Source organism: Diuraphis noxia, unplaced genomic scaffold (assembly GCF_037042655.1).
Source record: "Diuraphis noxia isolate RWA-SAM2 unplaced genomic scaffold, SU_Dnox_SAM2 contig0001, whole genome shotgun sequence".
NCBI classification, from domain to species: Eukaryota; Metazoa; Arthropoda; class Insecta; order Hemiptera; family Aphididae; genus Diuraphis; species Diuraphis noxia.
The window spans coordinates 9762907-9819969 of record NW_028301711.1 but is presented as its reverse complement, the minus strand read 5'-3'; the positions used below and the strand labels follow the sequence as shown (position 1 = coordinate 9819969).

General features: G+C 26.3%; 6 protein-coding genes, 1 long non-coding RNA gene and 1 pseudogene across 16 annotated transcripts; 5 read left to right on the top strand and 3 right to left on the bottom strand.

Moving 5' to 3' along the window:
- The first annotated feature begins 349 nt into the window (after window positions 1-349).
- Window positions 350-6672, top strand: LOC149059521 (uncharacterized). The gene is made up of 11 exons (XM_089216820.1): window positions 350-972; window positions 2250-2553; window positions 2630-2680; window positions 4021-4154; window positions 4218-4338; window positions 4501-4708; window positions 4774-4953; window positions 5296-5508; window positions 5569-5682; window positions 5749-5835; window positions 5906-6672. The coding sequence occupies exons 2-11, from the start codon at window positions 2542-2544 to the stop codon at window positions 5968-5970; spliced, it is 1185 nt and encodes a 394-aa protein (XP_089072946.1). The 5' UTR covers window positions 350-972; window positions 2250-2541; the 3' UTR covers window positions 5971-6672.
- A 6411-nt stretch (window positions 6673-13083) lies between these two features.
- On the bottom strand, window positions 13084-19389 carry LOC149059520 (uncharacterized). 2 transcript variants are annotated; one of them, XM_089217673.1, is made up of 11 exons: window positions 18784-19386; window positions 17203-17506; window positions 17076-17126; window positions 15602-15735; window positions 15418-15538; window positions 15048-15255; window positions 14803-14982; window positions 14248-14460; window positions 14074-14187; window positions 13921-14007; window positions 13084-13850 (listed from the first exon to the last, which is right to left on the bottom strand). In XM_089217673.1, exons 2-11 carry the CDS (start codon window positions 17212-17214, stop codon window positions 13786-13788), a joined length of 1185 nt encoding a protein of 394 aa, XP_089073799.1. In that variant the 5' UTR covers window positions 17215-17506; window positions 18784-19386; the 3' UTR covers window positions 13084-13785. The 2 variants fall into 2 exon arrangements, with proteins under 2 accessions (XP_089073799.1, XP_089073800.1); XM_089217674.1 differs by having other exon boundaries at window positions 14248-14445; window positions 17203-19389.
- A 799-nt stretch (window positions 19390-20188) lies between these two features.
- On the top strand, window positions 20189-20812 carry LOC149059519 (uncharacterized). The gene has a single exon (XM_089220659.1). The coding sequence runs from the start codon at window positions 20189-20191 to the stop codon at window positions 20810-20812; it is 624 nt and encodes a 207-aa protein (XP_089076785.1).
- Window positions 20813-24213: 3401 nt separating this feature from the next.
- Window positions 24214-35392, bottom strand: LOC107170666 (PHD finger protein 14-like). Of its 2 annotated transcripts, none has more exons than XM_015520833.2 (18): window positions 35194-35392; window positions 33091-33252; window positions 32856-32974; window positions 32670-32787; window positions 32480-32608; window positions 32168-32405; window positions 30643-30747; window positions 30254-30432; window positions 30015-30186; window positions 29821-29953; window positions 29574-29730; window positions 27272-27437; window positions 27079-27217; window positions 26958-27009; window positions 26611-26777; window positions 26342-26550; window positions 25739-25847; window positions 24214-24507 (listed from the first exon to the last, which is right to left on the bottom strand). In XM_015520833.2, coding segments are annotated over exons 1-18 (2376 nt in total). In that variant the 5' UTR covers window positions 35195-35392; the 3' UTR covers window positions 24214-24486. The 2 variants fall into 2 exon arrangements, with proteins under 2 accessions (XP_015376319.2, XP_089073798.1); XM_089217672.1 differs by having other exon boundaries at window positions 26958-27003.
- Window positions 35393-35740: 348 nt separating this feature from the next.
- LOC107170669 (uncharacterized) lies at window positions 35741-39906 on the top strand. Its single transcript, XM_015520835.2, has 3 exons — window positions 35741-36558; window positions 38501-39224; window positions 39348-39906. The coding sequence occupies exons 2-3, from the start codon at window positions 38513-38515 to the stop codon at window positions 39674-39676; spliced, it is 1041 nt and encodes a 346-aa protein (XP_015376321.2). The 5' UTR covers window positions 35741-36558; window positions 38501-38512; the 3' UTR covers window positions 39677-39906.
- Window positions 39907-40772: 866 nt separating this feature from the next.
- Window positions 40773-43533, bottom strand: LOC107170668 (uncharacterized). 2 transcript variants are annotated; one of them, XR_016189434.1, is made up of 5 exons: window positions 43163-43533; window positions 42102-42887; window positions 41764-41892; window positions 41576-41697; window positions 40773-41511 (listed from the first exon to the last, which is right to left on the bottom strand). It is a non-coding gene; the product is annotated as an uncharacterized LOC107170668 (long non-coding RNA). The 2 variants fall into 2 exon arrangements; XR_016189433.1 differs by having other exon boundaries at window positions 42102-43533.
- A 151-nt stretch (window positions 43534-43684) lies between these two features.
- Window positions 43685-50216, top strand: LOC149059518 (elongin-B-like). 7 transcript variants are annotated; one of them, XM_089217230.1, is made up of 6 exons: window positions 43685-43784; window positions 43991-44140; window positions 47911-48003; window positions 48091-48184; window positions 49586-49727; window positions 49790-50216. In XM_089217230.1, exons 3-6 carry the CDS (start codon window positions 48001-48003, stop codon window positions 49899-49901), a joined length of 351 nt encoding a protein of 116 aa, XP_089073356.1. In that variant the 5' UTR covers window positions 43685-43784; window positions 43991-44140; window positions 47911-48000; the 3' UTR covers window positions 49902-50216. The 7 variants fall into 7 exon arrangements, with proteins under 7 accessions (XP_089073356.1, XP_089073359.1, XP_089073358.1 ...); XM_089217233.1 differs by having other exon boundaries at window positions 43766-43784; window positions 44015-44140; XM_089217232.1 differs by lacking the exon at window positions 43685-43784 and adding an exon at window positions 43805-43936 and having other exon boundaries at window positions 44015-44140.
- Window positions 50217-55315: 5099 nt separating this feature from the next.
- On the top strand, window positions 55316-56196 carry LOC107170663 (uncharacterized; annotated as a pseudogene).
- Window positions 56197-57063: the final 867 nt, after the last annotated feature.

The window sequence follows — 57063 nt, the reverse complement described above, 5'->3', positions numbered from 1 at the left end:
TATGTTATGTCTTTATATTATTACAACAAAATTATTTAAAATGTTATTATTTGTTTTAATATCTAAAGAAAAATTGTGTTCATATATTTTTTTAGTAATTTTTAGTTACAAAAACGAACCAATTAATAACTAACTACTTATAAGAACCTTATTTTTAAATTTAAATATTTAGGTATATGAATCAATCATTTCGTGCATTTTTACAAACTAAATAATTTTAAAATTTTTGAAATTCCAATGAATTTTGTCAAAATTTAAAATTTAATTTTTATAAAAAACATTCTCCTTTAATTTTCTCTGACAGCAACTTATAAGGTATTATATATTTTCAAGTTTTTTAAACAAGGAAATGTAATATTGACAATAAATAAATAAAATAAAAAAATGCTCACGTTTATAAATAGCTCACTGTCAAACAAGATATTTTGAAAATTATGTCATGTAAGGAAAATGGTTACCTATATTAATAATAGGTGAAAATTTCCAGTTATTACAATAATTATTAGTATTCTGAATTCAACCAAAAAAGTAGAAATAGGTTTTGCTGAAATTCCCATCGTTTTCAACTCAACCCTTTTAAAAATGACTGTAATGTTTCAATTATCACTTTTCTAATTCACCAACTAGATTTATTTTTCTATAAGAAAAGATGTTGAAGTAGAAAATCGGAATTTTTCAACTACCCAAATGATTGATGAGACAGAAAAAAAATTGTAAAATATTTTAGAATGCTACTTCAATAAAATTCTAAAATTATTTTCTTTAAAACTATTGATATTTACCCATCTTTGATTTTAAACTTGTTTTATTTTATGATAGTTTGTTTTCAAAGTAAACACAGGTGTTTCGGTTTTTCGACTTAGAATCTGAGCTGAATCAGGAATTGCAACTATAGACTCTTCTAACTCATATTCAACGATGATATTTTCAATGGCGGCTTGATTTAAATTGTCCTCATAAAGGTCGGATTAGGTATGTTAACTAAATTTTCAACAATTTTTTTTTATAGTTACCTACTACTAAATAACTATTTTTAAATTGATTACTTTTATAATCAACCTAAGGTCTAATTGGTATAAGTTCGGCTCCTAATATGGAATGATAATAACCTGCAGCCAAACGTTCTAGATTATCAAACTAATAAAAATTTGTATTTTACATTATAATAAGCCCATGTACTTTTATTTGTAAAATATCACTATTCGTATTTTAATAGGTACTTGCTCGTCTGGAAATGAATAAGGGAAAGCTGTACCTTCTACATATTCGAGCGAGAACTTTGTTCTCTCTATCGGTCAACTCTGGAATAGTTATTACCATATTACCAGTTAGTCTTTTGGCGTTTCGGAGAGCAGAAGATTGTTTAGACACATTAGATTTCACTTTATAACTATAAGATAACAAAAACATTTAAAAATAAATTGCATATTTTATAAAAAATATATACACAATCTTATAATTTACATTTGCTAAAATGCACTTTATCAACCCCTCACGTTTTATTATTTTAAACAATTTGATTTTTATGCTTAAAACTATGGTGCAAACATTTTTTAATGGAAACTATTATTTTAGAATTTACGTTTATACGCATACGCTCAACATTACTTTATTCCAATACGCAACGCGTACTTATGTTTTTTTTTATATCATATAATATGATGTATTTGAAGCAGGCCAGATTAGTAACCAGTTTAGTAATCTTAGATAGGTTTATTCATTCAATATTTTAACCATTATTTTGAGTAACAGTAAAAAATCTGAAAGAGTTGCGCTTGTACCATTAAAACTAAATATCTTTCTGATTTTAAAAATTTCTTAAAATACCATCTACATTTTAAAAACATAAATATAATTAAAATTAAAAGTATATGCAATTTAATTGATGAATATACTTTAAATATTTACCATTTTTACCTCTTCACTATTAAAAATAAATTTTTAAGCCCCTTATTAGATAATAAACTAAATGTTATAAATAAACCTAGGCCATGATTGTATAACACATGACCAATTCTCATTATATTAATTTAATATGCTTTTTAACTTTTTATTTTATATTTAGTATTGATAAGCATTATTTGTTAATAATAAGTGGTTAGGTTTTTATCTATTTTAAATAAAAAATTTTGTATTTCTAAGTTGGCATAACCGATCTTCCGAAATTTGATTTTGATGATATTTTGCTGTTATCAAAATCGGGAAATCTGTCCCAGCCCCAAGTAATGTGTTGTGTGTTTTTAAATTAGGTTGTTAACACTGTAGTAGCGCCGATTTCATACAACAACAACCGGTCACCATTGTTCCAACGCCTGCGTTTCGGCTCCGAGTTCTTGACTCATCTTACCGTAACACCTGTTGCTGAGTGTGATTTCAATTTTTGTTTGTGAATTTTAGTCTTTGATCTGATTTTATCCTAATAAACAAATCTTAGAAACATTTGATTGAGATTTGTTGATTTCAATTAATTATATTACCGTTTTTTATTAAAATTTTTTTTTCTGATTTTGATTGTACCTATTATCAATTCACTCATCAATCATGGAAATTAATGTGAGTAAAGTTAAATTTATTTAAACTCAAACTTATTTAATCTATTGCCCTAATTGTCTTTGTTACTTTTATACAGCCATACGTGAACCTACATGATACATTGAAAACCTATCGGCGCTCACACAAGGTATTTTCACACATATACTATATCCAGTAAGATAACACACCGATTCTACGCAACCTCTCGTGTCACTTTTCTATTGTAACCAGCTAGGTTAGTTTAGCCATATAGCAGAGTATCACGTAAGGCCCGTTTCACATGGACGCGTATCATACGCTACGTACCTATCGTACACGCGTATTTTTAGTTTACATAAAGTTCATATGCGTCATAATAACGAGGGAAAAGTTTCACCGTCGGAGTGACACATATGCATTTAACTAATGTAATTGAAAACGTTTGCGTACGTTACGTCACGTATGATACGCGTCTATGTTAAATGGCCCTAAGAACGCGCAAAATAACCGATTTAGTTCGGCTCGCGGCGCGTTCCTTCGCTTAACTGAGTATAGATATATTACCCCTTATATTATTGTATGCACATCCAACATTATTACTTTATCAATGTTCACATAAAAAACCATTATCATATATTAATAGAAAACCGTGATCTATTCCCGTTATTTTATCAATAATGAATAAAAAATTACTAAGGTACATATTTAATAAATTAAATTGTTGTTAAATTGTTGCCACGCACATAGAAAAAATCAGGAGGAGAAAGCTCATAAGAAATTTATAAAAATTGTATTTCATACCTCATTGATAAATAAAATATGGTGTGCATTTAATATTATCACCTTTAAAAAAAAAAATCAAAAGGAGGAATTGAACCCTTAAACTTTCCCATGTACATAATATATAAGTATATAACTATGTTGTCTATTTAATATTATATGAAATAGTTTAATACTTAATACCATCACTAAATACTTAAAATAAATTTGATGCAAGCTTAATATATCACAAAAATGTTATTAGCATAAAATAATATCTGATTTGAAAATAAAATTTTTAGTGCCGCTGCTTTAATTTATTCTTCGAAAAAATGTATCCGAATCATTAAATTATAGGTACTAAAAAATTTGTTTGTTATTTATGTAATAATATCGAATTTATGTGGTCGTTTTAAAATACATATTTTTCGTAATTAAATTTCTGATAAATTGAGTTGTTTAGAAAAAATGTATTCATTTACTAATATTATTAAATTAAAATTCAGGATATTTAACTAATGTTTTTAAATTTTTAATTTGTTTTATATCTTTGTTTGAAGTTATACCGTGTTTTGCTTTCACTTGGTACTTTGTCTGTAATAGGCTCTATGTTATATACATAAACCTTATAAGTGTTACAAATGGCGATTCTGCATCTGTGATAAAATTGAGTCATTATCTAGTTGTTTACTTTATATTAACTGTATATATTTTTGACCTAACTTAAGTGGTTTTTTTGTTTTACTGTAGAATCCAGAACATAACAGAAAATTATTCATTCGTGGATTAGATGACTTCGCAACTAATGATTCACTTCAAGCATATTTTGAGCAATGGGGTGAAATTGTAGATGTTATTGTCATAAAAGACCCTATTACAAAGAGGTAACCATTTCTTTGTTGAATATTTTATCTAGTAATTAATTATTATATTGCATAAACATTTAGATCTAAAGGATTTGGATTTATTACTTATTCTCAATCGTCCATGGTTGATCGAGCTATGTCAAATAGGCCTCATATAGTAAATGGTCGTGAAATTGAAACTAAGCGAGCTGTATCACGTGAAGTATAAAATTTACATCAAATATTATTACGTACAATTTAAAAATTAATTTCTAAATTTAATTAACTATTATTTTAAATGTTTCATAATTTAAACTAATCTATCATAAAAATAGTAAAAATGTTTATTCTTAATCTTAAAAATATTTTATTTTTATGATCTTAGAACATTTGTGAACCAACTATTTCAACAACTGCTAAAAACATTTACGTTTATGGTATAAAAGAAATATCAGAAAATGATCTTCTTGAATATTTTGGAAAATTTGGCAATATTATTAATATAAAAATAATAACTGATAAGGAATCTGGTAAAAGAAAAGGATTTGGATTTATCGAGTATGATGATATAAAATCAGTCGAAAAAGCTGTTCGTGAGTATTATTAATAAATTAATATTTAAAAATTAAAACTTAAATATATGATTGTTGAAATATAGTTTTTAAAAGTCACCAAATTGCCGGAAAAAGAATGATTGTAAATAAAGCTATTAGGCGTGCTGATGGCGTTGTTGGTATCCGAGGTGGACATGGTGATCGTGGTGGTGCTGTTGGTGTAAGTAATGGAAGTAGCTTGGAAGGAAAACCGCAAAACGGACAATGTGGAGGACATAATAACAGTAATTATGAATCTATAAAATATATTTATTTACAACAATACATTTTGGATTCTTTTCACATTTAATAGTATTCATGAATTTAAAATAAATGAAGTTTTTAACTTATACAATCATATTCATTAAACAATAAACTCTATAATACCCTTACCTAAATACTTTGTAGATAAAAGTAACTTAATTAAAATGTTTAAAATATGGCTCTCCTACAAATAGAAAATGTTCTATTGATAAAATATTAAATAGATAAATTTTATAAACAAACAATAAAATGTAATTTACTATTTTTAGTGTATTTGTATGTATGAAATTTATTTTATGTTTTATACTTTAATTGTATATTAGAATCAAATGGTGTAGGTGGAGGTTATGGAAATTCTGGAACGGGAGTTAGAGGTAGCCATATCGGAAACGTTGGCGAGTATGGCGGTAGTACAGTTGTGTACAATTTAAATTATGTTGGAGCCTGGCAAGGTACTCCTCAAAGATGGGTTAACAATAATTCATCATGGAGAAACCTAATACGTGATAGTTCAGGAACTTTACAACGACTACATTGTAAGTTTAAAAAAATATAATTTTCTTAATATTATTGTCTAATTTCAATGCATGTTATAGGTTATTGCTTGGATCCAAATCAAAGTTATATCCCTATGATAACATATTATACTTCACAATATTCAGTATGGTGCAATCAAAGAGGATGTAATGCGGGAGGTCCACAACAACCTTGTAAGTTGGTTAAAAACACTCTTACCCATAATATTAATTTTTGTCTATTTTCAATGTTTATTATAGGTTATAGATTGGATCCAAATCAAAGTTATAACTCAATAAAGTCATATAACACCTCTAATTATCGTGCTACAGCTAATGGAAATCCAGGTAATTGTTCCTTATATATTGATTTTTCATTTTATTCAACATTTCAATTTTATAATGTTTCTTTATTCAGAAGCTGATAATGAAAATACTGGTGAACACACGTTATCACATTCATCTAAAGGCAAACACTGTTAAATCTGTAATACCAAAAATTACGTCCAAATTTATTTTGAAATGTTAATGTTAAATTCTTATCTAAAATAGTTTTTAATTTTAAAAAAAAGCTTTGAAGAGCTAAGCGTAATATCTGTTTTCTCTCTGAGACTCCCGCGTGCCATACAAAAACTCATTCGCCTAAAATTGTTTTAATGGTTTTTGAGTAACCTTAGAATAAAATTAACAATCACAAAAATTGTAAAGAATAATATTTTTAATGATGTGACATATTGGTTTTATACTTCATTATTAATTGATTTCGTATAAAAACATTGGCTTTTAAATGATATTTAAATTGTTTTAAGACAATATTTAGATATATTAGTAGCCCATTCTTTATTGACATTATTCTCTATCGAATTTGTGATTATTCAAAAACATAAAAAAAATTATCCATTGTAACTGCTTTTTGTCTGTGTTGCGTGAGGGTCATAGAGAGGAAACAAACAGCCACATTCCCTTAAAGATACAGGCATTTGAAATACTTTTCATACTCATCTGCTACACCTTCAGTTTATTAAAATTATCTTAAAAATATGTTGAGTAAATATGTTTTTTTTGTATTGATAATTCATATACTTTTTATACTTCTCAACTGTATGTATTTTCTGAAATAATATTATTAATTTGAGCATTAGCATGTACAATATTTTTGACATTAAATTTAAATACTTCAATGAATATGTTTTTGTTTATTTAACTTTAATACCCTATTTGGTGCTTTAAATCAATCTATGAAAATATATTTAAGTTATTGACAAATCTTCATCATTTACAGTAATTTTATTTTATGTGTAATAAGATATTTTATTATAAAATGAAAAAAACATAGGAAACAATAATTTTATCATTTCTGTATTATGAAGTATACATATTAAATATCTATTAACAAGTTAGTACATAATTATGTATACATAAATTGTAAATGTGTATGTTTATATAAATTAATCTATTATAACTAGGGCTCGGATGTTGTTGCACTAAAAATGTTATGAAATTGATTGCATTATTGCTGTGAAAAAAACCCAAAATTGCACTTAAAAAATATTTTATTGTACCAAAAAAATAAAAAAATATATATTAACAAATTATTTTATGAAATGGATTAAGTCATTTTATTAAGTAATATTATAAAGTTTTATTAGATAGGTTTTAAACGAGTAGATAATAAAAAAGATTCAAATTCAAATTCTCGTCAGTTGTCACTAAAAATCTGGTTAAATTGTGTGGTCTTCTTATTTTTTCAGAAATCTATACTAATAATTTTATCAAAATTTAAAACTTTTTATTTAAACTATTTTTGATTTGTTTTTTTAAAAAAAACCTTACCTTACCTTAAAAATTATAGCGAAATGTCAGTTATGACAAAAACGGTAATTATTAAAAATTGAATAAACGTGATAAATATTCACTAATGCACTTGGTATTTTCTTTTAAATTAATCAATGAATACATACAACTAAACGTAAGTTAAGTGTTCTTTCAACAAAAGTTTTAATTTTCATATTTTAATCTATTATCGATAACTGTTAAGATTAGATCTGCGCTAATACAATATTAAATCTACTCTCATATATCATTATTAGTTGATGATCATATTTTATTATTTATAATTTATTGTAAAATAAACAGAGTCAACATTATAATTTTAAAAATAAATTTGTAGTTAAATTTAGTCTAGTTTGTGATATTATTGGTTTATTCAACTGTTACGATATTTTAATTATTACCTATGTAATATTTTAATATTTAAAAATGTTCATAACTCGTTATTAAGAAGGAGTACACATGCGGGAACAGAAAATTAGTTTTGCTCACCGTAATTTATCATGTTCTATATTTATAAGATAGAAACAACTAATTTTGAGTAGAGTTCTCTTAAACACATTTATTATTTTTTTTCAGGCATCTTTTATACAACTATAAAAATCAAACTACAATTGCAATTTTTATTTTGAGGCAAGTGGGTGTACAATAATTGATCGCAAGCTTAAAATAGAACTCGTAGAATTCTGAGTTAAAGATTCTAACAGTTCTGACATTGAAATAACAAATCAAAATTATAGTTCAGGTATATGTCCAGGGACATATTTGCAAAATGTTGTAAAATTGAAAACGTTAAATACAGAAGAATGTTGATTTAATAAATATATGAAAAAAAATTAAACATTATACTTTTTAACAATAATTTTGTGAAAATATATCCACTTAATGAAATTTATATACATATATTTTTCATTTTTTGAATTTAAAGAAAGTTTTCATGGAATAGGCAATTTCATTAAGTTTATATATGATATAATAACTCATGATTAGAAGACACATTTAAAAGAACAAAAATAATTAAATATTAATTCAAAAAGTTTAGTAATTTTAGAGGACTATTATTATAAAATTTAACAAAAATTTAACATTTTATTAAGTAATATTATAAAGTTTTATTAGATAGGTTTTAAACGAGTAGATAATAAAAAAGATTAAAATTCAAATTCTCGTCAGTTGTTACTAAAAATCTGGTTAAATTGTGTGGTCTTCTTATTTTTTCAGAAATCTATACTAATAATTTTATCAAAATTTAAAACTTTTTATTTAAACTATTTTTGATTTGTTTTTTTAAAAAAAACCTTACCTTACCTTAAAAATTATAGCACTGTATAATCTAACAAAAAAGATTAAATACATAAAAAAATATATAAAATTGTATTGAAAATGACGACAATCAACAAAATTGCAATAAAATTGAAAAAAGTAAAAAATTGCAAAAAATTGCACTTAAATTTTTTATATATTAATTGGTACTCGTTTGAAATAAATTTATCACTTACTTAGCAATGAATCCGAACAATAGAAAAAAAATTGCAAATGCAACAACATCCGAGCCCTAAATATAACATAATAATACTTTTTAGCACCTATCTAACTTAAACTGACTAAATTCACTTTGTCTCTTGTATCGTCTAACTGTCGCTCTCACTTCCATGTGTATACTTACTGTACATAATGGATGGTATTAAATTTGAATTTAGAATTAACGAAATCATTGTACCTATACGTAAAATGATTCTGAGTAAAGACGGTTCGTCAGTCAAATATATTTTATACCATATTAACTATATTGTTATTATTTCCAAAAAAAAATATAGGTAGGTACTTATTAAATAAATTTCAAATTAATCAAATCATATTCGTTATGAACTCAATTCTAGTTATTCATATAAGGTATATTAAATGTATTACTACGAGGGATCAACAACTTTAACTACTAATATTAGAATGGGAAGTGTGCTTTAGACATTTAATTACCTACGAATAATATTTTTAAACTACAACAATATACATAAACATATAAAATTGTTATTCTTGATTATTTAATATGTAAATTCATCCAAAATCAAACTTAAAACAACTACAAAAAGAAACTGTGTTTGAATAATAATTATATATTTTTTTTACAGTAGCAACAGCAAAATTAACTACTCATGTGGTACTTTATTTTAAATTTTTAATCCTTGGCTATACAATTTAAAGTTTTAAACAATTTTTAACAACTAAAGGATTTGTCAATTTTAGTTAAATTAATTTTTTCAAGTTATGAAAACAAAACGTGCCAAGTATTTTTGATATTTAAAACTGCTATTATATACACTTATGGGGAACCTTTGATTAAATTTTTCAAGTTTTTGGCCCAATTAATAAAATTTTATCAACATTTATATTTTATACCTAGAATAAACTAAAACTGTGGAACATTTCAAATGTCTATAAATAACATAAAAATAGTTGAAATATTTTGAAAATTTTATCAAGTATATAACATTCCAGTATAAACATTTAGTAAAAATTCATGTGCCTACAGTAATTTGTTTTAGAATTACACCAATTTCTAAAATTGATTTTGCGTAAAAATTCCAGTTTTTCCTTAATTTTTTTTTGTTTCCCGGTGCTTTTGAAAACTATTGAGAGTATTTTACCTCCCAAATTTTTTAGAAATGTCTGTAAAATTTTATTCGTTTGTAAAAATACTTCAAAATGTTATACAATGTGATTTTTTTAACCACTGAAAACTTCGTAAAACACTTTCCTAAATGAGTATAATAAAATAAATTTTAGGGAAAACTTAAGCTTATAGCACAGTGTGCTTGATAAATCTATTCAAAAAGTGTAATATCTCTTACCCAGAGGCATAACAATCCTAATATGTAAGGTATCCATACTGACTAGGTATTTACACACAAACATCTCCTAAAATCATCCAACTTTGGGAAGTCATATCTCGTCAACCGATTAACGAAAACTGAAAATTTAAACGTGACAATTCATAAATAAAATATCCTCATTAGCAGGGTTGGAATTTAATAGGTAGCATAATATGCATATTTCTTATGAGCTACTTAAAAAAAATCAGTGTAAGCTTAAAAAGTGTTTCATGAAACAGAGAATTTAAATTAAAAATTGTATTTTGCATATTTTGCGATTTTTTAATTTTTAGTTCTTTTTTGCATATTTACCTGTTTTGGATCAACATCGGTCATATATTATGAAATTTTATAATAGTAAATGTATTTTCAGATTTTTTTCAATCGAATTATCAAATAAATTTTAAATATATAGAGTATTGGTTAAGTAAATAGACCAACTACGTGGATGCTACGTCGACAATATTTAGGTATAATATTATGATAATTTAATATTACAATAAATATTAAATATTCACAAAAAACACACGATTGTAAAATCAATACATTCATCACTCCACTCAGAATCTAAAATTGTATTATAAGGTTCAACTCATCTCCATCTCCAATCATCCAATCACTATTCACTTCTGTGTGTGAACCTTAATATTATAAGAACATTATACAAATTTAAGTACATCTCCACTTATATTAAACCACTTTTACCACTGGATAAAATTAAAATACTCAAACCGTTCTACGGTAAGAACGGTTTTGACTCAATATTGAATACCAAACAACCATATAATATTATAATAGAAAAATATAGATTATAATAATAATTTAATATATTAATTATAGTATAATAAATACAATGTTTTCGTCTAAAATTTAACCAACCTTCTATAATAGTAGGTTACCTACTCTATAGTAGACTTCTATAGTAGTCATACCTATCGACAAATAGTAAAACAAGTTAGGTACTTACCTACTTTAATTGGCTTTTACAGCAGTATCATAACTTATTAGTCCCTAGCCCCTACTGCTTAAAGTCTCAAGCCCCAGAACTATTACACTTATTATATCGGGTAATATCCTGTAGTACCCTAGCTAGATTTGTTAGCTGTCCTACTGTTAGCAATATTTAAAAAATGTTTAATTTATGTTTATTTTATGTTGTTTGTAAATTCCCATTTTGTTAAATTTTATAATAATAGTCCTCTAAAATTACTAAACTTTTTGAATTAATATTTAATTATTTTTGTTCTTTTAAATGTGTCTTCTAATCATGAGTTATTATATCATATATAAACTTAATGAAATTGCCTATTCCATGAAAACTTTCTTTAAATTCAAAAAATGAAAAATATATGTATATAAATTTCATTAAGTGGATATATTTTCACAAAATTATTGTTAAAAAGTATAATGTTTAATTTTTTTTCATATATTTATTAAATCAACATTCTTCTGTATTTAACGTTTTCAATTTTACAACATTTTGCAAATATGTCCCTGGACATATACCTGAACTATAATTTTGATTTGTTATTTCAATGTCAGAACTGTTAGAATCTTTAACTCAGAATTCTACGAGTTCTATTTTAAGCTTGCGATCAATTATTGTACACCCACTTGCCTCAAAATAAAAATTGCAATTGTAGTTTGATTTTTATAGTTGTATAAAAGATGCCTGAAAAAAAATAATAAATGTGTTTAAGAGAACTCTACTCAAAATTAGTTGTTTCTATCTTATAAATATAGAACATGATAAATTACGGTGAGCAAAACTAATTTTCTGTTCCCGCATGTGTACTCCTTCTTAATAACGAGTTATGAACATTTTTAAATATTAAAATATTACATAGGTAATAATTAAAATATCGTAACAGTTGAATAAACCAATAATATCACAAACTAGACTAAATTTAACTACAAATTTATTTTTAAAATTATAATGTTGACTCTGTTTATTTTACAATAAATTATAAATAATAAAATATGATCATCAACTAATAATGATATATGAGAGTAGATTTAATATTGTATTAGCGCAGATCTAATCTTAACAGTTATCGATAATAGATTAAAATATGAAAATTAAAACTTTTGTTGAAAGAACACTTAACTTACGTTTAGTTGTATGTATTCATTGATTAATTTAAAAGAAAATACCAAGTGCATTAGTGAATATTTATCACGTTTATTCAATTTTTAATAATTACCGTTTTTGTCATAACTGACATTTCGCTATAATTTTTAAGGTAAGGTAAGGTTTTTTTTAAAAAAACAAATCAAAAATAGTTTAAATAAAAAGTTTTAAATTTTGATAAAATTATTAGTATAGATTTCTGAAAAAATAAGAAGACCACACAATTTAACCAGATTTTTAGTGACAACTGACGAGAATTTGAATTTGAATCTTTTTTATTATCTACTCGTTTAAAACCTATCTAATAAAACTTTATAATATTACTTAATAAAATGACTTAATCCATTTCATAAAATAATTTGTTAATATATATTTTTTTATTTTTTTGGTACAATAAAATATTTTTTAAGTGCAATTTTGGGTTTTTTTCACAGCAATAATGCAATCAATTTCATAACATTTTTAGTGCAACAACATCCGAGCCCTAGTTATAATAGATTAATTTATATAAACATACACATTTACAATTTATGTATACATAATTATGTACTAACTTGTTAATAGATATTTAATATGTATACTTCATAATACAGAAATGATAAAATTATTGTTTCCTATGTTTTTTTCATTTTATAATAAAATATCTTATTACACATAAAATAAAATTACTGTAAATGATGAAGATTTGTCAATAACTTAAATATATTTTCATAGATTGATTTAAAGCACCAAATAGGGTATTAAAGTTAAATAAACAAAAACATATTCATTGAAGTATTTAAATTTAATGTCAAAAATATTGTACATGCTAATGCTCAAATTAATAATATTATTTCAGAAAATACATACAGTTGAGAAGTATAAAAAGTATATGAATTATCAATACAAAAAAAACATATTTACTCAACATATTTTTAAGATAATTTTAATAAACTGAAGGTGTAGCAGATGAGTATGAAAAGTATTTCAAATGCCTGTATCTTTAAGGGAATGTGGCTGTTTGTTTCCTCTCTATGACCCTCACGCAACACAGACAAAAAGCAGTTACAATGGATAATTTTTTTTATGTTTTTGAATAATCACAAATTCGATAGAGAATAATGTCAATAAAGAATGGGCTACTAATATATCTAAATATTGTCTTAAAACAATTTAAATATCATTTAAAAGCCAATGTTTTTATACGAAATCAATTAATAATGAAGTATAAAACCAATATGTCACATCATTAAAAATATTATTCTTTACAATTTTTGTGATTGTTAATTTTATTCTAAGGTTACTCAAAAACCATTAAAACAATTTTAGGCGAATGAGTTTTTGTATGGCACGCGGGAGTCTCAGAGAGAAAACAGATATTACGCTTAGCTCTTCAAAGCTTTTTTTTAAAATTAAAAACTATTTTAGATAAGAATTTAACATTAACATTTCAAAATAAATTTGGACGTAATTTTTGGTATTACAGATTTAACAGTGTTTGCCTTTAGATGAATGTGATAACGTGTGTTCACCAGTATTTTCATTATCAGCTTCTGAATAAAGAAACATTATAAAATTGAAATGTTGAATAAAATGAAAAATCAATATATAAGGAACAATTACCTGGATTTCCATTAGCTGTAGCACGATAATTAGAGGTGTTATATGACTTTATTGAGTTATAACTTTGATTTGGATCCAATCTATAACCTATAATAAACATTGAAAATAGACAAAAATTAATATTATGGGTAAGAGTGTTTTTAACCAACTTACAAGGTTGTTGTGGACCTCCCGCATTACATCCTCTTTGATTGCACCATACTGAATATTGTGAAGTATAATATGTTATCATAGGGATATAACTTTGATTTGGATCCAAGCAATAACCTATAACATGCATTGAAATTAGACAATAATATTAAGAAAATTATATTTTTTTAAACTTACAATGTAGTCGTTGTAAAGTTCCTGAACTATCACGTATTAGGTTTCTCCATGATGAATTATTGTTAACCCATCTTTGAGGAGTACCTTGCCAGGCTCCAACATAATTTAAATTGTACACAACTGTACTACCGCCATACTCGCCAACGTTTCCGATATGGCTACCTCTAACTCCCGTTCCAGAATTTCCATAACCTCCACCTACACCATTTGATTCTAATATACAATTAAAGTATAAAACATAAAATAAATTTCATACATACAAATACACTAAAAATAGTAAATTACATTTTATTGTTTGTTTATAAAATTTATCTATTTAATATTTTATCAATAGAACATTTTCTATTTGTAGGAGAGCCATATTTTAAACATTTTAATTAAGTTACTTTTATCTACAAAGTATTTAGGTAAGGGTATTATAGAGTTTATTGTTTAATGAATATGATTGTATAAGTTAAAAACTTCATTTATTTTAAATTCATGAATACTATTAAATGTGAAAAGAATCCAAAATGTATTGTTGTAAATAAATATATTTTATAGATTCATAATTACTGTTATTATGTCCTCCACATTGTCCGTTTTGCGGTTTTCCTTCCAAGCTACTTCCATTACTTACACCAACAGCACCACCACGATCACCATGTCCACCTCGGATACCAACAACGCCATCAGCACGCCTAATAGCTTTATTTACAATCATTCTTTTTCCGGCAATTTGGTGACTTTTAAAAACTATATTTCAACAATCATATATTTAAGTTTTAATTTTTAAATATTAATTTATTAATAATACTCACGAACAGCTTTTTCGACTGATTTTATATCATCATACTCGATAAATCCAAATCCTTTTCTTTTACCAGATTCCTTATCAGTTATTATTTTTATATTAATAATATTGCCAAATTTTCCAAAATATTCAAGAAGATCATTTTCTGATATTTCTTTTATACCATAAACGTAAATGTTTTTAGCAGTTGTTGAAATAGTTGGTTCACAAATGTTCTAAGATCATAAAAATAAAATATTTTTAAGATTAAGAATAAACATTTTTACTATTTTTATGATAGATTAGTTTAAATTATGAAACATTTAAAATAATAGTTAATTAAATTTAGAAATTAATTTTTAAATTGTACGTAATAATATTTGATGTAAATTTTATACTTCACGTGATACAGCTCGCTTAGTTTCAATTTCACGACCATTTACTATATGAGGCCTATTTGACATAGCTCGATCAACCATGGACGATTGAGAATAAGTAATAAATCCAAATCCTTTAGATCTAAATGTTTATGCAATATAATAATTAATTACTAGATAAAATATTCAACAAAGAAATGGTTACCTCTTTGTAATAGGGTCTTTTATGACAATAACATCTACAATTTCACCCCATTGCTCAAAATATGCTTGAAGTGAATCATTAGTTGCGAAGTCATCTAATCCACGAATGAATAATTTTCTGTTATGTTCTGGATTCTACAGTAAAACAAAAAAACCACTTAAGTTAGGTCAAAAATATATACAGTTAATATAAAGTAAACAACTAGATAATGACTCAATTTTATCACAGATGCAGAATCGCCATTTGTAACACTTATAAGGTTTATGTATATAACATAGAGCCTATTACAGACAAAGTACCAAGTGAAAGCAAAACACGGTATAACTTCAAACAAAGATATAAAACAAATTAAAAATTTAAAAACATTAGTTAAATATCCTGAATTTTAATTTAATAATATTAGTAAATGAATACATTTTTTCTAAACAACTCAATTTATCAGAAATTTAATTACGAAAAATATGTATTTTAAAACGACCACATAAATTCGATATTATTACATAAATAACAAACAAATTTTTTAGTACCTATAATTTAATGATTCGGATACATTTTTTCGAAGAATAAATTAAAGCAGCGGCACTAAAAATTTTATTTTCAAATCAGATATTATTTTATGCTAATAACATTTTTGTGATATATTAAGCTTGCATCAAATTTATTTTAAGTATTTAGTGATGGTATTAAGTATTAAACTATTTCATATAATATTAAATAGACAACATAGTTATATACTTATATATTATGTACATGGGAAAGTTTAAGGGTTCAATTCCTCCTTTTGATTTTTTTTTTTAAAGGTGATAATATTAAATGCACACCATATTTTATTTATCAATGAGGTATGAAATACAATTTTTATAAATTTCTTATGAGCTTTCTCCTCCTGATTTTTTCTATGTGCGTGGCAACAATTTAACAACAATTTAATTTATTAAATATGTACCTTAGTAATTTTTTATTCATTATTGATAAAATAACGGGAATAGATCACGGTTTTCTATTAATATATGATAATGGTTTTTTATGTGAACATTGATAAAGTAATAATGTTGGATGTGCATACAATAATATAAGGGGTAATATATCTATACTCAGTTAAGCGAAGGAACGCGCCGCGAGCCGAACTAAATCGGTTATTTTGCGCGTTCTTAGGGCCATTTAACATAGACGCGTATCATACGTGACGTAACGTACGCAAACGTTTTCAATTACATTAGTTAAATGCATATGTGTCACTCCGACGGTGAAACTTTTCCCTCGTTATTATGACGCATATGAACTTTATGTAAACTAAAAATACGCGTGTACGATAGGTACGTAGCGTATGATACGCGTCCATGTGAAACGGGCCTTACGTGATACTCTGCTATATGGCTAAACTAACCTAGCTGGTTACAATAGAAAAGTGACACGAGAGGTTGCGTAGAATCGGTGTGTTATCTTACTGGATATAGTATATGTGTGAAAATACCTTGTGTGAGCGCCGATAGGTTTTCAATGTATCATGTAGGTTCACGTATGGCTGTATAAAAGTAACAAAGACAATTAGGGCAATAGATTAAATAAGTTTGAGTTTAAATAAATTTAACTTTACTCACATTAATTTCCATGATTGATGAGTGAATTGATAATAGGTACAATCAAAATCAGAAAAAAAAATTTTAATAAAAAACGGTAATATAATTAATTGAAATCAACAAATCTCAATCAAATGTTTCTAAGATTTGTTTATTAGGATAAAATCAGATCAAAGACTAAAATTCACAAACAAAAATTGAAATCACACTCAGCAACAGGTGTTACGGTAAGATGAGTCAAGAACTCGGAGCCGAAACGCAGGCGTTGGAACAATGGTGACCGGTTGTTGTTGTATGAAATCGGCGCTACTACAGTGTTAACAACCTAATTTAAAAACACACAACACATTACTTGGGGCTGGGACAGATTTCCCGATTTTGATAACAGCAAAATATCATCAAAATCAAATTTCGGAAGATCGGTTATGCCAACTTAGAAATACAAAATTTTTTATTTAAAATAGATAAAAACCTAACCACTTATTATTAACAAATAATGCTTATCAATACTAAATATAAAATAAAAAGTTAAAAAGCATATTAAATTAATATAATGAGAATTGGTCATGTGTTATACAATCATGGCCTAGGTTTATTTATAACATTTAGTTTATTATCTAATAAGGGGCTTAAAAATTTATTTTTAATAGTGAAGAGGTAAAAATGGTAAATATTTAAAGTATATTCATCAATTAAATTGCATATACTTTTAATTTTAATTATATTTATGTTTTTAAAATGTAGATGGTATTTTAAGAAATTTTTAAAATCAGAAAGATATTTAGTTTTAATGGTACAAGCGCAACTCTTTCAGATTTTTTACTGTTACTCAAAATAATGGTTAAAATATTGAATGAATAAACCTATCTAAGATTACTAAACTGGTTACTAATCTGGCCTGCTTCAAATACATCATATTATATGATATAAAAAAAAACATAAGTACGCGTTGCGTATTGGAATAAAGTAATGTTGAGCGTATGCGTATAAACGTAAATTCTAAAATAATAGTTTCCATTAAAAAATGTTTGCACCATAGTTTTAAGCATAAAAATCAAATTGTTTAAAATAATAAAACGTGAGGGGTTGATAAAGTGCATTTTAGCAAATGTAAATTATAAGATTGTGTATATATTTTTTATAAAATATGCAATTTATTTTTAAATGTTTTTGTTATCTTATAGTTATAAAGTGAAATCTAATGTGTCTAAACAATCTTCTGCTCTCCGAAACGCCAAAAGACTAACTGGTAATATGGTAATAACTATTCCAGAGTTGACCGATAGAGAGAACAAAGTTCTCGCTCGAATATGTAGAAGGTACAGCTTTCCCTTATTCATTTCCAGACGAGCAAGTACCTATTAAAATACGAATAGTGATATTTTACAAATAAAAGTACATGGGCTTATTATAATGTAAAATACAAATTTTTATTAGTTTGATAATCTAGAACGTTTGGCTGCAGGTTATTATCATTCCATATTAGGAGCCGAACTTATACCAATTAGACCTTAGGTTGATTATAAAAGTAATCAATTTAAAAATAGTTATTTAGTAGTAGGTAACTATAAAAAAAAATTGTTGAAAATTTAGTTAACATACCTAATCCGACCTTTATGAGGACAATTTAAATCAAGCCGCCATTGAAAATATCATCGTTGAATATGAGTTAGAAGAGTCTATAGTTGCAATTCCTGATTCAGCTCAGATTCTAAGTCGAAAAACCGAAACACCTGTGTTTACTTTGAAAACAAACTATCATAAAATAAAACAAGTTTAAAATCAAAGATGGGTAAATATCAATAGTTTTAAAGAAAATAATTTTAGAATTTTATTGAAGTAGCATTCTAAAATATTTTACAATTTTTTTTCTGTCTCATCAATCATTTGGGTAGTTGAAAAATTCCGATTTTCTACTTCAACATCTTTTCTTATAGAAAAATAAATCTAGTTGGTGAATTAGAAAAGTGATAATTGAAACATTACAGTCATTTTTAAAAGGGTTGAGTTGAAAACGATGGGAATTTCAGCAAAACCTATTTCTACTTTTTTGGTTGAATTCAGAATACTAATAATTATTGTAATAACTGGAAATTTTCACCTATTATTAATATAGGTAACCATTTTCCTTACATGACATAATTTTCAAAATATCTTGTTTGACAGTGAGCTATTTATAAACGTGAGCATTTTTTTATTTTATTTATTTATTGTCAATATTACATTTCCTTGTTTAAAAAACTTGAAAATATATAATACCTTATAAGTTGCTGTCAGAGAAAATTAAAGGAGAATGTTTTTTATAAAAATTAAATTTTAAATTTTGACAAAATTCATTGGAATTTCAAAAATTTTAAAATTATTTAGTTTGTAAAAATGCACGAAATGATTGATTCATATACCTAAATATTTAAATTTAAAAATAAGGTTCTTATAAGTAGTTAGTTATTAATTGGTTCGTTTTTGTAACTAAAAATTACTAAAAAAATATATGAACACAATTTTTCTTTAGATATTAAAACAAATAATAACATTTTAAATAATTTTGTTGTAATTTAAAAATATTAGCCCTGGGTACTTGAAACTTTTTAAATATTTTTCGAGTAAAATTATTTCAACGTACTGTGTCACTAATGTCCAATAGCAAAATAAAATACTATACTAGACGTAATAATATCATAATATTTTTCAGACTTCCTTAGATCAAAATCATTTTTTGTATACAATGGTTTTATATTATTAAATTCAAATTTAACACATTCAATACAGGCTAATACCCCTATCTAGATCACTCATGGGCACTTGTATCCACTTTAATTTAATATTCTAATAAATACTTTATGCGAATCTGTTGACAGCAAAATGCTATTATTTGCGGATGATATAAAATTATTTAATTGCGTTAGGCACTGAGAGTGATGCTATTTCGTTACAAGAATCGTTGAATAAGTTAGTCCATTGGTGTAATACAGTTGGGTTAGAGCTGGCAATTTATAAATGTAAAGTCATGTCTTTTTCGAGACGTCACTCAATTATTCAATATGATTACTCTATTGATAACGTGATATTACAGCGAGTTAACCAAGTTGAAGATTTAGGTTTTATTTTTACTCCAACGTTATCGTTTACACCTCATATTGACTGGATAGTAGGCAAAGCATTGCGATCATTAGGGTTTATAAGACGACATGCAGGGTCGGTCATGTCTGTAAGATGTTTGTTAATATTATATACTACTCAAGTTAGATCAATTGTAGAATATGGATCTGTGGTATGGTCTCCAAGGACCAAATGTGATATTATTCGAATTGAACGTGTTCAGCATCGTTTCTTAAACATGGTTTCTCGATCTATGGGCATTAATCATGAACTCCATGACTATAATCCCGTCTTAATAGCACTCAATTTATCCACCCTAAGCGAAAGAAGAAATATGAGTGATATTAAACTTTTAAATGGTTTAGTCTCTGGTGTAATTGACTCGCCAGACTTGTTATCGAGTATAGGTTTTCGCATTCCAGGTACAACCCGTTCTCGTGACCCCTACTACCTTTCTTCAGTGTCAAAACATTTTTTGGATGATGATCCTTTAAGGAGAACTATGTCTTTAGTTAATAGTCAAACTAGTTAAACATTTTTTTCTAATTTAGGTTTTTGTTCCGTTAAATTTAATTTTCAGGAGCCTACTATGTACTACTGTATAATTTTAATTTATTGATATTCAATATGTTATGTTTGGATATGTATATAGGTATGTTATAATGTATATTCATTAATAAGTAATATATTGTAAAAGCTGTATGGCGTTTAAAATAAAATAAAAAAAAAATTATCTTGATGAATTGATATTTGTTTATCACTATTCATACTTATCGTGCTTATATTGAAATACACGCAAGCATTATAGGATTGAATTGGTGGTAATTAAACACAATCAATGGAATTTAAACAGTAGGTAATGAAAATACGTTATCAAAAAAAAAACATAATATACATAAAATAACTGTGAGACATGATAACATCCCGCACTAATAAAATAATGTAATAATTAAACATTATTATTATGATTTTGTAGCATGATCCACATACAATGTTATTCTATATTGAACAAATCATGCCACACTAAACATAATTCAAAGTAGGTACTTGATTTTTTTTTTTTAATAATTTTAAAGCTTTTTGAACTAATTGAGTTTTGTTTGATAATGGAGGCAACAAATGTCTTCTCATTTTTCAGAAATCTATATATAAAAATATGAAATGGAAGTTTTCTTCAAATTAATCATCGTTTTAAAAAATGCTTTCCACGTTTTTACACTACATCGTAACTATTTGTTTCTCATAAATTATTAAATAAAAGAATCAATAAAATAAATACCTATGTTATTAATTTAATGTTACCGCAGTTACTTTTTTATTATATATAATGACAAAAAATATATATCAGTACAAGAGCGATCCAGTGAATATCCAATTTTGTAAAAATTCAGAATTCAAACACTCATAAAAACTTAATTTGACTCTCCGGTGGACATTTTTTATTTGATTTGCGCGAAATGTCTTAATCTGGCCCTAAAAGGAAGAAATACTAGATTTGAAAACCCTTTGAATATGAGCATTAAAGCATCTAGGTATATGTAATCTAATTAGAAAAAATAATAATGGAAATTTCCACAGGTAATGCGAAAATAGCTGCTCTAGATGCTGTAAGAGATTTGAAAAATATTAAAACATTAAGATAAATTTATACAATAAAAATCAATATGCATAATATAATACAATAATTATATGCAAGTGGGCAAAATCAGTTTGCTATATTTTTTAACAGCCACAAGTCATAAACGTAAAAAAGTGGTGTGATAAAAATATTGTATTAAAAATTGAATTATTATTATAAATGATAATAATGTATGTAGTGAAATCTCGGAAAATCTAATTAGCAAGAGACTGAAAAAAATGCGATATATCGAAACTTCGATGAGTTACCGAGGTAATTACAAACATCAATAAAATTTGAAATAAAAATGTATATTTATTATACACAATGTATTTATATATTGTATACATATTACTACTATTCGTCATTTCTTATGTGAGTAAGTATGTATATTATTTTCTATGAAAGTAGAAAATCTGTTATTTTTGTTTAGTATCTATTATAAGTATTTTTATGAAATCCGGTATCTAAAATAATAAGTGCAGAAAATTTGTTGCCAGAAACTCCTGAATGTAGTTGGACATAGCTTTGAAGTTCATGAATAAAATTTTAATTTTGGGCACCACGTATGAAAGGTTTAACAATAGCAATTTCTTCCTCGTCAATTACTACATCAACAGAATCTGTCTGTGGATTATTGAGAGTATTAGATATTTTAAAAAGTCTGCATCGGTTAGACTTTCTGATGTACTCACAGTAGAATCAATATCCAAAATTTTGAGTTAGAGAATCGTAATAGGCGGAGGGTACCGCATAATATCCCGACTTATAGAAAAATTCAACATATTGTGGAAATTTGATATACCGAAATAACTCAACACGTTAGTCCAATATTGAACGATCGGGACTAAAAAAAAAGAAATTTCGAGATACCGGATTTCGAGATACCAAAGTTTCACTGTATTATACTTTTATATTTATTATTTTATTAAATGTTATTATTTTTGACTTCATGTGTTGTCTCCGTCTCAACGTAGACAATAATACGTTTTACTCTGTAATTTCCAAAATTAGAGTGAATTTGCCTCTTAAAAAATTCAAAGACAAGACTATTATCTAGACATCTCGGATGATTTTATTATTTTTAAGTAATAATTAAAACTATTCTTAAACCGTTTAATTTTTGTACGTTGTAAAACGACCATAACTTACTTAAAAATAAAAATATCAATAAAATTCTCCAAGGTTCCCTAGATTAGGTACTCTTGTCTTTAAATTTTATAAGAGGTAATTTCACTTTAATTTTAGAAATTACAGAGTAAACTACCCCCCCCCCCACCCTCTGAATTCGATCACTTGGCATATTTGTTATTGAGCCATCGAGTCAGAAATTTAACAAAATCTAATAATATATTAAAAATTATTTATGAGAAAAAAATTTTACTCTAAGATAGTAAGATGTATTATTATGAACATAAAATTTGCCAAAGAAGACTCAACACCCTCATTTGTTGCCCGATCTTGTTACTGAAAGACAAACGCATTTGCGGCTTCTCTTATACAAAAACTTGCTAATTATTTTAATACTTTTTAATTTTACTTATTTGATTGTGCACAGCAGCGTAAGTGCCCTAGGTAAGAAAATTAATTTTGTGATTAGCAGTAGCTAACTTAAAATTGTAATGTCAGGACATGTCACAATTTCATATCACAAAATATTTTTTGAATTTTAAATACTATTTAAATGGCAGTAGGTAAGTATTTGATTTTCTATTCAAATTCGAACAAACACCATATTTAAAACACTTTTCAAATCTTAAAATACAAAAATTTCAGTGTCCACGACACTACTATATACAAAGTACAAACATAATTATTTTGAGCATAGCTGGAAATTTTTTTACCATATTTCCCTTTATACCCATGAGAAAATGTTTTTTAACAATACATCACTGTCTATACTAAAAGTTCATTGACTAGAGAGATTAAATAACTATACAATATTTTTTACAGAAGTTGTTGCAAACTCTATTTCTAAGTTAAATAGTAAATAATTATTAAATATTTAAAAATTGGCATAAACCTATATTTTTTACCAAAACACAATCTATCTTTAGTACATCAAAATCCAATCAAAACTATCATTATATTACAGTTTTATTGTCATAACATCTAGGAGAATTTTAAATGTGCACTCCTTATTCACCATCCTAAAATAATAGATAAAAACTTGTAACATGAATAGTTTACATGCAACCGCAGCTTAAAAAGGAAATGAATTGTTTTGCATCAAAAGGATAATTTAGAACATTTAGTATAAATGCCTATATCCTTAATATTATTTTTGGAATCTATGAAACATAATTACACCATAGTCCACACATTTTTAATGTTTTATTTTTAATATCTAAAATATATTGACATAATATAATGTAATACTTACATTAATAACACAAAGTTATTATATAAACTTAATTGATCTTAAATAAAAAAAAAAATATAAAATTTATTGCTTATGACATTAATTCATTAGGAAGAAAAAAAATACAATAGTAGTAAAAATTATAAAACCTTTTTGAGTATAAATAATAATTTAAGATAATTTTATCATTGATAACAATGTAGTAGAATTTTGCTTACAAATATTTTTAAGATGAAAATTCACTGTCCTATAACAATAAAAATAATTAAATAAATTAGTTAAATCAAAGTTTATTTTCTAATTTCTTTTATTGATATCTACTAAGTATTAAATATCCAATTGTATTAAAGATTAAACCATCGTGGGAGTCAGCAGGGATGTGTCGAGGGATTATACCTACCACTATTTTAATAATTATTTATTTTTTTATTAGGTACTGGTAAAAACAAAAGAAAAATGTTCTGAATTATCAGAGATTTTTTACTTTGATTCCACCATTGGTATATATAGCGCACTTGTGAATCATAGATTTGACAAGATGAAAAGCTATAAAATAATTTTTGAATTTTGAATTTAATGTATTTAGACCCAAGCCCAAATGAATATTAAAAAACAGGTAAGTGGATGTCACTCTGCTGTACAATAGTTTACAAGAGTTACTGTAATGGTTGGTAATAAATTTGAATTCAATGATATACTACCTATAGTAAATCATTTTTAATTCATTGCAAATTATACATTAGGTAACTAATAAAATATTACATTAAAAGTAATTTGTTACATATGATTGTAAGGGTATTATTGCAGTAAAATTAATTTTCAACGGTATTTTTGGCTAAGTTTTGGAGCATTTTAATTTGGTTCCTTAAAATGTTTAATGGACAATGGTATCGGGTGATTCTTTTATCATTAAACACTCATTATTTCAAAAATTATTAATGTTTTTTTAAAAATTATATTTTTAAATATTTTTTATCCTTATCATTTTTTAAGTTTTTTACTTTTTTGAATGACAACATAGAGTTTTAATTTCATATTCCAAAGCAGAATATAGTATTTTGATTCATAAAAATCGAATTTAGTACGAGTAGTTTATGAGTTATAAGTATTTAAAGTTTAGACAAGCGGAGTAGTAGACAAACATTTTGCAGGGTAACCCCGTACCACTCCACTATGCCAATCTAAACTTTAAATACTTATAACTCATAAACTACTCGTCCTAAATTCGTATCAAAATACTCAGAAAAATATTCTGCTTTGGAATATGAAATTAAAATTCTGTTGTTATTTAAAAAAATAAAAAACATAAAAAATGATAAGGATAAAAAATATTAAAAAATTATATTTTTTAATAAAAACGTTGGTTTTTTCAACTTGAAACTATGTAAAAAAATATTTTGAAAAAAGTAAATACTTTTTTAAATAATGAGTGTTCAATGATAAAAGAATCACCCTGTATACTTAAAGAAATAATGTACCGTTGGATCACAATCTTCACAGTGCCATGAGTAACCACAAACTTTTGGTGTTTTTTTCAATGGGGGATCAAGACAGCTAAAATGAAAATAGTTACTGCAATCCTCACACCTGTAAAAATGAAATGAATAAGCATATTAAAAATCTGATTATTATTGTATCAATACGATACATTTTTCTAATCAATTAGGTTACATTTATAAATTAAAACACGCTAATAATTTTCAAGATTGTTAGGATAAATTGATACTACTTTTTTTCTTTTTGATGAAAAAACTAATACAAATGAATGACTAAAATGTATGCCAACACAAATTAATGGTTTCTATGTTACTCAATTTAACTAAAATTACCATATGATACTCCAATATTGGTTTTAACAAATATTTTAACTTGGTAGAATATGATGGCAATTCAAGATATTGAGTAAAAAACTATAAGATGAATAATTTGTAATGTCTTTTTAAAAATATGAACACTTAATAAATCTATACACTTTGTATCACATTTTTATCATCATAATAACTGAATTTGAAATTATAAATAATACAATCATTTCTTTTATTCATATTTTAGCTGTTCATTTTATTCATTACTATACTTACTGAACCATTACATCGGTAGTTCCAGTTTTTTTACAAGTATAGCACAAAGGAGTTAATTTAATATCTGTCAATGTCTTTTTGATTCTGATTGGTGCAACACACTTTTCTAGTTTAGTTGTAGATGATTGAAGTGTTTCTTTTGATTGTGGTTCAATGAGTAATTGTGATGATGTTGTCATCACCCCACTAGCACTTGGTATAGATTTAATCTAAACAAAACTCATTTTTTTAATTTTATAAAATTCTATAAGTAATTTAATTTAACCTACAAAGAGTTTTATTTTATGTTGGGGTGATTCATTAGCTAAATGATTATTAGTCGGTTCCAATTCTGAAATATCTCTGTGATGCTTATGTTTGCGTTTACGAGACTTAACTCGCTTTGTTTTTATTTCTGTAGAATATTTGTCCATATGCTGTACATTTTTTTTTTTCTCTGAAAAATGTTTGAGATAAATAATAACATTTATAGTATCATATAAATTTAGCATGTTATTAAATAATTAAAACGTTGCAATATGCTAATATTAAAGTATTTCACATACATTTTGTAACACATTAATTTGATATATCAACATAATAAAATCTCAACTCTTAAATATTTTTAAGTACTTACTTGATGCCTCAGACATTTTATACTGTTTTGATGAACGATTGAAATCCTGTAACTTATGTTTTCATATATTTTTTAATTAAATTTAAAGTATATGATTTTACTAGAATAACTCAATATTTACATCATTAACAAAGGATGAAGATCCACGACTGTCTGATATAGATGGCTCTATTCCACTGTATCTTGATTTTCTAGGAGCATTAGGATCTAATACTAGTTGTTTAGAGCTGGAATTCGTATTTTCACATTCGCTACATTGCCTATAACATATTTTTAAGTAATTTTTTTTTGAAATATTAAATAGATTAATTTACCATCCGAATAATTTTGTCTTCTTAGGCATTCTAGTCAGTGGTGGAAATAAACAACGCAAATGATAGTATAAGCAGCATGTGTCACATTTCACAAGCAAATGTTGATCATTTGTTTGACTACAAATACCACATTTATTAAAAATACCTAATGGGGCCGCCACAGTATCTGAAAAACCGAATATAAAATTTTAATTACATACCATAAAATAATACATATTATATCACAATTCACCTTAAAACAAAATAATAATCTAATACCTGTAATTTTTAAATTATTATTATCTCATTGAGAATCCAATACCTACTTAAAAAAGCAAGAATAGGAATTGGACTATTAGTTACTAGATACAAATCATAAAGATTCAAGGATAATTTAATTTAGGGGGTTGATCCCTTTTACAAAGAATATAATATTACAAAAAAAAAAAAAAAAAAAACATTCAGCCTAAAAACAAATTAATTAAGTGTAGCTATATATATTGTAAGTATATGGTTTTTTCAAAGCTACAAACTACCCACCATTCAAGTGGTACACTTAAATGGTGACCTACCAGCCGCACCGCGTGTAAGCTGTGGGGTCCAGTCAATGGAGCTGATAGGCTTTGTGCACACAGTCACAAGCTAAAAGTGAAAGATTTATAATATGGGGGACATTTTAAATAATAAGAGTGTAGGTTTACGGTATCACGATTAAATTTATTTGACATGTTGCAATTATTTGCTTTAATAATATAATTTCACATGAGTGAATAATACTATTTAGGCATTTATATGAATAGATAATAAATTTGTAGCAAATGGCTGGTGCACAGTAAATATCTTTTACACATAATTAAGCTAATATAATAATGAGGGCACATGGCAGAGGCACAGTATAACAAAAATATAGATTTTTAGTGGAACATTTGGGGGATAGAGACAGCCAATAATCGCAAGTTTAATTATATATTTTACCCGTGGCCAGGTTGGCGCCAAAGCAAAGGCGATTGGGGACCGCCGCCCTCTAAGCACATTCTTTTTTTATAGGATATACAGCATAATCAATCTACGCATATAATATAGTAAGTTAGATTAAATATGCGGCTACTGGCTGTCCCTATGACCCAAATTTTCTTATATTTTTCTCTATTATATTTTAATTTTAAAGCGAGAAATGAGTATTTTAAAATTTAAAATATAATAAAAAGCCTATGAGATGCCCTCGATAATAATCTTGCCTTTAAATGTTATAATAGGTCAATTCACTCTGCATTTTAAATTGAAGGAGATAAACAAGATTTGCTGAGCGTAAAAATTGCTATGCTACGCGCACTTGTACGACGAAGAGAACACATGCGGGTGTGGCGTCTTCTTAACAAACACGTTTTCAAAATTTGTGTAAATAGCATCCACTAAAAAGCCTTGATTAAGATCTTTTACAAGAATATTATGATATGATAATAAATCTGATTGAATAAAATGATTTAGTAAAAATCCATGTTAAGAAAAGTTTATACAGTGGACGCCGTTTATAAGGCTCACGGATATCAGTTTCTCGCTTAATAGATGCAAAATCGACTGGAACGGTCCAAACGTATCCAAAAACATTATAATATTTATATTTGGTTATACAACTTACTATTTTGTTTATAAGACTCCAATTTCGTAAAAAAGATGGTAGAAATAAAAATGTTTGATACAAATTTAGAAATAAATTTGATTACAAAAATAACACATTTTTGTTGATTATTACTGGTTTCAATTCATGCTTTACTATGTGTGTATGTATAATTTTTAATTTAATTTTCTTAACTTATTCACAAATAAGTAATGTGTAATATGTATGCATGAATGTAGTTTAAAACGAAAGTTAGATACATAATAAATTCAAAAGTATTTTATGTTTTTTTTTCCACTTTGCCAATGAAAATCATTCGGTTATAAGACTTACTTTGTGCATGTCTCAAAGTGAATTTTATAAACCGCGTTTACTGTATTATTGCGCATTAAATTAGATGGTTTTATCAAGACAATGGCTTCAAACATTTTCGACAAATTGGTAATTTAGAAAGCAATTTATAGTTTTTATATTTTGTTCATCACTTATATCACATTTATGTGTGGGAATAACAAAAGATTTTTTCAGCAGAGGAAAAGTTCTATTGGATGGAAACAAATTAAATAAATAACATAAAGGTTTAGCCAGAGTTTGATGGCACGTTTTTAAAAATATTGAAGGAATACTATTAACTATTAAGCCCCCCAGTATTTGCATTACAAATAATTGGAAAGTAAGTTATAAAGTATAATAAATTTAACTCACTAAAAGAATCATAATCCTTTTGAACTTCTTTGGTAATTATATTTACATCTAAAATATTAGCATTAGGATTGCATGAATTAATTACATAATGGTATGCTTTAATGATATTTTCGAGTTCCAAATGTTTTTTTTTTAGAATTTCATTATTTTTGTAAACCTGCAAAAAAACATAAGGATTAAAATATAAGTAATACATATATTTTATTTTATAAGTTGAAGAAAGTATGTAATTAAACAATTGAATTACTTGTTTATATTTTTCTTGTACAATTTTTTGTTTGTCATGGAGTATGTTGTTTCGCTCAGTAAAATGCTTTAGCTGCTTTTGCAAATCTGCCAACCTTAATTTTCTATCCATGAAATAACTTACAAATTCCAAACTAAAAATAATAAATAAAAATATTATATCAACAAAGAAATATAATAGTAATTATCTCTAACCTAAATGCAGGCGATATAAACCATTTTTTTGGTACATCACGCAATTCCTTAATTTGTCCATCAATAGTCTCTTGAGAGGTAGTATTTATACCCATTAAGTCTGCTTTTAACCAAAGTGCTCGACATGATGAAGCTGATGTGGTAATAGGACGAGGAACTTTTGATTTAAATGCTATAAAATAAAATAAAATATATAGCATATTATTCAAAATACAAATTAATAATTTTCAATAACTTACTTGATTCTGTTGTTAGTGTTTTACTGTTTTTTTTCATTTGATCATACTTAGATTGTAATCTTGTAAGCCATCGTCGAGTACGTTGCCACGTTGGCGATTTTTCTAAAGACTGTTGTTTACGCTTTAATTTCATTTGTTCTGTTCTTAATTGAAGTATTTCCCAATTTCTTTTCCTTGTCCTAGAAAATAAAAATATATAAGTATAAATATTATACTAGAAATTCAAAAAGCAACATATTAAATTTATATTAAGAGTGGGAAATAATTACAAAGAAACTTAGGAAGTTCTGAAAAAAATATTTTTAATAAATAATAATTTATTTATAATATTTATCATGATTTACTAAAAAAAAAAATACTAAATCAATTAAAAGAAAAATTTTACTAACTTTACTATCAATTTGTCTACATGCAACTTGCAATGAGCATAAAATGGATCTGTTTGGTCTGTTTCTGGACTTGATGAATCTGATAATCCACCTTCTCGTTGAGCACTAATTAATGATAATGAAATACTTATAAATACTATATCTCTAATCAATAAATTATATTATAAAAATACATATTATAATTAATATGATAAAATAATTATAAGAATTGTCTATTTAAGAATCTAGAAGATATAACTTTATTACACATTTTAAAAATTGGTTAGGAATGTTATGGCGGTGAACAGGCGAAGTGGTCCATCAGGTCACGGGGACATTTCCCAGTGACTTGAATTGCTTGTTTATGCAAAATGTGGTCCATCGACTATCATTCTATACTTCAATAATTCCATAATGCATTTAATTTTTGGTTGCAAAATTTATAATGTTTGATTAAGTTTAAATTAGTATAATAATAATAAAGGGATATCTGATAAATTGAACTTATAGGGTATTAAGGTTATTAATAATTTATTATCAGTTATTATCCCATATTGTTATGATTAAATTAAATTAAATTATTCTTTGTTTTACATATATGTAGTAAAATACTTTTTAAGGATAAGTTTCATTTTATATCAAATAAGAAGACATATTAAACTTTGTAAAATACAGTCAAACTTGTTTAACTCGAAGTTGAAACCAGAAAAAAAGTTAGAGTAATCTAAAAATACAAAATTAGGTGTAAAGACTGGGGAACAACTTTGAGATATAAATGATTTGGAGCTAACCACGTTCGACCATATTTGTTATTTGTTTGTCACATTAAACTTTAAATTTTACACCATTTAATTTGCAGATTATTTATTGCTAAAATAAAATAAAATTAATAACTTTTAGTTAAAATATTCAAAAAGATAGGTCACAAAAACACTATTCACAAAAAAATATATAAAATGTTAAAGGTTACATTGGTTACAGCGTAAAATATTAGTTAATATATCGGTATAAGTATTACTTATATTAAATATTATGTCTTATACCTTATATTATAATAGCGTACACAGAAACTGAAGAAATATATATATGTGATGTGGTATCACTGATTAGTGTTTCTTAAACGTTGATTGAAAAAAAAAAATAATAGCTCATAATGAAAAGTGGCCAGAAAATATTGGTTTGCCCAGTAAGAAATTTAGAGCAACTCCACCTCTGGTGGTGGAGGTGTGTGTGTTTATATGAATTTGTTTAAGCCATAGTGAAAATCATAACACGTGCATTCAGGAAGTAGTTTTAATGATTGCGACAAAACCTATGCAGTAGTGCTGAATGTTTTGAGGGGGAAGTGGAAATAGTTTTAAGATAAGTTAAGTAATAAATTAAGCAAATTATAGTTTAATATGAATAGCTATATTATATTATAGAAGGTAGACCACTTTTAGTGAATTGACAACTGTACCACGATGGGAGCCACATTTTGTTAAATGGAAAAAAAATGTGTATTGGAACGAAAAAGTCTGATTTGCATTATATACATTTATCATACCAAGTAACATGAAAACTAGTTCGGCACATCCCAGCATCACATGAAATAGTCACTCCAGTGTTGCAAAATCTGAAATCCTTACACAATGTACAACTTTTATTACCCCATCGCGGTGTAGTATTTTTGAATAACTCGAGTTTGCTGAGACTTGTAATTTCGCCAAAACATATACCAGGTATATAAAGAGCACATACTAAATGTACCCATTTACCACAATCTGTCTCCTTAAATATTCCACCTATAACAACAATACATCAATTTAAAAGATGTGTGTGTTAAGTCAATAGAATATTATTTAAAAAATTTACAAACCAAAATTAGGACATAATTCACAAGTAGGATTTTCAATGCCTGCTTTACAAGCTTCACAAAACCATGGTTCCGTGGAAAATGATGAAAGGGATGAACTTACACTTCCGGAATCATGAACACCATAACAACCTAATAATTAAAGTTATTAGGTTATTTACTATACTTACATTATTATTAAATGTATATTTACTTTCATGAACTGAAATACCACATTCATCACAATCTATTAATTCGTTTACATCATCACTGGTATCACCTAAGCAAATACTACAAATACGAATACTTTCTACTATTTCTCTTAAATTCACCTGAAAATGTTAGGAAAATTGATTTTAAATGGTAAGTTGACTATGTAAAACTCAGTTAAATGTATTACTTTAGTAGAATTATCTTCTTTTGGTGTGACAACAACTGTAAAATCAGTAGTCACATTATCATTGTTACGTCCAATATTGCTTTCATCATATTTTTTAACTTCTTCTTGATAACCACAATCTTTTAAAATTAATTATAATATTAATTTAAATGTTCAAAAATGTACATGGAATTTTAAAAATGCATAATATTATTAAATTGAAGAATCAATTTTTTTTTTTAAACAAATAACATACCTTCAGTAAAGGAAAAATTTGAATCCTCAGAATCTGATTCACTATTTACATGGTGATCTTCAATACGAAAATCACTATCAGATGAACTTTCACTTAAAAAATCTAGCAATAATTCCGGGTTATTAGAAGGTTTTATTCTTCTTTTATTGGGGCCACGATCCACTATAAAAAATATAAATCAATTTCAAACTCAAAATATTTAATGTATTAACTCGCCTAACAGCTTCTAAGATGTAAGTATTAGCACTGATTATAAATACAATTAATTTCTCACTAGAGTGCAAAAATATGTTGTACTGAATTTACAAGCAGTCCTAATGTTGTTATACAGAACTGACTAGGAGGACAGGTTATAACGATACTCTACCGAGAGCAATCTATAGTATTTATAATCAATGGTGTTAGTTATTACTAAATTACACAGATAATTAAAAACTTAAAACCAAATTGTCACCAAATTTTGATTTTTTATTAAAATATATTCCCTAATTAAAACCATTGCTTAATCGAATCAATCTTAGCACAATCAACTATAAAGCCATCCATGTTTTATATTTATATTTTTTTTCTTTTAAATTTATAATTATATTGCTACATATTAAAATATAAAAATATAATTAATTCATAATAATATAATGTTTAATGGTAAACAGTTATTGACCTGGTATATTTGTAGACAACTAGGTATGCAACTTCAATTAAAAATAAGTGTGTGATAAAAACAGTATTCGATTCATGTGGTTTTAGAATATTAAAAATATTATAGTACAAGATACTTATGATATATCTATTATCTTTATACTGGAAATTTAAATTAAGAATTGTGTTATTGACATATTGAAATATATACACTGAGATATTGTTGATCAATCAATTTTACTGATTATAAAAACAAATCAATAGAAAATACATTTTTTATCTCACTAGCAGGTCTTCTTGGATACACTTAGGTAACCATTGCATTTGCATAGGTTATCTCAATCTGATAAATATACCTACTTTAGCGGTTCCCAACCTTTTTAGCAGGCGGTGCCCTATTGTTTGTACAAATTTTGTTAGGTGCCCTTCTATGAATATCACGAGGAACGTGATAAAAATAAACACTAGTTTTCATTCATAACTGATTTAAATAATTTTATCAAACATATTATTTACAAATTATAATTATATAATTAGAAGTAAAAAGAAAAAATTCTGTTTTAATAGTGAAAAACTAATAATTAATGAAGCTGTTTATTTTTGGAAAGTTTGGCAATATTTTTATCTGTTTTTATCTATTATTGAATTATTCGTCACATATTAGAAATACTATATTTAATATTGGATATACAGATAGTATTCTAAGTAATTTTCTGACTTTTCAACTACCTACAATAAATTTTTTATTTTTAATATATAATTTAATAATTTTTTTCATTCTCGGATGAGTCGTGCATGGCGGCCCCTAAATGAGCTAGCGGTGCCCTTAGAGTACACAGGTTGGGAACCGCTGATCTACTTCATGGTGAATTTGTGTTCATCAGAATTAATTGTGTATCAATAATTTTAATGTAACTATGTCACCTATTGGTAAAGGATGAATCAGATTATTAATAAATTAAAGGTTAGAACATTTTTTGGGTAACTTGTTGGCTTTTATTGATATTTTAATCTTAAAAAAGTTATGGGTATTTTTAAATTGTAATATTTTAGTTATAACTCCTTTTATAGGTAATTAAAATATCAATAAAAGCCTTCAACATGAGATGAATAATATTCTGAAGGTTATTATACTATGTTTATGAGACTGACACAACATATTATTCTTTTTAAGTTTTATTTAACACTAATTACTTGTAGTATTTTCCACGAACATATTAGTATGTTACCTAGTGTTAGACATATCTGTTAACAAAAATATGACAATATGAAAAACTAGAACCTTGACTCTCTAAGTTGTTTTCGTTATTAAAAATTACAAATAATTAATTAACTGTGTCTTGATTATGGCGGTAAATAATAAAAATTTCTTTTGTTGAAGGTAGTCATTTACGGGGAAGAGGGGAGTAGAACTCCATTCTCGCGTATGCCATTGCAGTATGTAATACAAATTGATAAACTTACTTTTCCGTCCTTAAATTCTTACAATTCGTATTAATTCAAACACGTGTGTACGACAAACGATAATTCTGTTGAATTCCACGAGTTCGTAAATAAAATATTATGTTAACAAGTGAAAATGAAATGTACGTTATTCAAACACGTGCGAAATCACTGAACAGTGAACAGACGTCCGCTGCGCTATGCGGCAACGGCATCCGCACATGCGCACATGCCACATTTACATATCAATATAACCTCAAAATGAGTAATATAATATATTATAATATGACTTTAATATTGAAAAAAAAAAAAGTGACAGTGACCCGGCGGTGCACGGGCCTTGAGCAATATCATGGAACAAATAACAAATAACATTATGCTGTTATTCCCTAAAACTTACGAGGTATCGGCATACCATGATAAGCTGAAAAATAAACTGGAAGAAAAAATTTCGTTACCAGAGTCTGTAAACAGTTTACTGTAACGGTAGTACAGCATTTTGAACAATTTACAACGTTCACGATACCTATCAGCAGTAAGTTGTATACTTTAGATCAGGGGTTCCCAACCACAGTGCCGCGATGCAAAAGTTTGCCACGAAATTATTTGGGTGTTTCGTATAATTTTTATCTTATTGTGTCTCGTATATGTTACATATAATGATCAAAATTATTATTAATATTATTTATTTATTTAAGTGTGCCATAAAATATGTGAATTGATCAAGAGTGCCATCAAGTAAAAAAGGTTGGGGAAATGGGGACTCTATCTTAGATCATAATATTAAATTATGGATGAAGCTTCAGCATAATATTATTGTGTTGCCTTCTTGCTGATATTAGCGACGAGTATAATTTATGTGATCAATGATCAATGTATGCATGTCACGATAACCAAAATATTAATGTTAATGGAAGTCACACATAATTAACACCATATTAATCGTATAATTGTAGTCTTGGAAATCACTCATTATATATTAAACATTAAACAAAAAACTTATAACCTTAGCTGTTGATGTTTTCAAATTCAATAAAAAAAATAGACTAGTTGTATCACGCATGCGCATATCGAACACCTACTTAAGAAACTCGTCGCCGATATTGGCAACATTTTTTGTATCCATCCATTTTGTATTCCATCCATTCACCATTTTATAGTTTGTAGATGAATAAGGATTAGACTGAATGATCTGTACCACATACGTTAGCCTGTTATATTATTATTATTATTATTGACTATTTGTTACGCGCCGAATAGTGATCATCGGAGGCTGGTAGCCACATTTTCACATTGTAATAATCGTACCTTTGCAATATTCCATCGTAGTGTTAATTGCGACTAGTACCTAGAACTTACGAAGTCCGCATTCCAATAATTGTTCATGTAAGTTATCAAATTATTGTAAGTTATGCATGATAGGTAGACAGTAGTTTAAATTTTCCAATGAGGAAATTAAATTAGGTAAATTAGATATGTAATTATTGTTTATTATTTATTAATTATTTATTTTATTTATTCTACCTTTTCACTGCCACAATTAGGTGCTGTAGACGTGCATATCGTTAGGTTTTTGATTTAAATTATTTAAGTTTGTACTCATGGATGACATTGAAATGCTGGGCCTTAAGATGTATGTGATTAATTAGATACAACATTATTTAAAATGTCTACTCTATTATTGCATTAGGTTTATATTAGGTATTGCTAAATTAATGTAATTGAGAGTTAGTCAGACTTAGAACTAAATGATGAGTGTATTGACTCGGTTGTATATCTTAAGAGGACGTGATATCTGCATATTATTGTGTTGTCTCTGTCTTACAAGTGCATAACATTGAAAATACTGTTTAGCGCAGGATAGAACTACTCAGTATGCACTCTTAGTAGAAACGCCAAAAGTTAACTCAATAATGTAGAAGATAATATTTTTGTGACATAGCGTTTTTATTTGTTTGATATATTTAATAAGAAAAAAGTTATTGAAGATTGAAAAGTTGAAAAATATCAAATTTTTAAAAGTATTATAACTTTATTCTCATTAAATATATCAAACAAATAAAAACTCTGCATTTCAGAAAATATTATCTTCTGACTTCTATATTGTGCTAACTTTAGATGTTTCTACTAAGAGTATAGACTGAATGGTTCTATCCTGCGCTAAACAGTATTTTCCATGTTACATACTTGTAAGACAAAGAAAACACATGCGGGTATCACATCCTCTTAAATGACATTACTTAGTTATAAGCTGTACTGCTGTATTCAATTTTATAAATGAACAGCAGGCTTTCTACTTAACTTACTATTTTTATTATGCCTCACTTTTTATCACAATTTAAACAAATAACTCACTATTCTCACTTTTTACAATGCAATGAAATCTTTTATTTCACTATAATATTATCAATGATAAATATGATGAACACAAATCTTAGTCTATGGCAAAAGTCTTAGTCTATGGTAAATACCTATACCCGTACCTATACAATATTTTAATTATATCAGTATCATTACCTGTTTCTCGTGAGACTAATTATTGTCATTTTAATGTAACGTTTAAAATTTATATTCAATACTTAATCTAAAATATTTTATAATACTTATTAATATTTACAACCTACATTAGATTATAATATTATTATTTTACTATATACTACTATAAAATATGTAGTGATAAGTGAAAAATAAAAATATTTACTTTGTAGTGTTTTAAATTATTAAGCTTGCTCGTTTATTAGAAACAGTCTATTTTTATAAGTTATAATTTATAAACAATTATTATGATTTTATATGATATTTAATGATACTTATGATTAATTTTTACTGGAAATACAAACCTAGGTTTAAGTATTTTGCAAGCAATAAAAATGGAGACTTATTAAAAGTTTATTAAAGTATATATAATAAAAGTTAATATTCATGGTTTTAACGTAATCAATTTTTGTATTTAAGATTTTGATATTTGAGGTTTTGATATAAACAATTTTTGTATTAAAAACGTGTTAACATTCAAGGTATTAATGGAAACAATTTTTATATTCAGTTTTGAATACTCAAGTCTCAAGATATTGATGTAATTTTATATTCAATATTTTATACTTTGCTATAGAGACAATTCAACTGTTTGAAGAGTGTCCTCAAAATGTTGTTGAAATTATATATTCAAGATTTTGTTGTTCTTGCAAATATTGGTACAAAATTTCAAAATTTAATGTTTTGAAGTTCAATATTTTGAAGGCTTCTCATTTCAGCTATCCTACATAAAATTTATTTTAAGTGGTAAGATATAATATTGTATTCCTAATTTTTTTCTCTATATTTTCAGTATCAATTTAAAATGTTAAAGAACTTAGACAATGAAAGCAAAATACAAATGAGACAGAATATTAAACAACATCGACAAAAACTACTTCAATATTTAGAAAATACTGATGATATTTTTTTAAAACCTAAAATAAAATTAATTACAAATGATATAGAAAAATCTAATTTAAATCACAATGTTAAATCAAAAATTGCATCTAGTGCTAAGTTGCTAACCCCTAAACTTGAACCAACCATTAATATAATAAACCAAAATTCTAGTTCTACTGTTAGGACGAAAAAATACAAACCTGTGATTAATATTAAACAAAAACATCATGAAGTTTTGACAGATAATGAAACAAAAAACTACAAAATTAGATCAAATGTTACTATGAATCAACTTGAACAACCAATTATCAAAGTAAACAAACAAAAGGTGCTTCCTTTATCAAATGTTGAGTTTCAACTAGAACCTATACCAAACATTAAAATAGAAGAGCCTAAATCTCCAACTTTCATCATAAGAAAACTCAGAGAGGAATTAATAGATGAGGAAAATTGTGATATCGAGACTTCTGAAGATTTGGATGATGATATTTCTGTTGGATATGAAGATTGTTGGGATGATGGAGATATTCAAACACACATTAAGAGTGAAATACATAAGAATGACAGCAGCAATTCAAACATTATAAAAGATGCTAAATATAATTACCGTGAAAACCCGGCTTATGAAGAACCATGTAAGTATCTACATTTTTGTGCATCAATAATATATGTTATTTAATTATTTTGTTTGTAATAACATTTTATTTATGTTCTTTAAGATTTGTATTTTATTTGCAAAATTGAAAATTCTGTTTTAGACATTGATAATTCAACCAAAAATCTTTCAACTAAAAGATATTCCCGATTAAAGCGGACTGACCCTGAAGTCAGGTTTAAACTTAATGCTTCAGAACGAGAATGCAGAAAAAACTTAGCAAACCTGTTTTATAATTTGAAAGAAATATGCAGTTATTTGAAAAGTAGTAGACGCATTCCATCTAAGGTAAGCATTCTATTGGCTGCTAAAAAAGAATGCAATTTGTTAAGATATTTTGAGGAAAATATGATCAAAGAAAAAAAAGAATGGTATTTAGCAAATGAAAATCTGAAGCGTAAGATAGCAAATATTAAGAAGACAATAATTTAGTAAGCTTAAATTGATTATGTAAGCTTTAAAAATATTATGATAATTTTGTTTATGTATACTTCCCATTTTAAAAATCTATCGATTTAATATTTTTTATGTTTGGTATATTAAAAATATATTTATAAATATTTACTTTTATAGTAATAGTTAATAAATTTTGTAATTTATTGTGTTATCTGTGTATTATGTTATTTGTGTTACATGTTTCTAATAACTACTATATATATATTTTTAAGGACTATTGATGAATTTCACTTACTTAAACTAAATTATTTAAGTAAGTTAAATTATTTCATTTTTAAACATTTAATTAAACTCTATATAATGTCAATGATTTTAAAATCTAAAATACATGTTGTAAATGATCCATAGTATGTAATTAATTCATACATTTTCATATTATAAAATAAATTATTTTAAACATCGACATTTTTAATTTGGTACTTTAATATATTGTGTTTTTAAATTAAAACTTTTTAATTATGTATATTGTGTATTATAAATTGTATTTTTAATAAATGTGTCTTTTTTTTCAATTGTTTAAATGCCTTTTTCAATCCTTTGTCAAATAATTCTTGTTATTTACAATAATTATATTATTTTATGTTATGTCTTGTATGCTGATTAGTAGAAAACTATTTTCTACTATAAATTATAACTTTGATCGTCAAACATATATATTTATTTAAACTATGTAATTACTAATTAATTATTGAGATAAATATCATCAGAATAAGAACATACAAATTCATTATGTCTTGGAAATATTAAACTATATCAATATTATAATTTAGTATAATAGATTGAAACAACTCATTACCAAAAAAAAACAATTTAATGTCAATAGATTTTTATGTTTTGGGATATTGAACTATTAGTAAAAATTAGTTGAATTTATTATTAATGATAAAATTTCATTCGATATACTTAAAAATTTTAAATATCAAGGAAAAATATTTTAAAAATAAAAATTTTACCATCTATTTATTGAGTTTTGTCAACGTTTGAACTTTAAAACTTAAAAAACGCATATTAATTTAATATAATATACAGTGAACAAGCTATCATTTAATGTGTTTAACGTGGCCAGGTTCTTATTTATTTTGTGTAGTCCAGTATGATTACAGATAACGATTTTTTGCTCTTAGAAAAACACCGTTAGCTAAGCAAATACTTCTTAATTTTAAATGTTTATATAAATATAAATAATTAACTTTGACAATTCCTAAGGCCGTAAAAACCTTGGTACACTTACTTTCTGAACATACCTCGAATGTAAATTCTAATCATAATAATCATCAATATTTCCTTATACATTTTTAAAATATTATAAGTTGTAATAGGTATTTCTAATTTTAATTTTTTTTCCCGCTAACGTGGCTGTTCCGTTATTTATTGTTGTTCTACATGTTTTGTGTTATATTCATTTACAGGACCTCTTCTGACTGATATTTTTGTGACTTACACCCCTATGACCATGACCAACGAAGGAAGTACTTCTATCGTGTTCAGTCTGACAAGGTTTGCGTACAAGGCGTGTGACGAGATCGAGCGTCGTTGGTTCAACGAACTGGAAGTGCCACGACTAGACACTAAACTATGTTGTGAATGACTATTGTCTATTTGAAATCATCGCAAAAAACATAAATAGTGGCAAGTTCGACCCTCACGGCGACAGGCGGTCTACGCATAGGCGGCACTTGGTAGAAACAACTTATGTGGGTGCAAACGTTTATGGTAATAACATTCACAAATCCATAGGGATAGGGAAGTTGCTCCCCAGGGGGGGGGGGGTGACGATGGTTTATCTGAATTTAAGAGCATTGTAGGTGTTTCTAGAAAAAAAAAAAACAATTAACCATACCAGTTTATTATTTTTTATTATCAATTTATACATACCAGGATTAACATCAGATAAAGGTAAAGCCAAAGGTGACAAACAGGTTGTATTTAAATATTCATTTGAGCCATTAAACGATAGGTGGACAGGGTTGGAAGATGATAATTGATTCAATAGTGTTCTAAAAATAATTAATTGTTTAATAACTTGTGACAATTTAGTTTGCACATTATCAATTTTTACACACCATGATTTAAGCTGGATAAAGGTGAAGCCAAAGGTGACAGGCAGGAAACATCTACATATTCAATTGAATCATTGAGTGATAAGTTGTCACAATTGATTTGACTAGTAAATGGATAGTTTTTTGGTGTTGCTATAACAAATTATTCAAATAAGTTAATAAAAATATACCTATCAATTAATTGTTATATTAATTGCTGCTTATTAAATATTATCAACATTTTAGTGAATAATACCTAATTATATAAGTATAATTATAAAACATTGAATTCATTAACTACTTATTATTATTTAAAGCGGATAAAAAAGCAACATTTAAGTGATAAATAAATAAATAATTACCTTTACTAGAAGTTAGTGGTAGATACCTTTATTACCTATGACACGTGGAACATTTAAATTAAACTTTGCTATATACCACAAATAATTTCATAGTCTAATCACAAGCACGGACATCAAATATTTAGTAGATACAATCTCGGCACGTCGACACATATATTAACCACAATTTAAAATATAAATATAAATACTTGGCAATTTCAAACAAGGCAATGAGCCTTTTTTCAGTCGTGTGGTACCAAAACTATAACTATGACTGTCAAAGTGTCTACAGCAAACTAGGAATGTTTTCCTAATATATTCTTTTGTAAGACACTTTAAGACAGCTGAACCCACGTCGCAAATTCCCCGTCATCGAGTGGAAAAACATGTTTCCGAACCGTACTCTCGCTGTTACAATTAACTACACAGCATTTATTAGAAGGCATTATTAAATAAATTACGGTCTGCGTATTTTAATAAATAAATCAATAAAGTAATAAACCTCGTAGAGTCGTGGACGTCTCAAAAACAAAAAAACAAAATGAGAGGGAAACCAAATAACAATAAGCAATAATTATTCTATTATTTATCATTTATCATAGAAGTATAGAACGTTGATACGTTACGTAGATAAAAGAATTCGATACTAGCCCAGCGATTGCATTTCTTTTGAGTTAAACCAACAGGCACTAGAACTACAAGTATGAGTTGACACGGCCTGGTCACAATGATGCTTCAATAACTCGGCGTGAAAACGAACTTTCATTTCGCGCAATCGACTCTCCACGCACGACATTTTGTCAAAGACTGAAATGTGAAAATAGTATAAGAATGTAATATGACTACAGTGAAAAAGTTATCGCGTTATCTGTCGGCAGTCGGAATTCTACTTCAATAAATATATCGATATTACAGATTACTAATGGATTTATATTAGGTGAAGGGCATATATTATGGATTTAATATATTACCTATACATTGTTTGGCATTTCATATAATGCTTAGGTAATTTAAAAATTTTATAGATTGCCAGTTGTAATTGGTGTTTTATAGAATTCCTAGACATTTTATAAAATAGGTACCAATATTATACACATTGCCGCTAACATATGGATTGATATTCTTGTATTGTAATTTATAATATTATTGCGCCTTCGGTAATACAACGCTGTGGATACGTATTGCCATCGAAATGATAAAACATGTTCTAAAATGCAATGTATTTTCAAGCAATAGTGTTCTGAAATTCAGCGCATCGAATGCGTTGTTGCATCGAAACATCGTAGTTTCCATCATAACCAAAACCCGATTTGTCTGATGGATATGCGCTTAAAATCACTGATAAGGCCCGTTATTATCACTAACGCAATTATATATTTATAGATACAGTGGTTACTAGTTTTCAGTTAATGATATGATATTTTATGTAGGGAGAGTGGTCTACAGTGAGACATGTTCATAAATGAGACAAGTCAAATAATTTTGTTACGATTAATAGATAACGGTTGATATTTAGAGGTTAGGTTCTAAATTGTTACCTCCACCGAATAAACGTGTTTACGTTGGCCTCCGATGATAACAGTTCGGAATAACGATAAAAATCAATTTTTGATAACGCGAAGTAAATTGTTTATGCATTTCTGTTTTTGCTGTTTATATTATTATTTATTTTAGATGTACACACAAATTACATATTTTAAATCGGTATGTTGTCTATTTTTTAAATATCTATTAAACGATTCGATATGTTTACTTTAGTGTATGTAGTTATCATAAGAATGTAAAAAAATGAAATGGTCTTCAATGAGACAATATTTTTGGTCTACTGTGAGACACATATCTTATTGCGTTAAAATGTTAGTTACGTCGTTAAAAAATTATATTTGAATAAATTTAATTATTTATTAAAGTAAAATGGGACGATCCTTCAAAAGAAAAACTAATAAAGGCAGTTTTACAAAGGATTCCATGCAGGATGCAGTAAATTTAGTCATTAATGAAAAAGAATCATTGAGGGATGCTGCAGATGCATGTGGGTTAAAGTTTCAGACGTTACATAGGTAAACTACAAATAATTGTTATTTTTTTTTTAAGTCACATATAATAGGTGCCTATTTATAATTTAAATTTATGAGCATTGTCAAAGTAAGACTGAATAATATGACCTATGTTCCTTATTGATAATTTTTTTCCAAGTGCATATATTTATAATTTAAATTTATGATCATAGTCAAAGTAAGACAGAATAATTAATAATAACCCTATGTTTCTTTTTGTTAGTTATTTTTCAAGTGCATATATTTGTAATTTGAATTAAGTTAAGGTCAAAGTAAGACTGAATGTTGATATAAATTAAAATATGAATATAATCTATAGCTATTTTTTTGCTTTTTAATTATTTATATAAATTGTTCATATGGTATATACTGTTTGTATATAATGTATAGTATACCTTTACCTATGTACTTTATTTGCATCTTATAATGTTTGGGAGGTAATAACTAAATTTAAGAAAGTTAAATTCATTTTTTCATGTTTATTTTTTTTTATTTTATATCAAAAATAACATACGTCTCATTGTGGACCATAGGTTGTCTCACTGTGAACCATGAGTGGTCTACAATGAGACATTTTCTACTTTTTTTAAAACAAACTTTTTGAGTGGTTTAAATAGTTTTTAATAGTTATTTAATACGCTATAATAAGCTCTAGTACTTCCTGATTCGTTTAGTACAGTTAGAAGTTATCTACCACTCTCCTATTTTTAACGAGATACAATAATACAATTTTTGTCTCAACGTGGACCACTCTCCCCTAAGTGCACTCATATAATATATTACTACTTATTAATTAATTTTTAATTTTTATAATAATTTAAACAGTGGCACAATCCCCAGTTAAGGGTTAATTTATTTTTTATAATATTTAAAACCCCCTTCCCTAGATTATTTTAATGTTAATTTATAAACAGAAAATTTAAAGAAATATATATTTTCGTTCTTAAGATCTAAATCAACTAAAAAAATGTATTCAAAAAATATTTGGAATATTATTATCATAAAGTAATTGAATACATATTCTAAATACTTAAAAAAATATTTTACCCAAGTCTGCTGTCTGGTTTGTGATACCTCATATAAATATGTATGTAGTTATATACAAGACTGGGCATTAATGAGGTAAAAAGCTAAATTACTTAACAAGTTAATTTTCTTTTTATTTGTAATATCTAACTTAACAAGTTTTTTGTTAATTAACTCCTAACTTACCGAATTAATTTATTTTAAAGGTACGTTTATTTATTAGTTTTTCTAATATATATTTTATAGATTTAAAATTATAATTGTTTTAAATTTATTTTCCTGTGAACACATATACTCTTACTAATTTATGAAAAGTATGATAAATACATTTTAAATTAGTAACTTTTTAACTTAAGTTATGTTATTTTTTTTCAAATTAGTTTTTAACTTTCAACTATTTAAATTAAATAAATAAGTAACTTTTAATTTAACTTAAATTTTAATAACTTGACGAGTTAAAACTTGCTCATCCTTATTGATAATATACACCTATATTAATTATGTTTATGTATGTTTAAGTTTAAATAATTGTAAAAATATATTTTTAATAATAATTAAGTTATTTATTATTAAAAGCAAACAGTTATTCTCAGAGCTCGAATTTAAATTATAAAGTACAGGATCTCAATTCATCAATTTAAAAACTGTGTTTCAAACGCAAACTCATTTTGCACTCACACTTAACCCCCAACTACCCTAATTCCAACCCAAACCTAAATGTTCAATAGAACATTTCAATTTTTTTATATTCACCTTAGTCTTCTACATTTTTCTCAACTACATTTAATACATTCTGTTACTTGAAAATTATTTTTCAATATTATTATTATTGCCATTTAATAAAATGGATTTAATTATCAGTGATATTTTAATTTGTGGTTTAGCGCATACCTATGTCAACTTTTAACACTAGTCCAAAAATATTTGATAATACAACAGTTTATTGTACATATCTGTATACTAATAAACTATACAAAGAACAAGCTTGATATAGTACAAAAAAAAAATATGATAAACATTTTTTTAAAGTAATAGGTAGTCTAAACCATAAAAGAGACAGAAAATTATTTTTGATATCAAAAACTGTAAAATTCATTAGTTAAGCTGACAACAATTTCAATCCCTACAATATTTTAATAAAAATTATTTCAGGCATTAGCTTTTATCGTCTTCCATCCGTTTTTGAATTAGGTACAACAAAATACTAAAAATCGAATGAGGAGAAACAGCCAATTTTATCGGAAAAGTAAGTAAGCCGAAAAAATTTGAACTTCAAAAACTTATAAAATGAATGTGATTTTTCTGTAAGCTTAGTAGAAAAACTTATGAAGAATCTTGAATTAAGTTTTTAAATCTAAGACATAAAAAGTAACATTTTTATAAATTTATAATTAAAATAATATGCATAGTTCTAACTTTAAATGCTTATACCTAAATAAAAATATTGGGTCTATTTTCGATATTTTTAACATTTTATAATATATAATCAACTTTATGACTATGAGTAATCATTTATTCAATTTTTCCAACTATTTGATTACGCAAACATAGGCGCCCGCAGGGGAGGGCAAGCTGGGACATTTGGCCCCCTGGCTTTTCCAAAATATTTTTTTTAATTGAATGTTTTAAGATAAGTTACTATATACTATACAACAAATTTAAAGTATAAAATAAGTTGTAATATAATAAAATATAATATATAATGTATTGTATACGAGTATCATAAAAAAAGTTATTATTTTAAAACACTTAGTAAAATTATAATATTTATCCTCAAATCCTAACATTCCCCCCCCCCTAGAAAAATTTCTGATGGCGCCTATGTATGCAAAATTATCGAAATATAAAACGTAAAATCTACAGTGAATCAAAAATTTGTCATGTCTTAAATGGCTCGAAAATCATAAAAAAATTATTATTAATTTAACATCACTAAACATATTGCATACAAGACACGAGTCTGTAATAAAGTACCACATTTTTATATCTTTGTTGTCCTTGCTATCATACGTAGCACATAGTACGTGTGTGCGTGGGTTTGTGGAGTATTGATGCTCTCGGAGCGCGGCGTACCGTCCACGTCCGACTTTCGGATACCTACCAGCGGTGATTTGTTTTTGAGTTACACCATAAAAACAATACTGGCGAAAACTGATATTCCGTAAAAATTTCTGTTGTGTTCTCCATTAAATATAAGTTATAACTTATAACGATAGTTTTATTTTTTATTATCATGATAATTTCAGTAATCACTGATAAGACGTTTTATTTTTTACCTTTCCTTTAATATCTATGTTGATGATAAAACAAATATGACCGTCTATATTTTAAATTAGGGATTCTCAAACTGTAGTACGCGTACCCCTTAAATACTCAAAATTGTATTAGGAGTACAATTAGAGTTTAAAATGTATGAAAGTCTTTTAATTGTTTTATACATATTTTAATTTTAATTTAGTAACTAAGAGGGGTACCTAAAAAAAAATATTCGTAAAAAGGGGTAGGTTTAGTGCTCATAAAAGTTTAAGAATCCCTGTCATAAATAATAATTAAAGGTTATATTGTTTACATTCTACGGTAGTAACTATTTTGTACTTCTAAGCTATAGCCTATATAGGTACCTACTAACTAATGACAGACAATACTGAGTAAGTTGAAGTAGTATTTCTTTAATCGCACTTTATTATATTAACTTATGTATATTTTGTTATTGTTTTATCTAATCTAATGCTTATTTAACTTTTCAGGTGTATTTAAGATTTTTTGATATCGTGCTTTCAAAATCATTATATAGTGGAAAGTTGATTATCAATATAATTTGCGAGTTTCAATTTAAAATGGTTAGTGCATTTTTATTAGTTAGTATTTTATGAGATTGAATTTCTCTTTGTAAAGGATAATTTAAATAACATTATTTTATTGTCTAGGACGTTTTTATGATGATACAACGAAAAAATGTAACGATGTTCATTGACGCTAAAGACAATACACTGGTTAATGAACTTAAACGCATGATTGGATGTATGCACACATTTTTTATTTTATTTTTAAGTTTTTAAATATAAGTTTATATCTTAGAACATTTAATATCCCTGTTGTGTCTGTCTATTAGTCACTACTACTGTGTCTACTAGTACATAATATACTCTATTCAACATAAAAAATGAAAAGAGTGCTTGACTTTGTTCCAAGATACTGGCCGCACGTAGTCTGGCCACGTAGACTGTGGCAAGCTGCTAGCGTTAAACATTGCGATGAAAACTCATTGTCGCTGACTACCGTTGATGTGTTGAATAGAGTATGATTATGATTATCAAGGTATATATTTATTTTATATGATTATGGTTGTTTGTATGAAGATATTATAAGTGTCCTATTTAAAGTAAATGCATTATTATTATAGCCATTATTAAAAAGTATCAAAATATGAATATTTATTATATATTGTTGCATGCAGCCTTTCAGCAATCAATATGATGATGACAACTTTAAATGATAGTTTATAGATATTTTCCAAATATGAATAACAATAGTTTGTTTTAAATAAGGATAAATATAATTGTGTGTGTTTGTGTTCAGGCTCGTTTTATGACTTCCTTATGTCAGCTTATTTGATCTGGCGGCTTGTGTATTCATAGTGAAAAGTTGTAGTTTTCATAAAAAAATTGTATTCGCCGAATTGAGAATGACTTCTGGTGTAGGATTTCTAATACATGCACCAAAATGTATGATCTAATCTAGAACTTTTTTATTGAACATTGAACTACATTTTATAAATTATATAAGATCGTCAGAGAATCTATATTATCGTCTTTATACAACTTAATTGTTAATTGTGTATTCACATTATGCTTTCAAAATAGCACAACATTATTTACAGTGTACTGATACTATATTATTTAGGATGTCGTAACCCGCAAAAAGGTTTATACAATCATACCAGCCTATATTAAAAAATAGATATCAATATAATATGAAGGTTAACAAATTCATTATGAATTATATTTCGAATTTTAGTTTATTGAATTCTATTAAAAAATGTCTAGGAATGGGGAATTTAGCATGTTCATTAATCTATTACAATTTATAATCAATAAATATAATTTATAAATAATTTTGGCTGTAATAAATATATAAAATTTCCAATTCCTACTATGAGAAAAATGTATTATATTTGAACTTAAAAGTCAACTAACAACTGTTAAAAATATTATGTTCAGCTATTTCCATAATTTTATCTCAAGGTTAATTTCATAAAATTCATAAAAAGTCAATCATAAATTTGTTACTCAAAATTCCAATAACCCCATTTATGTGAACAACAATTTATAAAAACATTAAAACAATGCAGACTAAAATTGAATAATTGTATTTTTCTAAAATGTAGGTACTATATTACTAATTATTGTTCAACTGTTTTAGGTATCATAAAATTAGAACCGTCTTTTCAACAACTTTACTACAAAGATGAAATTATGGATGGTGAAAAAACTTTGATCGAATGTGGTTTGGATTATAATTTTGCTAAGGCACATACTCCAGCTCTTATTGGTTTGGCATTGAAGTAAAGAATAATTAGATATTAAAATATCAAAAACTATTATTAATTTTATATGATATTTATAGGTTGGATAATGGAGAATTTGAGCCATTAGAAATAACATCATACTCAAAACCACCAGAATTGCCATATGTCATGAGAAACCATGAAGATGATAATCAAGAATCATCCATGTAAACTGCAATCCACTAAAAAACATATTACAAAATGATTTTTTTTATTATTATTTATAAGCAAGTGAAAAAATAAATCTCATCTTAATCTAAAGATTTTTGTATAATTATGTAACAATTACATAATTACTTATTTACTTGTTTTGTATATATATATATATATATATATATATATATATATATATGTAATAGGTATATAAACTACTCATAATTTCAAAAGGTATATATGTTTTTAATTTTTTTTTTTTATATATATATGGTTTCCAGTTGTTACAAAACAATAGGTTATGAAAATAAAATTTTTTCATTTGTTTTATTATTTATTTACTCTTTTGATAAACAACTAATTTAATCCTTGGATGTGGAATATTTTTCTTAGTATTTCAATACATAAAAATCAAATTTAAAAATAATAGTTTATGAGTTATAGTAAAATATAAGTATATAAGTTCTTAAGAATTTAGATGAGTGGAGAGTACGTGGTCTCCCCTCAAATTATTGGTCCAATGTTCTGTATACCTAAACATAAATATTTTTAATAACATTAATGCTTTTTGAAATGATTAATAATTCATAATAAATCATCATTAAGAACCATAATATGGTAAACCACAATTATTCTAATTTTTCAATTTAAACAATATACAAGATATTCAATTTGTTAATTTAACATTAAGTATTATATAAATATTTAAAAATGTAATTAGATTAATTTTTATATTATAATTTTTAACAAAAAAAGGACATGAATGTTTTGAGTAAAAAATATAACATACCTACATATTATAATAAGATGTTTACCATTCATAGATTATCTATCATACAATGTATATACAAGCAAAGAGCTCTGAAAATAAAAATAATATTAATATTTAATTAGTAGAAAAAGAATCCATAAAAAAAATTATAAATTATAACAATAATTTTCTATATTAACCTCAAAATTCAGCTTAAATGTTGTCTTCTTATTTTGTTTCAATTTTGCTATTAAAATTTAATCTTATACAGTGCGCTGATCCCAATCCTCAAATATGGCAGCTTCCATAATGAAGTTATATCTTATGTAGTAGATGTGTGTTACATAGCTTGGTATTTATAGCCAATTGTAAATAATTTTTAAATATTGAGTATGAAAAAGTACAATTTTGATTGGCTGATACAATCTTTGGTTTAGGTGGGTGCTATTAAAGTTTGATATTTACCTTAGTGATATTTTTTGTATTTCTGATCTTATATAATGGTTTAGATACAATAAAGGGGTACTCAACAATATAAATTAAGTAAATTATTCTTTGCTCAAATCCATCAAAATCTCTATCAATAATTAGGAAATAAAAATATAGTTTTTTGAAAGGTATATTGTACATCAATCAAATAAATGTAAACTATATGGGCAGATATCTAAGAATTTAGTAAAATATTTAAATATATTAAAGTTCATGCCAGTACAATCATAATTTATAGACTTAAATTATTATTAGCTATTTTACCAGAGTGTGTTAATCTTTTGGGTTGTTTTTCAAACAACCTACCGTTTAAAAAAAAATATATTGTTGAAACAAGTGTCTTCTTTACTTATAAACAATTTAAATTTAAAAATTTTAACAGCATAATTTTTGACTACATGATAATACCACTTTTGTAGCATAAACACATATACTCATTGTAGAGCAAATTATTTAAAAAAGTTCAAGTAAACAATATCTTGGATAAAACTAATTCTATCCATTTTTCAAAATAGTGCATGATAATAAAATTACAGTTTAAAAAAAGTAAATAGATAAAATAAAATTTTGTACATTTTATTTAGAAATTGATTAAGAAATGATTAATAATAATATCTATTTATTTATTTGTTTATTAATTTATTATTATTTCAACAGATTATATTATGATTCAATTACAAAATTAATCGATTACAGTCCAAGAAGAAAAAAAACAGATACAAATAAATCAAAAACAATTTTTTACAAAATAGAATATTTAAGTACAAAAGATTCTGTTTGCATAAATATTATAAGATTAAATAGAATTAAAGTTGAGCAAATCAACATTTATATCATTAGCTTTTGGCATTATTCTATTCATAGGCGAAGCTGAAGCGTAATTTATTTTACGCTTAAAAACCATAAAACATAGTGGATGACCTAGTTTTACGTCGAGGGACCAGAGAAGTTTTTTTTTATATAATTGATTCGAAGATTTTTAGAATAATAGAAAGTAGACAGATTAGACGATAATTTATTATACTAGTTACATCCCCACCCTTAAAGATTGATGTTGGAAAAGTATCTGTAGATAATAATGGGTTAAATAAATACAACAGTGGAATAGTTAAAACGAATTTGCGGATAAAAAAAAAATCTTGGAATCATATCTGGGCCAGGGCCAGGGTTAGATTTATAATTAATCGTGTCAAATTCATTAAAAACATCAGTAACATTTAAGATTACAGACAATAAGTTTAAATCGGAGTTTAAGACAGGGGAAAATTTAGAAGGGTCAAGATTATTTGATAACGTGTCCGAATTAACATAAACAGTTATAAAATAATGAGCAAATCTACAAACTATTTCTTCACCACCACTTATTGACTGATTTATTTAAGAAATTGAAGTAGGTAGAGAATTATTTGAGTGTTAATTTTTTAAAAATTGCCAAAATTACTTAGGATTAGACAAAAAAGAGTTTAGTGAATTTATTATGTATTTATTGTAATCGGCTTTGGACTGTATACTCTGTTCCAAAAGAGAACGGTCACGCCGGCCGACCAGTTTTCATCAGTCGCTGCGCACCAATGACCCGAAAGTGGGCGGTGTTTATGCCCGATCCAATGTGCGTGCGTTTACGCGTGAATACCGCGGTGTCCCTGCGGGTGCGTGCGTCGCGCGTAAACCTCTGCGAGTTCTCTGCGCATGCGTAGTTATATCGTTAAAAAACTAAGGGAAAAAACACCCCTATTTTTTTATTCCATGGTCTTTTCATGGTTACGTGTCGGAGCCAGGGCGCGCTAGTACATGGAAATTGCGTTTTGTGAGCTGTCTAACCTCTACGAAGTACGATCTACTTTTTTACCTCTACGACTGTGCACAGTGTTTTCTGTTTTTTTTCATTTATTTTTTAAATAATGGAAGGCATTCAATCTCCACATAAAAGGAATCCTAAAGGGAAGGTAAATATTCATTATTCAAATATATTTTAATAATAATAAGCGTAATACTGATTAGAAATCAGTAATCAGTGATTACTTTAGAATTTTTAGATTCCTAGTGAAGCAATGAATGTATTGGTTTTACAGTTTTCGGGTTTTTTTTTAAATTTTTAATATATTTTTTTTTTGTATCCATGTACACAATAAAATATAAATATAAAATAGCTGAAATAAAACTTCGATTTTCAACTTCGGCAATATCTTGTTTGATAGGAGAGTGAATTAAGTAAAAAATAAAAATAAAAATAAGGAAAAACGGGAATCCTTACGTAAAATTGGTTTTTAACAAAGATCGATTTTGGTTAGGCGTAACTCTAAAAAAAATGACCGCAGATATATGAAATTTTCAATGGTTATTTATATTAACATTTACTATACATTGGTACCTACATGATTAAATTTTCAAAATATTTTGACTTCTTTTGAACTGTTTCCAAATTGAGGTTTTTATCTATAAATGTTCTTAAAATTTGTCCAGTAAAAAAGCTTAAAAATTTAATACAAGGCACCTGATATACAGGATGATCCATCTAAGTGAGTACACTAATTATCTTGAAAAATATTAACATTTTTTAAATTGTTTTTTTAAACTTTTAGGTTTATGTTTTCCTAAAACAGTATAATATTTAAATTTTTTTCACCCTTATATTTATTGGCGAAACTAGTATCAACTTTTGATTTTCGAATGGTAACATATGATTAAAATATCATGAATTAATTAAACCAATTTTTTCGTGAATTTACGTGTTCAAATTTTAAAATTTCGTTGATTGGTTTGTGAGATACAACACCTCGAAGTATTGGTAGATTTTACTATTTTTCGAATAACTGTAAAGACCAGGAGCTAACGATAAATTCTTTATTCGATATCGCCCTGAATCGAAGATAACAAAATAAATCCAATTAGTCTATAAGTTAATAAATGATTAGGTTTCAAAGTACAATCGTAATCTTTAACTAATTGTTATTTATTTTATTACCTTGTATTTAGCGCCATAAAAAAATGTATCATTAGCTCCTGGTCTTTACAGTTATTCGAAAAATAGTAAAAACCACCAATACTTTGAGAAGTTGTATCTCACAAACCAATCAACGAAATTTGAAAATGTTAACACATAAATTCGCAAAAAAATTGGTTTTATTAATTCATGATATTTTAATTATGTGTTAGGTATACTATTTGAAAATAAAAAGTTGATAGTGGTTTCACCAATAAATATAAGCAGAGCAATACCCATTATCCCACTTTTCTTATGATTATTGTATGTGGAATAAATAAGAAACGTATTTGAATTTTCATATTTTAGACATGAATATAAAAATTTTATGAATTTTTAACATAAGATAACTGCTATTTTTGCGATTTTAATGAATTCCTAACACAAAATAAATTGCAAATTTTCGTTATTTTTACGTGTTTTGTCAAAATTCGAACTTTCTATGCTTATTAAAAAAATTGTGACTATGTTTTTAATATTTTTTAAATACTAATGCGACAATATATTTTAAGCTTCTTTACCCAACGAATAAAATGTTATTGTTATTCATAAAAAAAAACTAAAAAATATTGAAAATCTCAAATGTATATAAATAACTTAAAAATATTCGAAATATTTTGAAAATTGTATCATGTATAGAAAATGCCAGTATAAACATTCAGTTAAAATTTCATGTTTCTATACGGTAATTTGTTTTAGAGTTACACCAATATCTAAAATCGATTTATTGCTTGCATATTTTTATTATGTTTTATTAATTTTAAAAATAAATAAAATTTTAGGTACTATTAGTTAACCAATTTTTATAATTTCAGTTTGTGTCGTCTGACCAAAAAAAAAATGATCATTAATGCATACAAACACCATCTTACTCGAAACCCTGAGGCTAAAATGGTTCACCTTAAAAAAGAGTTGTCAGAAGAACTGGGAATTGGCGTTGGAACTATTTATCAAACGGTCAAGAGTACAAACGGTCCAAATCAATTTCATCTCCTAACAGAACTAAAACATTTCAAAACTTGAAGGATAAGGTGGATGATTTTGATAAATATGCAATACGACGGAAGGTACATCGATTTTGGAACGACCGTGAGTTCCCGACGTTAGACAAAATATTTCAAGTTGTTAATGAAGACGATGACCTACCCTCTTTCTCTCGTACCTCAATGTATAGATTATTAAAATCTATGGGATTTGAGTACGCGAAGCAAGGTCGTAATAGTGGTTTGATCGAGAAAATGGAAATCGTTTCATGGCGGAGGAGATATTTGAGGACAATACGCCAATATCGAGAGGAAGGTCGGTTTATTTATTACTTGGACGAAACTTGGGTCAATGCTGGTGACGTTCAATACAAAGTTTGGTGCAATAAACCGGTTCAATCAGCTAGAGATGCGACTTCGAAGGGCCTTACAACCGGTGCAGTAAAACCAAGTGGTAAGGGGAAACGTCTTATCGTTTGTCATATAGGTTCCGAAGACGGATACGTCCCTGACAGTTTGTTGTGCATTGAGTCAAAAAAAAACACTCAAGATTATCATGATGAAATGAATGGTGAATGTTTTCGTGAATGGATGGAAAGTGTTTTGCCTAGACTCAAAGACAATGCGGTGATTGTTATGGATGACGCTCATTATCACTCCGTAAGACAGGACAAGGCACCAACTACAAATTCTAGGAAAGCCGATATTGTCGCATGGCTCGAGAGCAAAGGGGAGATTATAGATCCTTCTATGGTTATTCGAGAGCTTATTCCAATTGTCAATACACTGAAGCCAATTTACAACAAATATGTTATTGATGAAATAGTCAAGACACACAATAAATGTGTACTTCAATTACCACCGTATCATTGTGAGCTCAATCCGATTGAGCTCGCATGGTCTAGAGAGTAAAAAACTACGTCAGAATAAATAATTCAATTTTCAAGCTTCATGATGTCAACCGGTTATTAATCGAAGGCATCCAAAGAGTGGATTCTGACATGTGGAAAAATTTTGTTAAACATGTAGTTGGCGAAAAAGACAAGTTATGGAACATGGACTTCGTCGTTGATGTGTTGATGGCTGAACGAGAACCATGTGTTTTAACTGTGGCTATCGATGACTCGGACTCAGATAACAACGTCAGACCTCTTTCAGACGAGTAAATAAATTTGTAAACTATGTATTATTATTTTTGACTATGATTAATATTATATTTTTATTTTTATTTTTTTACAATGATTAATATCATATTTTTATTATTTTTTTTTTACTATGATTAATATTATATTTTTATTATTATTTTTGACTATGATTGTTGTGATTGTATTATTATTTTTGACTATTATTATTATGTTTGTCTTATTTTTTTTTTTACTATGATTAATATTATATTTTTATTTTTATTTTTTTACAATGATTAATACTATATTTTTATTTTTATTTTTTTAATATGATTATATTATATTTGTACGATTATTATTATTAGTTGACTATTACCTACATCATGTTTGTGTTATTATGATCTTTCATTAATCTTATTACTTTTGTCTAAAATATGAGTGTTAAGATTTAATGAAAAATGTTCTTTGAAAAAAATTGCTAAGTGATAGATCAACAGTGTTGTAAAGTATTTGAATACATGTATTTAAATACTGTCTTGGGCGTATTTGTATTCGAAAATAAAATACTTTTGAAAATTCAAACACGAATTATTCGTCAGTTGTCACATTTTTTATTTTAATGTTATAGTATTTTATTTATAATATTTATTCGTTCATAAATGTCGGGAATCCAACTTAAATTAATTAAATAAATAATATTAATTAGCGAGCTGACTAGTAGAATAGTAAAATAAAAAAGTATTTAAATACATTCCTAGTATTTGTATTTTAAATAATTTTTATTAAAAGTTACGTCGCAATCGCGGTATGCGGGTATAGCGCATTAGTCGCATTACTAATACGGTGATTA

Bases quoted from the DNA above. Each gene is read 5' to 3' on its own strand.
- LOC149059521 (XM_089216820.1), top strand. The intron at 2,681-4,020 runs GTATTTTCACAC...GTTTTACTGTAG, and splicing joins CCTATCGGCGCTCACACAAG to AATCCAGAACATAACAGAAA. The intron at 5,509-5,568 runs GTAAGTTTAAAA...TGCATGTTATAG, and splicing joins AACTTTACAACGACTACATT to GTTATTGCTTGGATCCAAAT.
- LOC149059520 (XM_089217673.1), bottom strand. The intron at 14,461-14,802 runs GTAATTATGAAT...ATTGTATATTAG, and splicing joins ATGTGGAGGACATAATAACA to AATCAAATGGTGTAGGTGGA. The intron at 14,188-14,247 runs GTAAGTTTAAAA...TGCATGTTATAG, and splicing joins AACTTTACAACGACTACATT to GTTATTGCTTGGATCCAAAT.
- LOC149059519 (XM_089220659.1), top strand. From the start codon at position 20,189: ATGTCTTTTTCGAGACGTCACTCAATTATTCAATATGATTACTCTATT.
- LOC107170666 (XM_015520833.2), bottom strand. The intron at 27,010-27,078 runs GTAAATATTGAG...TGAAAACATAAG, and splicing joins CTTCATCCTTTGTTAATGAT to TTACAGGATTTCAATCGTTC. The intron at 24,508-25,738 runs GTACATTATTTC...TTATTGTTATAG, and splicing joins GTGAAGATTGTGATCCAACG to GACAGTGAATTTTCATCTTA.
- LOC107170669 (XM_015520835.2), top strand. From the start codon at position 38,513: ATGTTAAAGAACTTAGACAATGAAAGCAAAATACAAATGAGACAGAAT. The intron at 39,225-39,347 runs GTAAGTATCTAC...ATTCTGTTTTAG, and splicing joins CCCGGCTTATGAAGAACCAT to ACATTGATAATTCAACCAAA.
- LOC149059518 (XM_089217230.1), top strand. The intron at 48,185-49,585 runs GTATGCACACAT...CAACTGTTTTAG, and splicing joins ACTTAAACGCATGATTGGAT to GTATCATAAAATTAGAACCG. The intron at 49,728-49,789 runs GTAAAGAATAAT...TGATATTTATAG, and splicing joins CTTATTGGTTTGGCATTGAA to GTTGGATAATGGAGAATTTG.